Source organism: Chenopodium album, chromosome 26 (genome assembly GCF_948465745.1).
Source record: "Chenopodium album chromosome 26, dcCheAlbu1.1, whole genome shotgun sequence".
Taxonomy (NCBI): Eukaryota; Viridiplantae; Streptophyta; class Magnoliopsida; order Caryophyllales; family Amaranthaceae; genus Chenopodium; species Chenopodium album.
In genome coordinates, this window is record NC_137859.1 from 34,842,105 (window position 1) to 34,903,052 (window position 60,948).

The window sequence follows — 60,948 nt, forward strand, 5'->3', positions numbered from 1 at the left end:
AGATCCCACTCTACCTTATTACCAAGACAAACACACACTCTTGGTAGATCTCAAAAGTTTGCTCCTGGAACACTTATTAAATCAATAAATCCAATACCCAAGTGGAAAAGAAGCAAGCAATCAAGTAAATTATGATGACTACCTTTTTCTTAGGAATCTGACAAACCCTCTGGTAATCAGAGAGCTCAATTTGACAATTTGGTATGACACAAACATAAGTCTTTAAGACCACAGATTTGACAATTTGGTACGTAACAAATAGAATAAACGACCACATAAATCTGACATAATCAGAGAACTCAATCAGTCAATCTTGTACCTTTGGCATATGATAGCAGCGCCAAGAAAAAGTTTGTTCTCTAATTAAACAGTATACTATGTCCCTCTTTATAAGCAATTTTATTCATCTACAATTTAAATCAGACAATTTGTCAACCATTCGAGACTTTATTATGTGAATCAGATGAATAGGGAATACTAATTCAATTTCATACCTCAAACTCGGCTGGAATAGCACCTCTCAGAATAAGGTCATGAGTTAGCAAAGGCAATTTCTGCATAGCACAAGTAGATTAGCTATCCAAAACAAAACAAAAACATGAATTAACAAGCAGCAATGGCTAGACAAGGAAAGAGAAAAACTTATGAGCTTACTAACAATATGACATAAAAACCTTTTACACTTGTTGGAGTTTTCGGGTTCAATAAATTTTACGCAAAATCAATCAAACAAACAAGAATCAATTGAATTATTCCAAAATAATCACACCAAAACATGAATATAAACAAAATTCCAACAACAAAATTCGAAAAGAAAATGGAATTCTCAATAATCTGATTTAGATAATCTAATCGAATCTACGAACCCCAAATTGACTATATATACTGACTATTACATTGTTAAATTAAACCACCTTACCTCCGAAGCTGCTTCAATGGAAGAGGAGGACCGGAGGAGAGAGAAAATAAATAGGTGAACAACTGAGCTTATCATGAAGAATGCCAGACAAAAGAAGAAAGAGAAAAAGAGACAAAAGGAAGTAAGGGCAAAAACGTCTTTGCACAAATCAGGGGCAAAATGGGAACACGTATTTAATAAACTATACTCATATTTGAGGGAGAAATTAGGGAAACTGAGATAAACTAGTAAAACTACCGAACAACAGCACATCTACTTTCTCTGTCTTCCGTTCTCTTTCAACCGTACTTCTCTTTCTCTCTTCTCCATTGAAGCGGCTTTAAATGGGTGAATCAATTCAAGGGAGTATTCTAAGGTAAATATTGTGTTTTTTTTTCAATTTGTTTCTGTATTTCCGTTTTGATTTTTTTAATTATATTTAAGATCTTCGTTTGAATTTTTATTTTTTTTCCTAATCTTGTTAATTTTCGTTTTCAATTTTAAAGATCTGTTTTTTTTTTTTTTTCAACATCTGGATTTTAAACATTTGAATACATCGTTTGTTTGTTTAAGCACTGGTTTTGCGAATTTTGTTTGCAATTCGTCTATAATTTCTAGGGTTTTCCTTCACCAATAAATAAATAAATATTTCTAGGGTTTGAAATTTGGATTAGCTTAATATTATATGTGTATCGATGACTGAGGTTGATTAATAATAGATGTATTTGATGATAGCAGGATGGATACGAGGGTTCGTTCAGAGCGCATGGATAATGTGATTTACCTGTTGGCTACTGTTATGCTAATATTGGGTTTTACAGCCCAGTTCTCATCTCAGCAGATATCTGGACTTATACTTGTTGCGGCTGGATTTTTCTTCATCTCAATTGTCAATTTACGTGGTTTCATACTTCGCCTTCAAGGAAAGATTGAGTTTGATATGTTTGTTGGTAGTCTTCAATGTTTTGGTTCGCTTTTGTCCTTGTTAAGCATCCTCTCCATTATCATTCAGGTTAAGTTTCCAATTTAACATCAATTTTGTTTATACATGGTTAAGTTTCAATTTAACATTTTTTTTTTTTTTTAAAGAACAATTTAACATATTTTTATTTACACATCAATTTAATTTTATTTATACATGGTTAAGTTTTCTATTTAACATCAATTTTATTTATACTTTGCCTTGCCGGAACAAAGAATGAATTTGATATCTTCGTTTGTATGATTCAACTTTTTGGTTTGGTCTTGTCCTTCCTGAGCATCCTCTTCATTTGCATTCAAGTTAAATTTTCGATTTAATAACATCAATTCTATTTGTGTGCTTTGAGATCATCTTAATGCTATTTCTTAATTTTTCCATTCAAAGAAAGATGTCTTTGGTATATATCGAACTTACTACGATTAGTAAGCTGACCAAATCGGCTTTAGAGAATATAGCGTAACATTGTGTTTTGCAAAAGGAACTTATGCCATTCTAACAATTTGAAAACAACTTTTACCAATCTCATTGAGGATATTGTATTTGTTCATTTTAATCTTGTTATGATATAATTGTTGATGTATGCTGTATGATATTTGGACTAATATTTTGGTCTTGGATATTTTATGTAGGCTAAAATTATATTCATATGGTTGGGCATAGTCGGAAGTTTTTTTATGTTCATCGGAGGATTATTGAATGTTCTAAAGGTTTACAAGATGCAATCTAATGAATTGTCGGAAACCACAAAAATATGTGAACCAACAAGTCCTCTTAAAGCTTCGCTTATGGGTAAGGTTTAATAATGGAGACTTAATATTAGCTTAGTTTATTAGTGTAATAATAGAAAGTAATGTAAATGACAGTATGACATTTTCATGTTTACAAGTATGTTGATGAGTTGTTAAATACTATGTAATTGGCTTTTTATGTTAGTGCCTATTACTCTTTAGAGTTTTCTTATAAGTATTGTACTCTGATAATGAGAAATTTATTTATAGTTTTCTTCAAGTATTACCATAGTAATGTTTTTAAATAGGGGAAATTTAATATGAAGTGTTAAGTTTTTATTTGCAAATTCATAAATTTATACTAATCTATTAAAAGGTCTTACTAAGAATGTCTCTGTGCCACGTAGACAACGCCATGTCACCTACTCCATCTCTCATTATGTCACATCATCACTACTCAATCAACCTAAATCATTATGCCACGTCACTCGATATTGCTTCATATAAAAAGATGATGGTAAGGGGATTTGAACACCCAACCTCTTATAAGAAAGATCTAACATGTAAGCCAACTATCAACTATGCGTCTATGTTACACTAGTTATCATATTAAAATGTGTACGAGGTCAATCGCTTCAAACATGCAAATTTATAAATTATCAGATTAAAATGCATATGTGCTAAACCTTTAGCTTCAAACATACTGATCACCCCTCTCTATGCTTTGCTATCTTATACACTCTATTCAGCTATGTAACTCTGTATAATTCCTCCGTAACGAAATAGATGTTATACTTTAATAAAATATCGCTCATATTTATCATCAAAGTGTAAGATCTACAGAGTATTTTGTTACAGAGAAAGCATATAAGACCCTCTCCAATGGTGAGATTCAAGTGAGTATTTTTAGGAGAAAGAGTATTTTTTGCTATGTTTAGATACTACGTACTAAATTTTGAGTCTCATTTGATAAAAAGTATGGGCCCTTGTTAATATTCTAATATATTTTGTAATTTATTTAAGTTTTACCTTTTTTATTATTTTTTAATCTTACAATAATTGATGGCCATAAATTGAAAGTGACATTTGTATATTTTAGAGAGTCTTACCATTGGAAAATTATATTTAATATGAGTTGCTAAATTGAGAAGTGGGTATGATCTCACCATTGGAAGTAAAAAACAACTCATTTTGTATTTCAATACTCATAGTTGAGTCTCACCATTGGAAGTGGTCTAAAAACAACTCCGATGGTATAGTTGTGAACTTGCTCTCAATTTTGTAAAGTTCCTAGCTAATTTACTAGAGCTGTCAAAAGCTAAGTTGAACCTGATTATTAATCGACTCGTCTGAACTTGAAAAAATAGTGAATTGACCTGAGACCAACCCTAGAACCCAGTTGATCCAAGTATTTGATACTCGAACCTGAACATGAACCGACCTGGAGATGACCCGACTTGAATGTAACCCGTAAATTATTGACTGAACCGAACCCGACCTGAACCAAAATTGATCCAAACCCGTTTTAACCAAACAAAAACCCAAATTTAACCCAGCCTGTTACGGACCCGACCTGAATTCAACCCGACTTGTTCTTAACTCAACCCGAATTTAACTCGACTTGTTACTAACCCGACTCGAAATTCAACCCAACCTGTTAGGGGTGAAACAAATTCGGTTTAAAATCGAACCGAATAACAAATATGGTTTGGCTTTTTTTAAAAAAAAAAAGTGGTTTGGTTTCGGTTTTGAAAAGAAAATAATTCGATTTTTTGTTCGGTTTCGATTTGAGAAAGTGAAAAACCAAAAAAAAAAACAATTTAAGAAAGTGAAAATCGAAAAAAACGAACCAAACCGAAATATAGGCCCAAACCCAAAAAATAACCCTAGCCCAACAGATTTACCCTAAGTATATAAATGGAAAAAAAATCCTAATTCTCTCATTTCCTCTTCTCTCTTCTCCGTGGCTCCACACTTCACCCTTCTCTCTCCTCTTCTGATCTTCTCAGTCTTCTCACTCACTATCCTTTCCTCTTCTCAAGTTCTTAGTTCTCAATCTCACTTCTCCCCCTTCACTCTCTCTCCTTTTCTCTTCTCACTTCTCCACCTTCCATTCGCATCACCATCGACGAACCATTTCGAGGATTTTCGAACTCCATCAAGGGCATCAACTAAAGGGTTTTCATGTCAAATTCGACCATGAAAACACTAGATCTAGTGTTTTCATGGTCGAATTAGACTTTGAAACCCAAATTCTAGGGAAGGGCCGTTGTGTAGGGGTTTGGTGTATGACTACTCTTCTGCCATTTTGCTGTTGTGCTACAGACTGCAGTGCTGCTGTTCTTGTTAAAAACTAGTTCAATTCTGTTGTTAAAACTTGTTTGTATGGATTGGTTGGTTTGATTTTGTTACTTTGTTGTTAAAAATTGTTTAATTATGTGTATCGATTGGTTTGATTTGATTTTGTTAAGTTGAAACTTGTTGAATTAGAAGTTTTAGAACTTGTTAATGATATTATGCTGAATTCGGTTTGGTTCGGTTTCTTATCATGAAACCGAAATAAATATGATTTGGTTTGGTTCGGTTTCTAAAGTAAAGTTGTGCTGTGTGGTTTCAAAAATACAGAAACCGAATTAAAGTGGTTCGGTTTCGGTTTGGGCAAAAAACCAAACCGAAAACCGAACTTTCATCCCTATAACCTGTTACCTTGATTCGAAATCAACCCGACTTGTTATTGACCCGATCCGAATTTTACTGTAAATAATATGAACATGTAATGTATATAAGTATATCTTATCTAAACTTACTTGAACTTATTAGCTCAAATTTAATCTTCTTTGAAAATATTTATCTTATAATAAATGAAAAAATTGATAATGTTAAACGTGAACGTCATTACATGAACTTTTAAACTTCTTCACTCTTTTTTTTTTGGGTACAATTCCTTTACACATTTACTTAATTTCATTTCAGTTCATTTCAGTTCAGCTCCAATCAGTTCAGTTCAGTTCCAATCAGTTCAATTCAGTTCAGTTCAGTTCAGCTCTTAATTTCCCTCTCACATAAAATATTCATTTTAGCTCAATTCAGTTCAGTTCAGCTACAATAAGTTTAATTCAGTTCAGTTCAGCTCAATTCAGTAAATATGAACAGACCCTTAGTTTACTTATCCACACATGACACAATAATAAATGTATGCTAAGCTTTAAAATTTCTTCATCCTACTATTTGATCACTAATAAAGTAATAAACAACACTCCAAATCGTACACATCTAACAAATACATTGAACCAAACTTAGAAAAGATATCTGCTAAAACTATAAATAAGGAAATTAAAAAAAAAAAATGCACATAATCCTATTGAGTGCATCTTAGCGCATAAACATATAGGAGGGCAAAAATGTAAATTTGGCAAGCTTTTGGAAGAAGCCGACTCTATAGTGGTACAATATAATGTACCATTGTGTATGTATAATTAATGTACTATTAATGTATAAGCTGTCTGAATAGTACTTTTTGTGTACAATTATGCATTTAGTGGTACTTACCACGTGCCACCTATTCTACATGTAATGGTACATTTTTCATCCTATGTGTTTGCTAAATCAATAGGAGCTATGCGCTAAGGGTAATCCTATTTTCTAGACTAATAAGATCCAAAAAAAGCGAGAAAGGGTTTGATCTTATTCTTTTGGTATCAACCCTTAAAAACTTTAACAAACAGATACATCATCCACAATTTTACACGGAATACTATAGATTGAATGGGGGCCCCATTTATTTTTAATCGCACAGGGCCTCCGTAGACTTTAGGATGACCCTAAACCAAGTCTTATCATGACTATACTTTGTATTTTTATGGTAAAATTGGTAAAAACCACCTTTTATGTCTAACTTTTTTGAAAAAATCACCTTATATGTTTTTTTTTAATTAAACCACCTTTTAAGTACCTAAATTTTTAATTGCACCACCCCTATTTCAAATTATGACGATAAAAATAACTAAGACGTCAAAGGGGCCCACAACTTGTGACTTTCGCTCCTAAATCATGTATTTTGTTCACCTCCAAAAACCGCAAATTATAAGATGCACCATGGTGCACCTAGAACTAGGTGCACCGCGCCAATACTTTTGAACATTTACTAAAAAAATCTGAACAATTGTAAATTTTGAATATGTAATAAAAACATCTGAACATCTCAAATTTTAAACATTTTAGTTAAAAAATCTGAACAATCGCAATGCATCATGCCTATACTTTTAAACATTTATTATAAAAAATTTAAGCAATCGCAAATTTTGAACATTTAGTAAAAAAATGTGAACATTGCAAATTTTGAACATTTAGTAAAAAAATCTGAACAATCGCAATGCACCACGCGTCCACGCCTATACTTTTGAACATTTAGTAAAAAAAAAATCTGAACAAATAACAAAATTTGAACATTTAGTAAAAAAATCTGAACAATCGCAAATTTTGAATTATTACGTGTCACACAAATTTTGAAAGAAGTTTGTCTGACTCGTAATAATTCAATTTTTGTAATATAAAATGAACATTTACTATATACAAAATGAACATTTCTCTATAAAATATGAACATAAAATTGCATGTTTATGTTCATTTTTTGTGATGTGCTCATAATTTTTTACTAAATGTTCATTACTTTGTAAAATGTTCAAAAGTATAGATGTGGTGCACCTAATTCTAGGTGCACCATGGTGCATATAATACTAATTGTCCAAAAACATTTGACCCTCCCCTTTATATATATGCATGACTAAATTGAGTAAAGCTCTAAAAAACCACACTTAATTTTGCTACAAAAATTAAATTGTAGTATTTGTTTATTCTCAAAACCTAAATTGAGGTAATTGAAGTGGATGGTTGATATGGAAGGAAAAGATTTGCTATGGTTGATGATTTGGAAGTGGATGGTTGAGATGCAATATGTTAGATTTAAAATAGGGGGGATGCAATAAAAAATTTAGGTACTTAAAGGTGGTTTAGCTAAAAAAAAAAAACTTAAAAGTGGTTTTTTTTAAAAAGTCGGACAAAAAAGGTGGTTTATACCAATTTTACCTGTTTTTATTTATTTATTTGTTTACATTATTCACAGACACATACACAATAATTTTCTAATGAAAATTAGGAAAATTTGTTAATTACTACCTCAAAATAGGGGTCTTTGTGAATTACTATCCGCAAAAAAAAAAAAGTTGTTAATTACTACCCTAAAATTGATTAATTTTAGCAACTACTACCTTTTTTACTAATCAACATACTTAAGCTCTTAATGATATTATTATTTATCTAGTTACTAATTAGTAGCTCTTAAACCTTGATTAATTAGGCAAACCCTAGCACCACCTTCCCACCACCTCCGGCGGCCCCCTTTTGGCCCTTTAATACATCCGATAGCTCCTCCACCATGAAACCCACTCCCCGCACTCAATCCCCCACCACGAAATTAAACCCACCCTCCCTTTCCCCCACCACAAGATCCACCCTATTCTTGTTCCCCCCACCACGATTACCACCTCGATTCTGCTTCCCCAACACACAATTCCCACCCCCTTTTACGATACCCCCATCCCCTACCCGTGGCGGCCTTGACCCCCTACCCCTCGCCGGAAGTCCTTGCTCAACCAACCCTAATCTTCCTATATCCCCTTCCCCCCTAATCACCACCCTAGGGTTTCAATTTTAGGGCTTTAGGCCAGGGTTTTAATTTTGGAACATTAGGGTGGTGATTAAAGGGGCGAAGGGGGTGGAGGAGGCTTAGAGAGGGCTTAATAGAGTTCTCAAGCAAGGGGGAGGGGGCTAGGGTGGCTAGTGGGTGGGGAGGAGGGATTTTTTCGAGGGTTGGAGGGATTGTTGGGGGGTTTAGAGGTGGTGCAATGGGTGGTTTAGAGGTGGGGTGGATGCCGGGGCGAGGGTAGGCTGCCGGAGATGGTGGGGATAGAGCAAGGGGGCTGCCGGAGGTGGTTTAGTGGTGGTTTAGAGGTGGTGTTAGGGTTTAATTAATTAATCATGCCTTAAAAGTAACTAATTATAAATTAGCCGGATAATGATATCATTAGTAGATTAAATCACCTAATTAGGGGCTGATTAGGGAAAAGGGTAGCAATCTATACAATTCATCAGTTTTAGGGTAGTAATTAACAACTTTTTTTTTTTTTTTTTGCGAGTAGTAATTCACAAATACCACTTTTTTGAGGTAGTAATTAACAAATTTTTCTGAAAATCATATTCTATGCACACATTGTATGCACATCCAACCTAATACTATCTTTATGAGAGATGAAGATGATGGATAAGGAGGAGAGAGAAAGAGGAATTTGATTATGAGAGATGAAGATGATGGAATGATAGATGAAGGAGGAAAGAGAAAGACAATGGGTTTGATTAATTGGGTGTGATTTAATTGATAATCAATTTAGATTAAGGTTATAATGGGTTGTTATTATGGGTAGCATTATGTGTTAAAATATTTTTAGTAAGGGTATATTGGTCATTTTGCCCGAAAAAAGTTTCCAAATAAGGAAAAAAATAAGTTTGTTGCAAGAAATGTGAACCACCCCAAAATGGCAAATGTTGCAAGAAATAAGAAACGGAGGAAGTATATAAAGCCAAGAGGGAATTAGTTTTGGTGCATAAATTTATTGGATCAAACTACCCCTCTGTTTACAAATAAATTTTAATCAATCAATTCATTAGATTAGAGAAAAGGGTGCCCCGGTTCATTAGTTTGATTTACATAAAAATATAAATTAGGACTCTTGTGGGCCCTGCTTTGCTGTAGGAAGTATTATTAAATTGCTTTGTTCGGGATTGTAAAGGACGTAATGGTACATTTGACGGCCGGCAATAAAGTTGTTTCCAGCCTTTACCAAAGTTAAAACTTTTACGGTTTTTTTTAATTTACACCCACACTCTTGTTTCCTCCCTGAGTGTGATAGACGAGTGGCATTAAGAATTTAAGATGATAGAGCAACTTCAATGGTTGTAGCTAGAATTTGTTTGCAATGTTAAAAAATCCCTACCTACTAGCTTGATCATTGAAGTTAGAAGATGCAATTAGCTTGGTCAAGCTAAAAAACTTGCTAAAATAAAACAAATTAGAATAAATAAAATGAAAGTAAAAAAATATAAATTAAGGAGGTGTGGTTAATTTAAATAGTAAGCTAATAGCTAGTCATTGAAGCTTAAATTAGCTAAAATGACAATTAGCTTATGTGGCATGACAAGCTAATTCGACAATTAGCTTGCCATTAGAGTTGCTCTAAGAAGTCCCGTATACGCCCTTTATTATTGCTAGGTACAATAATTTTTTTTTTGTGAATACGTAATTACTTAAGGATTAATTGAGGAAAAATTACTCTCTTTTTTTTTTTTTTTTTTTTTTTTTTTTTTTTTTTTTTTTTGAGGGGAAGGTAAAATTACTCTATTTATTGAGTAGTTGTTGTAAAATCACTAACCTCAATGGAATTACAACTGATTTGAGATTTAATCGATACCGACATACCGTTTTATCAATTGGGCATAATTACTACCCAGAAAATGCCAAATTGCATTCCAAGTTCATAAACAAAAATGTCTTCCAAATTCACCAATTCAATTTAAATTCGTGTTCGTTGAAAACAATATCACTTGCCTCATACATAGACAACGTCGATGTGAAGTTGTGAACAGGCATCGAAATTTTTCAACGTTGATGCTCGAACAGACGAACATCAATCACGACGACCACTAATTTTCGAATTCTCGAACTCAAAAATTGAGGTTAGGATTTGTTTCAGAAATTCAGAAAGAGAAAAGGAAAACCACACAGTAACAACCACTTTTTGTAGAATTTGTTACAGTGCATCCGAGAGTATATAATATGCTCTCCACTTTTTGCTTACACACACTGTGAAGTTCTCTAACGATCCATTTTCCCATCCATTTTTCCAAGTCAGCTCAAAATCACCTAATTACCCTTATTATACCAGGATATTTACAACTTTTACCCCTTATTTTACTTAGACTTATTAACATGGAATTTTCTTTTTGAAGAAATTAACATGGAATTTCTTGATTATAGAAAGAAAAAAAAAAGGCAAAAAAAAAAGGGGATGAAAGGAAACAAAAAATAGTAAAATAAAAATAAAGGAAAGTATGCACACATTGCATGCGTCATAAAACTAGTCATAATAATAAAAACAACAAAAAAAAAAATTAAATTAAGTTAGATCAAATTATAAAACATTAAACCCTCAAGCAAAGGAAAAAAAAAATCATAAATGTTTAGAATAATTCGGAAAAGCTGAACATTACTATTAAGATCATATCGCTCATATCTCCCTCACAAAATAAGTTTTAATAAGATCTGGTAAGATTTAAAAAGTTTTAATAAGATCAGCTTAGATAAGACAAAGTTAGTCGTTGTTCTTTACGGCTTAATTTCAGTTTAAATTAATTCAATCCTGCAAACTTCAGTTTAGTTCAGTTGTGCTTAGTTCTTTTATACACTTTTTTTTTTTTTTTTTTTTTTTGGTGATCAAGAGGGGCAAGCCCCGAGTTCTTTTGTACACTACATCTTAGTTTAATTCAAATTTAATTCAGTTTCAATCAGCAAATTTCAGTTTAATTCAGTCCAATTAACAAATTTCAAACGCGCCCTAAATGGGCCCAAAAACATCCAAATAAAAAATTGATGTTAAATTTTAATAACTCGTGATAAATTGAAATCTATACTTAGTATTTAAAAATTATAACCAAAAACTAAGAAAGTCATGTCCTCATCCATGTTATAACACTTCTCTAACCATAGTGCCACATGTCATCTTACATTATTAATTTTTTGTTACACCATTTTTTTTTAATTCTTTCATACACACTTCATCTCTCCCCTTTAATTCAACCTTTTCCACCTTTAATTTTAGCCCTTCCACCTTCTATTTAAGCCTCTTTTTCGATTAAAGTTCCAAAATTTTAATTATTTGTAAATCATGTTTCCGATTACATATTATACCCTTTAATGACTTACTGATATTTCCTCACTTATCTCTCAATACAATTTTATATGAATAACCCGTGCATTCGAGCCATAAGGCTAGTTTTAAAATCAAAATATTTCCACCGAAATAGAAGGAGGGAGCCCCAGTTGATCTCAGAGATTAACAATCTAATTTATCTCCTCTCACAAATTTATGTGTTGAAATCTGTGCCACTTTATTATTTTATTTTTATCATTTAAAAAATAAAAGAAAATGAATAAATTGTGAGAAGAGATTTATTCACATCATTTATCTCAGAGATCAACTTGAATTTACCCAAATAGAAGGAGAGAGAGAGCAAAAACCAAAAAATATAGGCACACAAGTGGATTGGGGAAGAAGAAAACCTTGAAACAAAGACGCATAATATTGAAGAACTTAATTTACAAACTGGAAAAAAAAAAACACAAAATAATTAAGCGAATTCAACACAATTATGCAGCAATTAGCACTTTCTCGAACAAATTCCTCAAGAATGATTCTGTATTTTGCAAGAGTTTTGAGCACTTCTCCTCTTTTATCTCTTCTCCGAAATTCAAGCGAAATTTTCAGAAATAATTCTAATACCAAGTTTTATGTAAGTCTTTCTTTCTACTTAATATTTTAATAATCTAATGATATTTGTTGCATTCTTGTTTCGAGGTCAGACTTTGATGAGCGTTATTTCTTTGATTCTTTCATAATGTATAGATAAGAATCATTAATTTTGATAAATTTTTTTAATGCACTTGTAATTTTAGTATGAATATTGTTAGTAATGTGATCAATTTTCTGGGTTTTATAATGCATGATGAAATTATGATAAGCAGAGTATTTGTTCCTCTTGAATTTTATATGCAATCTTTAATTATGGGAACTTGTTGCTTCTTCCGGATGAACTTGGTATTAATAAATTAACAGTGATTACATAATGTGACTTGGGATTGTTGATTTTTTAGCTAAGATTCTGTAAATTATGTGGGTATCCAGAAAAATCTTCAAAAATTACATGAGTCAAACACTTGAACACATACCCGTGTTAAATATGGATATACGAGTTCGAGTAACATACATAGTCGATTAGTCATATGTATATACTGGTGGAAGAGTTATGCTTAAATGTTAAATGACACATACCCAATAATATTCTTTGTAGATGGATTCGATCATAACAGATTATAGCAGAAACATATTTGACTGAGCTCTAAGTTCATGGTTAATGAGCATAAGTGGTTTACAATAAATTAATCCAGTACTATAGTTATAATTTGCCATTTCAATTCTTTTGTTTCTAGATTGACAAGAAAAAAAAGACAGTTATCCTTTCATGATACTAGTTGAGTAGTTGGAGTAATCTAAGGCCATGGCGCCGTCTTTGACATAACCATATAATTCGGTCATGAGAATTATTAATCTTATATTTTTCTATGGATGAATGGTGGTAGAAATGGCTTTAATTTCAATGGCTGGCGAATGCATTGGCTATATGGCTAATGTGCAGGGCTCTAAACTCGTTTTATAAATTTGTTGCATTGTCTATGGCTTTTCTAGATTCTAGATGTTCATCATGTTACCAAATACTGCAGGGGACATTTGCTACGCGTTCAGTTTGGCAGCAGCAGGAGCGCTATTACACCAAACATAGCAAATGCAACATCACTGTCGACTTGCCTAGCATATCTCCTAAAGATTCGAGCGAGAACTGCAAAAAAAATTTCAGTTTCAATGTAGCAAGGCACATCTTGCTAGATGGCTCAAATAAGACACCTCAAGAGAACCTTTTCTGCTCTCCTGTCTCGACAAGTGCTGTTTTAAACATGCTAATTCCAGGATCCACAGGACTAACCCGTGATCAATTTGTTGATTTGTTTTGTTTGAAAGAGAAGGAATTGAACAAGTCTTCCATGAAGCTCCTTGATGTTGTAAGGCCATTCAAGGGTGGAGATGGGCCTAGTATCTCGTTCAGTAACAGCGTTTGGGTTGACCAACAATGTCCACTAATTCAGTCATATAAGGAGCTGCTTGAAAATGTCCATGATGCTGATGTTAAGAGTGTTGATTTGTTGTACAATGTACGCATACCAAACTTTCTGTTTCAGTCTCCAATGCACACATTTACTCATCTTAATACTTGATTCTAGTAAATTATATTGTAAATGTATGAATTGCACTCATATGGAATGCTGAATTCCTGATTAATGTTACTGCACCTGTGTTTTGAAGGCTGAAGAAGCGAAGGAAGAAGTCAACTCATGGAGCAGGACAAAAACTGAAGGGATGATCGAAACTATTCTGCCAGAAACCTTGTACTACAATGACACAATTGTGATTTTGGCGAATGCATTACACTTTGAGTTGGAGAATTCAGATGAAACATTAATGGATCCTTCAGGAGCGCAACGCTCACTGTATTATTGTGGAGAGTTTGAGGGTTCTGAGGTTCTTAGAATGCCAATAAAAGGAGGCAAAAAGATAGCAGAACAAGATCCTCGAAGCTTCTCAATTTACATCCTTGTTCCATCGGAGAAAACTGACCTTTCCAATGGGAGATCTCTTGTTGGAAGAAGAAAGATAAGCCTCTCACAATTCTTAGAAGAAATGAAAATGGGCACAAAAGATTTCCAGAAGAAGGTCAATAGACATAAAAAGGAAATCTCAGATTTTTCATTCCCAACTTTCAACATTGAAAGTGAGATGTCATTGTCAAGTAAAATGCAACATTTAGGCTTGACATTACCATTTCAGGCAGGCAAGAATGAGCTCATAAGGTTTATTGACTCTCCTCTTTCGGAACTATTGTATGTCACAGATGTTACCCAGAAGACTCGAATTGAAACTAATGCGAGGGGAACATCTTTTTCTGTTGTGACTTACACAACTCTCAATGGCCCTGCACATCGTTTTCCAGCAACAACACCTTCAGAGCAGAAATTTGTGGCTGATAATCCCTTTCTTTTCATGATTCAGGATGATTTCTCTGGTGCTGTTGTTTCTGTTGGTACTGTGCTGAGTACTGATTTTTAGACTAGTCTTTTAGCTTGATCAACTGATACAGTAAGACCAGATCAAATCAAATCTTAAGTACAGTACATATATAAGGGAAATTTTGTCAAATTTTTACAAATTTCAATTAGAGGTATACATATATGTTCTGCCTATCATATGGTTCATTCAGTCAATATACATAGCTGATTTAGCATTCAATTTTGTGCCAGCATCTTAATTCTTTCCATTGAAGTTTTACTCTATTCGATTCTGATTTATGATTCATTTATTATATATAATGGTGCAGTTCTCTGTTTAAATTGACTTGCATGCAACCAACTGATGTTAGCATGAGTGGTTAAGGGCCTCTTGCTCCTTAAGCAAGGTCTCGGGATGAAGCCTTGGGAAACTCCTTGTAGTAGTACCAACAACAACAACAACAACAACAACAACCAAAAAAAAAAAAAAAGACTTGCATGCAAATAGTCAAGTCATATATCTCTATTACCTTACATCTACCACATACTATCAATACTTTATGATTAGCTAGTTTGTATAATAGTATCAAGTATACTATATTAGATTTAATTTCCATTTATCTGATTGAATGAGCAGATCTTCTTTTATTATTATTATTATTATTGGATATTTAATTATCTAATAGCTGCAAATTTTATTTTATCTTTCTAAAATATTGATACGAAGCAGGAAATATTATTTTAGCTGTTATTCCGTATTTGCCTAAACTAATGAAATTCCAGGGTAAACAAATACTTTACGATTAGCTAGTTATATCAAGGCTTGTAAAGGTAGCATGGCTGTCAAGCAAGAACTATTTAGGCGCCACATTGCTCGGGATGATAAATTTGGGGGGCTGTGGGACTGAGGTGGAGTCAATTGCCCACACCCTCTTTGATTGCCTGGAGGTACAGCATGTTTGGGTGAAGTATGATCTGTCAGAAATTATTACAGACTCTCTGAGACAAACAAATTTTACTGAGTGGCTGCTTTCAGTGCTTTGGATGGACAACAGGGTTGACAGAAGTGTGCTCAGAAGAATAATGACTATTGCTTGGGCTGTTTGGTTCTGCAGAAACCGAAGGGTGCATGAGAACACTTGTACTGATGTGCGTGTGGTTGCTGACGGCTGTATAAGAATGGTGCAGGAATATTTCTCATATGCGAGCAAGGTTTTCAAACCTTTGAGCTACCATAAACCTGCTGTTGTTTCCAAGTGGCACTGCCCTCAGGCTGGGTCTATTAAGATCAATGTCGATGCCCATATTGGTGTTGGTAGTGCTGGAGGTCTGGGTGCGATTGCAAGAAATGAAGATGGGACTGTACAGTGGGCTGACACGAAGAGGATCCCTGCACACTTCCCTGTTGAGGCTGCAGAGGCTGCTGCAGTCCGAATTGGCTGTAAAATGGCTACAAGAATGGGGCACGAGCAGATTTGGGTAGAAAGCAATGCTGCAAATGTCTCTAGCAAAGTACCTTTGATTACATTTGCAAAGGTAGGTGTTATCTTAGATAATTATCTGAAAGCGTATTAATTGTGGTTGATATATTCTGTTCCAGAGAATAGGCAGAGAGTGATAACATAGTGCTGGGTGCTAAAGTTAGAGCTCACAACTTTGCAGAAAGGTAGCTCTTACATTCAAACTGCTTTATGTTGCTGAAATTCTTCTCTGCATGGTTCTGTAAGTTCTCTCTCATCTCTTTTCTTTCCCAATTTCAATCTCTTTCATCTCCCTTCTTCCCCTTTCTCCATCCTTCCCTATTGATTTTTTTTTTTTTTTTTTCCCTTTTTAAAGTGAGAATTTAGATTTTTTGGGTTTAGGGTGTAATAGGATCAATGGTTTCTGATTGTATTTTTTTTTTTTTTTTTTTTTTTTTTTTCCCTTTTTTTTTAGAGTTTGCAGTTAGGAGACAAGGAGATGTTTACACCCCATTCTGATGTCACAGTATTACTTCTACTATAGGTCGGGTTTGATTGGGTTGGCTAACTGGCTGCAGCTAGGAAGCTTGACTAAAGATGGGTGGTATTATTTAGAGAATTTTATTGTGAAGAGTTATGAGGTTGGGATTAGTAAGACTGCTACTTTATTGCGTGAGTGTTTGGTTGTTTTGTTTACTTTTTATTTTAGGATGCATGAAGAGCAAAAAGTTACAATATATCTACCGATTATGTCTCCAATATGAAACTTATAACAATGGCTAGAGTAAGAATTAGCTTAGGTTGTTTGTTGACTTCAGGTTGCAATTAAGGTGATTTTCATTGATAACTAAGCCTTAACTGTACCACTCTGAGCTATGGTTTCTATTTGTCAAATGTTAGTCTTATAACGTGTTAGGTTTGCGGTAATATTCCAAAGATCAATATTCCAAAGTTTAAACCTCAAAATTAAGATTAAAGCAAAGCCTAAAATTGAATTTTTTTTTTTTTTTTTTTTTTTTTTTTTTTTTTTTTTCTCGTCAACAAAAGAAATCAATTTTAGGCATTGCTTTAATCTTAATTTTAAGGTTTAAACTTACGGTTTATCATTATTCTTTTTATGTAATGAGTTGATTGTAATTGTGTCTACAACTTTGTTTAATATCCCTTAGGTCATGATTTGCTTTAAGTGTATTTTTAGATAAGTGGAATCACTTTGTTACTTTTCAATTGTCTTTGATTGTTCATTTATTTGCAGTACAATATCATGTGACTTTGCCATTATAGCTTGGGGTTGTGATTTAGATGGAAATTTTAATTTGAACTTAACTCTTTTGATACTTTATAGTTGTACATTGCTTCTATAGTTATCAATTGATTGCGAGGTTAGTTTATTCTATGTGCATGTTTTCCTTTGTTCTTTTTAGTTTTGTTCTGCTTTCTTATCAAATTATCAAATGTTGATTCCACATGACTGACTTTTTCTGATTTTCCCCTGTTGTTCTTCTTGGATTGTAGTGCGCTCACCTGGAGCTTGATTTATCAAAATAATCTGTGTGAATTGCTGGAGCAAAGCTTGGAATTGTCGCGCAAGAATATTGTTCAAGTGTCTTCAGGTATACAGACTATTAACTACAGTTTACTACTTAAATTTTGATTGAATTGTGTGGGTGCATGTTTATAATATGATTGACTTTTAGGGGCTGAATAAGTAACTCTGGGCTATCCTTTTCATCTCATTGCTTAGTCTATGCTTTGTATGCTCTCTTTGTTTTTATCTGTTACAAATGACAACTCATGAATGTTTTCTTAGTTGGGGTAAGCAGAAGTTGCTAATCATTAGCTTGCAGGAAATTGATGTTATTAAATTGAGAATTGAAGGTAATGAGAGTTATTTGCTCGGGAAGAACAGATTAATGAGAGAAAGGGTGAATCTTATCATATTTTTGTCGATATATTCGTGTCCGAATGTTAGTGCCTATTTTGGAGTTTTTTCCCCCGGATTTATGATGTGGGTTTTTGCTTATTTGCTTCTATTTTGCTGTTTTGTGACAATTTTTTTTGGATGATTCTTGCTTTATGTGTAGAGAGAGATCAACAAGGAAAGATGGGAAGCTTGAATGAAGATTTAAGTGTTCCCTCGTGGCCTCATATTTAGTTCGTCACTATTGTTTGAATGTTCCGAAGCAGATACTTGCGAGATTTTTCCCTTTTACGCCCTAAAACAGATGGAATTACCTTTCACATTAGCTTTACCAGTTCCCTATCCACCAGAATTTGTATTACCATTAGCCTTTGTGGAGCTACACCCACCAGCACGAGCTCCAATGTTTGTCCATTAGTATCTTTAATCATCATTCATGTATATTGCAATTGTTAATTTAGTTTGAATACCTCTTTTCCCCCATTTTTCATTATTCTGCTCTACCTTTCATTTATGGTGTTGCTTACTCTCTCCTTTGATCACTTAGTACACACTTAAGGTTTAATCATTTGGTTGTTCCTATGAAGATTGAGGGCTCTTAGTCTCCCTTTTTAGGATCTCTGATTTTTTAGCAAAGTTATTTGACATGTCTTATGTAATGTGCTTTATAAATCCTCACCAAAATCAACTAAAATTGTGTCACTATAAGCTTTACATAAATGAAGGAAAAACATGATCGGCCTTTGTAACACCCCAATAGTTCTCCCTTTTCCAAACCACTTCATTTAAATAAAATAGTGGAGAACCATTGACGTGCTACCGCCACGTGTTGAAACGTTAAGGCTTTATCAAAGTATCGCAGCGGAAAAACAAACTTAAGTCTTTAAAATAACATAGTTTAGAAAACGAATAAGTCAAAGCTTACAAATTGGAACCATAAGGCCCTTATTTAAAACTAAATCAACATTCAAAATCCCAAAACATAAATGAAATAGCAAAGCATAAATAAGTTCGACACAAAGAACGAATACGCTCAATCACACCATCCCTTGACAATGCGATTGTCAAATCCCTGAACTTCAGATCATCAAGCTAACCTGTGCAATACTGCTCCCCAATAATACAAGTGTAATAATTGGATCATCACAGGGTCATTGAAAGGCGAAGGCCATGACCAAAGAAAACACACACAAAAGCACGCAATCAGCAAAGCTGAGTACATACAAGCTACAACGTACCAAACCTAGCATGCTCAATTAATTAAAGTAAATAAACATACAACACGAATTCATTAATCAAGACTCCACACTTAGACAATTCAATTGACTCAACATACTTACTAACCAATTCCAAACACTTGACTCAATATATTCAATTTAATTAATTTAATTTAGTTTGGAGTAAGCAATAGACCAGGTTGTCCAATCCAGGTCCCAAATGACCATTTGAAATAAAAGTTTAGCGCGAAGCAAGAATGGGCGTGACTCCATTCTCACAAAGTTAGTCTAGGATCCCATCTAACTTTCATTATAAAATAAAATGTAAATACCAAAAGAGAAGAGGACATGTTGATCAAACAAGCCTCGAAAAGCCACGGGCTACCACCGTGTACCCCAACCCATAATTGTCAATACTCTAGAAGTGCACGCTTTCCAGAGTTTTATTGCTCATCCATGTTTCACTTTACGTGATTACAATTTTAATTAATAGCCGACTCAATCAAGAAGACCATACATAACAATCATACATCAATTCGTTTTTAATCTTATTTAGGACAATGGTGATCACATCACAAATTAACCTTTGATTCCATTAAACTTCCAAATTATCCAAAATTGTTGAACATAGTCAACTCACCTAGCCATTTCGGCTTAATCCACCTTTACTCAATATACTAACAAGTTATGATTGAGTAATAAATAAATAATAATAACCTTGTGGAATAATTAATAAATTCATTCCACTTAAATCATTCAATTCCAATCCTTTAATAATCCAAATGTGGTTAACAAACCAATCCAATAAAATATGTTTGTATCAACATTCCATACAAACAATTAATCCAATATAATTCAACATGTTTGCATCCATAATTCCATACAAACATAATCAATTCACCAAAACATGTTTCATAAACATAAGCACATGAATTAAATCAATGTGTAACCAAACAATTTCCATCCAAGTGTTCCCTAATCATGAAACTAAGTTCTTTCTTTTTGGTACCTAAACATGATACTACTTATAACGAAGTAGACATGTACGTACCTCGTACAAACAATCCTTTGAGCCACTTTTAATCACTTAAAATTCTCCTAGGAAATAATCATCACTTCCTAGAAAACAACCAACAATTAATATTACTATCCCAAGTAATTTCCAACAATATAATATGATGAAAAACTTATTAAAATAAAAAAACACATATTTATATGCTTAATTAACTTTAAACATAATTAATTTTATTAATCAAACTCAAGGATAAAATTTTAAAAATAAAAAACTTCGTTAAAAATGAAAAACTGCCCGAAAATCATATTTAGAGGAAGAATTTGGCCACGAGAGGGTGGTGCTCACTACCAATGGTAGTGAGTCTTTCTTAAAACATCGTTTCCACATGGAAAACACTACTTTTTTGTCAAAATCCGATGAGTTCAGAACCTGATCGGGTTTAAAACGGGATTAATATTAACGAACCGAAATCTAAACATTAAAACACGAATTTACGTGTTCAAAATAATCTGGAAACTAATTAGTAATATAATCACCAAAATTTCAAAACATCATTACTATAAAAGCCCTAAATCAATTGTTCATAAAAACCCTAAAATCATGATTTTCAATAATTAAAAACCCTAGGTTATTAAATTTACAAAATCTGAAAATTATAACATTTATAAAATCTGAAATTATAAAGTTGAATCATCAAAATACAATTTGATACCAATTAAATTGATTCAAACAATAAAATCAAAACCCATAAATAATTATAATTACACAAATTAATAAAACAAAAGAGAAAGGAAATAAAACTAACCTTTTGTGTGGAAAAATTTTGGGGATGTATGGGGTATTTATAAGAGAGAGAGTGGTGTAGGGTTAGTTTTAAGGTTGGGCCTCATAAAATTAATGGGCCAATTAAGAAAGGAAAATGGGTTTGGTTTGTTGGACATAAATTATTGAAGAAAGGTTCATAAAAAGTTATTTGTAATAAAATCGTTCATCAAACCCAAAAATAATTTGAAACTTTTGAAATTAAATCCGAAAAAAATACAAATAAATATTATGAATAAAATATAATTTCATTAATAATATATTTAAAAATACGGGGGATTACAGCCTTACAATCACTCACATTGAACATTCACATAATACTATTAATACTACCTCCGTTAAATGTTATGTGCAACGATTTGACGTAAAGTAGAGAGTGAAAATGTCTGATTGTTGCACATAACCTGTAACGGAGGTAGTACTTTGTTACGTTTGACTTTAATTATGTCATACATTAGTACAAATAACCCACATATTTCTATAGTAAAAAATTGTAACCTTTTATGTATATCATACATACCACAACCGAAAATTATATCTAACATGATCTCTTAATCATAACAAACAAAACAAACAATCATGACCTAACATTTTACAAACATTACCAATAACTTAGAAACCGCTCGCAACGCATGCGGAATTACAACTAGATTACAATTAAACATTACCAAATATTATTTGGCGAACCTTTATTTATTTATTTTGCTTTTAGCAAGAGTAAATCTTTATTCTCAGTTAATAATCAATAGTAGAAAATATCCACCGGTTCAAAAACCCTCCTATGCCAACGATTTTGAACCGCTGGGCCTTGGGGGGGGGGGGAAATACTTGAATAAAAAGCCACCGGTTCAAAATCGGTGGCAATATATTTTTGCCACCGGTTATAACACTTCCCGCTTTTTTAAAGGGGTTATTGGCACCGGCACCTGTTCAAAATCGGTGCCAATAATGGCAAAAAAAAATATTTTTTTTTTTGCATTTTTTCACTTAAATTGATATATAAACACTTAAACATATGTATAAACTTACATTTTTTTTTTTCATAAAAAGGCTGTAATATTACAATATTCGTCGAAAAACAAAGTGGCATGAACGACATGAATTTTTAGGCAAATTCACAACCATCATTAAGCCAGTTATAAAGGTTGTTCAGTTCCTTCTTCATTGTGAGCCCTTGTAGTCGTACTTGGTGAATTCTTTGCTTGGTTATTTGCCACTTCCTCCAACTTCGTCATCCTCATCCCGATTCCTGAAGCAATTGGTCTAATTCTGGCCAGACTAATTCCTTCTTGAAATTGACATACTTCAGTATAATTTTACCAAATTACAAGTTCATTACTACCGAAGAAGTAAAGTTCCAGACAATACCAAGCCGAAAATCATCTTCAATGCACTGGTCATCATCACCAAGACCAATTGGAACAAGACTAAACTGAGCTGAAATGAAATGAACTTATTGGAGCTGAACTCAACTGAACTAAGCTAAACTGAAATGAATTTATTGGAGCTGAACTGAATATTTTTTGAGAGAAAAAAATTAAGATAAGAAATGAATTGAACTGAACTTAACTTATTGAAGCTGAACTGAATTGACTGAAACTAAATTAAAGAGAACATACCCTAAGTAATGGTTGGATTATTATGTTATTTTCAAAATTATAAGGGACATAAAAGTCTTTAATACTATAGCTTGAGTAATTTCATTGGGGCAAATAGCAATTTACTCAAAATGATATTTCCTTATCTGAGCAAATAGCAAATTATTAAGGGGCCGTGTGATTGAGGGTATTCATAAAAAAAAAATGGGAATTAACTAACCCGATTCTTTTTGTCGTTGTTTGTTTAGACACTTTTTTCATTCCCTTTACCCTCTCTGTTACCCCCAAATCCTTCCAACTTCATTCCTCACCCCCAATAGTACTTGAAACCTTTTGCTTTGGTCAGAAAGGCATGAGAAAGCTGAGTGTTGATATCCTTACCTTATAAAAAGTGGGAAAATACTCTTATGAATAGTGTTAGGACATTTTTAACCCTGAAAATATTAAATTACCTTTACACCCCCATTAATGTTTTATGAATAGTTTATGAATAATCAATGAATTTATTTTATTATGAATTTGTTATTATTGATCAATTTCACAATATGGGTTTTAGCGTTAATTTAATTGCTCACTTGTCAGTATAATCAACTTAGTATTGCTTTAATTATTCTAACCTTCATAAGTATGATTATGAGAAGTTTTGATTCTACATTCTTTCCTATATGAAGCACAAGGAACTATGGAAGCAAGCATTTGTCCAATATAGTGCAAAAGCAACTGTGCTGAAACTGAAATTTGATATATGAGAAATCAGGCTCAAGTGTGGGTTGGTGAATCAGTTATATTTTGGACAGTTTGAGAAAACAGATGTCCATGATTTTGATATAAGTTTACAAGGGTATTGGTTCATTAAAAAAAGTTCATGAAAGTGAAATCCGAAAGATCATATGAGTAGTTTTTTTTTTAAAAAAAAGATCATACTAGAAGCTAAGACTAAGGTTGGTCAAATACAATAACCAGAAAGTTATTCAAAAGATTGCGGTATTAATGCCATTGAGATAGTTTAGTTAGTTTGGTGACTCTTAAGGTCCAAGCAATAATTGCCCAAGTTTTTACTCATTTGAACTAAAGACTAGCTAGGTAGAAATTTGAATTGGGAATGAACTTGATTGACAATTTCACACAGTCAATCACTCAACATCTATTGTTTTTAATTCTTGGACCTTATTTCTCCGCTTAACGTAGGGTCTATTCTCGTTAACTGAACTGAGCTGAACTGAATTTAACAAGAGATTTGATTTGTTCAAGATTTCAATCTTTATCTAGGGCTCTCAGAGCCTTTTGATCTTGCTACCGACTTAGGACACACTATGTTCGTTGATTCCGAAAGCATTAAGATATGTGAACTGAACAGAACTTATTATAGCTCAACTAAACTTAACTGAAATGAATATTTTATGAGAGAAGGAAATTAGGAGCTGAACTGAATTAAACTTATTAGAGCTGAGCTAAACTAAACTGAAATGAAAATAACCGTATGAGAATAGGCCCTTAGTTTTTGAGGTTACTTGGTCCATTTTGTCCACTGCATTTTTTACCGATTCAAGAAAATAACTTCATTATTTTTGTAACTTTAACAAAATAAATTACTAACTTATAATATCAATTTACTCTGTAAAATAAATATTTACAAGGCAATCATTATTAAATGACATTTATTGTAATTATTACGATCATAACTTTAACCGATTAAAACTTAAAGTGAGGTGTATTGGTATCTTATATGAATACAAGAAAAATATAGACATGTGATGTCCTACTAATTGAACCATTTCAATCTGTACTTTAAATATAGCAAACATTTGCATGTCTAAAACTCGATACTTTTAAGAACTCATTCACTAATTCTAAAGTAATTTGTTAAATTTTTGAGCATTGCTAAGATACATGACATTCAACATATTAATCGCCCGCATATGTACAAATAGTTATAATAAAATATATGCAAACATGCATAAGGTATTAAGACTAACTGCAATGACTCAACTTGAAACACTACCTATATCGCGCGCATCGCGCGCGTAGGATCCCCTAGTAGAAATTAAAGCTTAGGATTGCTAAGTTGATATAGTTTAGATTAGACAATGGTAAGTGTGGGGCTGAATCTTTATCCATTCTGCATTGCGACTTGCAAGAGCTCTATCTACCTTTTCTCTTATTACATCTAGTCCATCCCTTCTACTATTCCAAGTATGGCTAGGGCTAGGGGTGTACATAAATGAAACGGACCTGAACCCAGACCTGAACCGGACCGGACCGGACCCGGGCCAGAACCTTCAGGTCTGCTCCCGGTCCTTAAAAAGGTCTATTCCGGTTTTCGGTGCGGTCCGGGTTTAACCCGGAATTTCCCGGTCCAGACCGAAAACCCAGTTTTTTTATTAAAAAAAAAAAATTTTGGGTATAATCAAACATTTCATTTCAATCGCAACGTTCATTTTCACTCTCTCTCTCCTAAAACCCTAAGTTCACTTCTCTCCACCAGCGATCCTCCCTCACCGGCGATCTTCCTCACCGGCGTTCTTCCTCATTCATGGTTAGTGTTTTTTTCTCAATTACATTTACTTGTTGATGTTTGCATGTTGATTTTTTGAATTGTATTACATTTTTTGAGTGCATTTGTATGGGTTTTAGGGTTTCTTTGAATCTGTGAGTTTATGATTTTTCAATAGCTTTGATTCTGGGTTTTTGTTTTTTCAATGCCCACCACCTGTTCGATAAAATTACCCCACCTCCCAAAGACCCAAACATCTTGTTATCCGTTGCTTTGCTCACCAAATTTCTCAAATGGGTTATATTTTCTTTTTTTTTCTGCATTTTTTCAAATGGGTTTTTGAAATTTATGTAAAATTTGATTAGATATTGATGAAAATGGGTTATATTTTTTCAAATGGGTTTTTCTGCATTTTATGATTTCCATTTTAAGATGTAATTTCTTTTAATGGCAGATTATAAATCTTTATAATGTCCTCAATAATTTCCTTCCCTATATTTCTTTATAATTTCCTAGCCTAGGGCCACGATAGTTGGGTCAATAAGCCCTGCCATATTAGTCCCTAAATTTTTCCATTACTATTGGTAATCGGTCTGCCTCCCATTTTTCCTTATTATTATTATAAGACACAAATCTTAATAATCTTAAAAATGAAGCCGTGTATCGCACGGGCTTCACACCTAGTTTCCTTTTATAAATATGTATTATAAGTAATTTCACGTAATTTCTTAATTTATAATTAATTTTAACGAAATTTGTTTCATATTGATTTTTCTGCCTCCCATTTTTCTAGTTTAATTAAGATCCTTGTTCACATCCCCAATCATTAATCAGGGTAAAGAGAAGATGAAAAAATTTTTTGGGTTAGTTGACTAGTGGTAGAGAAGGAGAAAGGATTGTCGGGGTAATTTTCGGGTTTAGTGGGGGTTGGGTTGGGGTTAGAAGTTCCTTCCCTATATTTTCGAGATGTAATAAAGGTAAAGTGAATATATAGAACTTCTAAGGAGAGCCTTCCTTAGTGTATTCGGGTCTATGTTGTTCTTTTGTGTTAGGGTGGGAGGATTTGTTTTGTAGGATGTCATGTTGAAGATTTAATTCTAATGGCTTGGGAGGAACGACAAGGGGAAGGTAAGGGTATCGAAGGAGAGGAATAGGTGTGAGAAAGTAAGGAAGATAAGGTCAAAGGGGCCGAAGCTCCGTTAATTGGGGGGTTGGACTCGGGAAATTCAAGGCTTTCAATTTTTTTTCTTCTTGAGAGAGATTTTTTTGTGATTTTATTAATCCAGCAGTGATGTTCTTCGGTTCTTCTTTTTTTATATTTTCTCCAAAAGTTTTTGTTTTATTTTTAATGCTCCCTACCTATTTGTCTTCGTTGATTAAAATACTCCTTTGAATATTTTTAGTCAACTGTTGGCGACTATTAGGCTTTTTGTTCAGTTTCCTTTTTAATGTCACTTTTATAAAACCCGCATATTTTAGAAGCTTTTGCCTCGACGTACGCCGTTCGTGTACAATTTTTGGTTCCACTTTTTCTTGACGCTTTTACGGGTCGAAGGTTTGTCTCGACATAAAAAAGCGTTGAGAAAATCATGTGTCATACACGTGAGTCACTGCTGCCCGCAATATTAAAATTTAATGAAAAAAGCAAGTATTACATAAATACTCGCAATTAAACCGCCCACTATTGAATTATTGATAAACTATTCTGCTCTCCTCTAATACTGCACTCTACTCATCATCAGCGCTACAACTTACCTCAATCTTTTTTGGTTAAGTTATGGATTTTCTTGTTAAACTTCAACGAATTTGGGGGATTTTGCTCTTGACTTTCATAAATTTCAAGTAATTGATTTACAATTTGCTTTACAATTTTGTTGCTAGGTATATATTGTAACATAATATCTCACAATTCTTTAAATTTCGTTAAAATTGGAAATTATTCTTTGCATGTCTTCGATTTTGAATTGGAGTTTTCTAGGGTTTAGTTTGGGATTTTGTGATGAATTTGATGGCGTTTTCTAGGGTTTTAGTTTGGGATTTTCTATAGTAATGTTGCTAGCTTTGAATTTTCTGGCTTTGAAAAAAAAAAAAAAAAAAAAAATTTCTGGCTTTGTTGTGATATCACTTTCCTGATTTAAAGATTGTCTTAAATTGTTTGGAAAAGTTGAAGGTGTGCTGGCTTGAAGGAGGGTTCGTGTTAGGGGTGGTTAGTGAACAAGGCTGCCCATTGATAATAGAGTCGGGCCCAAAATTTTAAGGGTCTTGACCCTGTAATATTTTAGTGTACAGAGTCACTAAAAGGCTTTAAGATATAGGGTCGATAATGGGCTTTTATTGACAACCCATTAATATCAAAGAAAGATTAATGGGCCAAAAGGAAAAAACCCAAATTTTTCTAAAAATTGGAACGACCAAAGAAAAAAAACCAGAACCTCTAATTTCTTGATAACACATTTATATACTCATTGTTATATGTTATATTTGAGTGTTTCTATCATATTTTCTCTATATATTTAATCTTTTAGAGCTATATTTCTTTATATTTCGATGTTGCTCTCCTCGTGCTCTCTTTCTTTATTTTTTAGGATTTACGCGTAAAAGAGCACCTTTGCAAGCTAAGTGAGCTAGGAGCGTGTAGGAGATTACAAGCCCAACATCATATGGTCACATTCCAAGCTTGAAGTTGTTTTCGAAGGAGTTTTGTGTAGAAGTTGCCTAGCCTTGGCCTGGTCGTGGCTTGTTGCATTAAGCTTTGGCCTGGTCGTGGCTCCTCCTTTTATGCCCAAGAGAAGCCTACCAAGATCAGTAGACACCACGGGTTGGCCGTGGCAAAGTCCTAGCAGCTTTGGGTAACCCGTGGCTATCACCTGACGAAGCATCGAAGCCAAGTTTGAGGCGGTTTGGAAGACCTATTTTAGGAAACTTCTTAACTTATTCCTAGGGATATAAATAGGCTTTGGTTAGGCATATTAGATCACTTTTTGGACTCGTTAAATTGAGTTGAAGAATTCTACAATTCCCTTCAATTTTAGATTTACTTTGTTCAAGATTCTATCTTCAATTCCATTAATTCAAGTATTTCTTCTTTCCTATATTATTATGTCTTTTGATTATTTTGTTAATTTAATTATGAGTGAGTAGATTTATATTCTAGGGTTAGGTTGAACCCTAGTTATGAGTAATGCATGATTTCCCCCAATTCCTTATTTTATTAGATTAATTGCTTTGCTTATTGAATTGTGCTAATTTATCAATGTTAGGTTAGACGTAATTTGATATTGATTGAACCAAGTATCTTATTTATCAATGGAAGTTGAGATTAGATGGTTTGATTAAATTCAATAAGGGCATGAAATTCTCCATGGAAATAGGTAGGATGGATTGCTAGGATTGAATGGATGTTGAGTTTAATGTCTCTAAATTGCATGATACCATGGAAATAGGTTTGATTGGATTTTAGAGAAGCCATAAATACTCGGAAGGGGTTTATTGGTATTTTCAAGGGCACGTCCTTCCTTTGAGTATTATTATTTTGATTAATTGGGGTAGGGATTTATCTTTGCATTATTCATACTAGTGGTGATACTTAACTCTGGATGTTTTTATTAATCGAATTATTTCATCTTGATTCTTCTTGTTTATTTTGTTTAGAATTAGATTAGTTGAATTTCACTATTGATTGGTTACTTGCTTAGTAGTTACTTGAGTCTAATTAATTAGTTGAACCATAGTCTCTTGGGATCCGACCCTTACTTGCCCGTCTACATAGTAGTGGTCTTGTTAGGTTATTTTTGTTAGGTACGCGACACGCCTATCAAATTTTGGCGCCGTTGCCGGGGACTAACGGTTTCATTCTAGTTATTCGTGATTCGTTTTTACTAAGCATTTATTTTGTTGCTTCGGCTATTGTTCCTTGTTTCTTTGATCTTCCGTTTTAGTTTCTTTGTTGCATGCAAACTCGAAGTTTAGGTTCAGATGATTTAACACCTTTTGATTCTGAGATCGAAGCTACTGCAAGAAGACGAAGAGGTAAAAGGAGGAAAAATCGAAATACAAGAGACATGGTTGATCCAGGAACAAAATCTCTTTTGGAGTATGGTATTCCGGATACAACAACCGGATTCCTCTCTAGTATTGTTAGACCACCTGTCACCGCTCAGAGTTTTGAGTTGAAACCCCAATTCATACAATTCATTTCCAATGACTCTTTTGCGGGCTTACCGAATGATTGCCCTGTGACTCACATTGATAGTTTCTTGGAGAAGTGTGACACTATGAAGCTCAATGGTGTCACTGATGATGCTATTAGACTACGCCTCTTCCCTTTTTCACTAAGGGATAGGGCAAGGGAATGGCTACGAGATGAAGGTATTGGTTCTTTTGATACGTGGGACAAGCTTGCTAAGGCCTTTCTAGTCAAATTCTTGGGGCAAGAGAAAACCGCAAAATTAAGGAACGAGCTATCTACTTTCCATCAATCCAATGACGAATCCCTATATGAGGCATGGAGAAGATTTAAACGATTGCAAAGACAATGCCCTCACCATGGTATTCCAGAGTGGATGTTGATCCAAACGTTCTATAATGGTTTGACCAATGAGTTTCGCATATACATTGATGCTGCGTCTGGAGGTTCCATCATGACTAAGAATCCAACCGATGCGAAGGATTTGATTGAGAAGATGGCGGCTAATGATAATTACCATCCAAGGGGACAAAACGCTATCAACATAGGTAATAAACATGATGTTGATGCTCTAACCATGTTGACTAGTTCTGTGCAGGCACTAACTCATAAAGTCAATCAACTCCAAGCTGAGTCCCCTCGACCCTCGATGGAAACTTGTCAGATGTGTGGATTGCAAGGCCATACTGCACGGGAGTGTCAACCCAATTATGATGGAATGACGATTGAGCAAGCTAATGCTATTTATACCACAACCTCCACAAGGCCATTTAATGAAGGGTGGAGAAATCATCAAGGGTTCTCATACAAGAACACTCAAGCTATAGCGAATCCTCCATCACCACCCGCTTTTCAAGCAAGGGCACCTATCAATCATCATCCCATGCACCAACCACCACCTCAATCTTCAAATCTTGAGTCCATTATGGAGACTTTTGCTACTTCCCAACAACAACAACAACAAGAGCTTATTTCAAAGCAATTTGAGTTACAAGCAAAGCAGAATGAATATTTTGAAAACTCAATCCAACTGCTTGTTGCTCAAAATAAGAGGATAGAAACTCATCTTTCTCAATTATCACAACAAGTGAGTCATTTATCAACTCTTCAAGATCAAGCAAAAGTCCAAACAAAACAATGCAATGCAATTTTCGTGAAGAGAGATGAGTTGACTACGGGGGGATTAGAGGAGAAAGTGTGCAATCCAGAGTCGAAAACTAAAATACGTGAGAATGAAGGTCCCAAATATGTTGCTCCACATGCCTATGAGGAACCGATGCCTTTCCCGCAAAGGTTATCAAAAGTCGTGCTCGATAAGCATTTTGGGAAGTATTCTGAGACTCTTAAGAAGGTATATGCTACCATTCCTTTTTCCGATCTTGTAATTCAAATGCCTCAATTTGCAAATTTTGTGAAAGGAATTCTAGATCATGATCATAATGATAAGAAATTAGAAAGTTTGGTAGGAAAGGAGAAATGTCCTGATCCTCTACATGATAGCTTACCACCTAAATTGCATGATCCTGGTAGTTTTACTATCCCTTGCATGATAAACGAAACATATTTTGATAGGGTCTTGTGTGATCTAGGTGCTAGTGTTAACTTAATGCCTTCTTCAGTGTATGACAAATTAGGTTTGAAAAACCTTAAACCCTCTCCTATATCTCTTTATATGGCTGATAGAACTGTTAGACTCCCTAAGGGTGTAGTTGAAGATGTATTAGTTGGGATTGGTGAACTTGTTTTTCCTGTTGACTTTGTTGTAATGGATATGAAAGAAGACCATAAGATCCCGATTATCTTTGGCCGCCCTTTTCTTGCTACAAGTCAAGCTTTAATAGATGTTCCCAAGGGACAAGTGACCATTAGGGCTCAGGATAAACAAGTTGTGTTTAAGCTTTTCAATGACCATAATTTTACTTTTGACGGTGGTACTTGTTTGAGAATTGATGCTACTAACCCTTTGGTTGATAATTGTGTTTCTAATAGAAATCTTGTGAGAAAAAAGGGCGATATTCTAGCACATGGGTTTAGCTACCTGAAAATGAGTTCGAATACAAATCACGTCAACTTCAATTTGAAGGAGCCATATAGAGGTGAACCCAAAAACAAACAGGATCGTGGAGTATTCTCTCTGCGTGGTGGTGACCCAGGTTGAGCTACTAAAGGAGGTCGAGCTTATGACCTTATAAACAAGCGCTTTTGGGAGGCAACCCAATTTTCTAACCCTTAATTAGTTTTCTTTTAATCTTTTAGCTAATTGTTCTAGTATTAGCTTGATGTCTAGGATTAAAGTTTTCCTTTTTATTTATTTATTTTTTTATTACTCCTTAGTTGTTATTTTTTTTTTTTTATTATTTTTTTTTTATTTTAGTGTCCTTGTTCTTCTGCATTTGTTTATTCTCTAGGATTTTCGTTTTCTGCAGTTTGGTAGTCTTAGTGCCATTTTCTTGTATTATTTTGGTATGTTAGGTAGAACCTATGTACTACCATAGTGTAGTATTTTCCCCTATTATATTTATTCATGATATATTTTGCATTGTGGACATTGCAATATTCAAGTGTGGGGGAGGGTTTTATTCACTATATTTATCAGGCTTTAGTAATTTATAGTGTCATCTTGAATTTCCATTCCAATATGTGAAACAAGTGATTCTCAAAAGAAAATAACATTTTCCACTATTTTTCATGAATTGATTGACATTGGCTTGAGTAATTCGATAAGAGCGTAAATCCTTTCGATGACAATTGTTTGTGGTAAGATGGTTTCGCTTTCCTCTTGTGCGATAAGTACCTTTTGGAGGGCCACGAACCTCGTAAGACTCAAATCGAATACCCTCCTTCTTGATCGCCCTAATTGAGACTTGCATTTTAGCTTCCTGAGATCGATTACCGAATTGCTTGGGAAATATGATTGAGGCATATTTTTGTTATTTAGAGCTTTCAGAGTCATCTTTAGGAATTTTTCTTTATATGTTACATCCTTCTCTTGATAGCCCCTTTGAGCCTTATTTCTTTCTTGACTACCCTTGTGTTACAACATTATGGTTCCGTAATGCATTGTTTGGATAAGAAGAGTATTTTGTTAAGGCATGTTGATTTGTATGATGAGCTATTCGAAGGAAGGTGGTATGAAAAAAAAAAAAGAAAAAACAAGGAAGGTTGTATGAAAAAAAAAATGAAAAAAAAAAGTGAATAAAGATATGATATAAAAAAAATGAAAAAAATGAAAAAATGAAAAGAAAAAAAAGAGTATTGAAAAATGATGATGAGAAATAAAGAAGGGTAAATGTTAATGTTGAATCAATGGAGTTGACAAGGAAGAGCAATGCGTTCATTGTTGGAAATTTGTTGTTTTTAATCTCATGGTTGATATTTCATGATTTCGTGCATATCACATTCAAGGGTGTTATGTATGAGTTTTTGTTGGATTGATTTTAAGCACCACATTCCCAAATTTATATCTCTGTCACCCTATCACCCAAGCTTACCCTTTAAAAGTCCTCTTGATTTTCCTTGCAAATTGGTCACTAAAACGGTGGAGGGCAAGATTTTGTGCAAGTCTTGACGAAGGTCATCAAATCGAAGTGAGGCATTGAGCTAATAGGGTTGAGCATCCTTAGGGAAGGTTCAAGCTTGAGGAAAGGAAGTGGCAAGATTGGTTGGTTATTGAAGGGTGCTACAATTTATCGTTTCATCTATGTCATTGATTTGTGATGCATAAATTGAGTTTTGAATTAAAATGATTTTGATTTTCAATTTAATCACTTGGTTGAACATTTTGGTTTGGAAGTTTTTGGTTCGGCTTTGTAGGTATGCCTTTTGAAAACCTTCACGAGACCAAACTCGTCCACTAGGGTAGCCTAGGGGTTTAAAGGGCTTGTTGCACATGCTAAGTGCAATCGTGATTCCTACGACAGTGAGTATTAGGATTTATTGCTTTCTAGGTTAGTTTTGTTTTCTTTCCTCGAGGACGAGTAAAGGTTAAGTGTGGGGGAATTTGATAACACATTTATATACTCATTGTTATATGTTATATTTGAGTGTTTCTATCATATTTTCTCTATATATTTAATCTTTTAGAGCTATATTTCTTTATATTTCGATGTTGCTCTCCTCGTGCTCTCTTTCTTTATTTTTTAGGATTTACGCGTAAAAGAGCACCTTTGCAAGCTAAGTGAGCTAGGAGCGTGTAGGAGATTACAAGCCCAACATCATATGGTCACATTCCAAGCTTGAAGTTGTTTTCGAAGGAGTTTTGTGTAGAAGTTGCCTAGCCTTGGCCTGGTCGTGGCTTGTTGCATTAAGCTTTGGCCTGGTCGTGGCTCCTCCTTTTATGCCCAAGAGAAGCCTACCAAGATCAGTAGACACCACGGGTTGGCCGTGGCAAAGTCCTAGCAGCTTTGGGTAACCCGTGGCTATCACCTGACGAAGCATCGAAGCCAAGTTTGAGGCGGTTTGGAAGACCTATTTTAGGAAACTTCTTAACTTATTCCTAGGGATATAAATAGGCTTTGGTTAGGCATATTAGATCACTTTTTGGACTCGTTAAATTGAGTTGAAGAATTCTACAATTCCCTTCAATTTTAGATTTACTTTGTTCAAGATTCTATCTTCAATTCCATTAATTCAAGTATTTCTTCTTTCCTATATTATTATGTCTTTTGATTATTTTGTTAATTTAATTATGAGTGAGTAGATTTATATTCTAGGGTTAGGTTGAACCCTAGTTATGAGTAATGCATGATTTCCCCCAATTCCTTATTTTATTAGATTAATTGCTTTGCTTATTGAATTGTGCTAATTTATCAATGTTAGGTTAGACGTAATTTGATATTGATTGAACCAAGTATCTTATTTATCAATGGAAGTTGAGATTAGATGGTTTGATTAAATTCAATAAGGGCATGAAATTCTCCATGGAAATAGGTAGGATGGATTGCTAGGATTGAATGGATGTTGAGTTTAATGTCTCTAAATTGCATGATACCATGGAAATAGGTTTGATTGGATTTTAGAGAAGCCATAAATACTCGGAAGGGGTTTATTGGTATTTTCAAGGGCACGTCCTTCCTTTGAGTATTATTATTTTGATTAATTGGGGTAGGGATTTATCTTTGCATTATTCATACTAGTGGTGATACTTAACTCTGGATGTTTTTATTAATCGAATTATTTCATCTTGATTCTTCTTGTTTATTTTGTTTAGAATTAGATTAGTTGAATTTCACTATTGATTGGTTACTTGCTTAGTAGTTACTTGAGTCTAATTAATTAGTTGAACCATAGTCTCTTGGGATCCGACCCTTACTTGCCCGTCTACATAGTAGTGGTCTTGTTAGGTTATTTTTGTTAGGTACGCGACACGCCTATCATTTCTCTACCCTATTTTCAATGTTCAGAAGAAATAAACCCTAAAGGGCCGTTCGGTTCGCACACGATAAAGAGAATGGAATGAACAAAATGAAAAATCATTCCATGTAGTATGTTTTTTTTTTTTTTTTTTTTTTTTATTTTTTAATCTATATTATATTATATATACTAAAATAACAACTGCTGATGTCATCATTGTCTACGTGTCACTATTTTATTTAATTTTTTCCCTCCAAAATGCAAGGATGATGTCATATTTTTTTTTTCCCTTATTAAGCTACCCTATTTAACATAGCTTTGAAAATATATTACATTAAAATTTTAAATTTTGGGTTTTCTACACATATTATGCTATTAAGTTATTTATGAGTTGTTAACAATATTTAATAATATAATTTAATTGAAATTTCTTAATTAAAAAAGAAAATTATGCACTTTCGTGAATTGTATATTCATAATTAATTAAAAATTAATTAAGAAAAATGAGGAAGTTATTTTCTTTCAATTACGTTTTATAAGTCTATAATTCACTTCTTATGATGCACGGGGTTAATCTAGAGCTGTCAAAAGCTGACCCGATCGAAATACCGACCCTAACCCGATTATTAACCGACCCGTCTAAACCCAAAAAAATGGTGACCCGAACCCGACCTGAAACCAACCCTAGACCCGAGTATTTGAGACCCGAACCCGAACATGAACCGACCTAGAGACGACCCGACCCACACTAACCCGACTCAAACTCGACCCATTTACCAAAATTGACAGTTCTACATGTAGTGAAAAACAAAGGAATCACCAAACACCAACACACAACCCCTTTTTGTTCACTTTCACACTTCTCCACCCACTCCACCGCCCTGTCACCACCTCACTGGAGTTCTTCACACCTCACTCTTCTTTCTCTCACCTCACCAGCAATTCTCATTGATTTCCGTAGGAGCTGCTGTGAGTGCTGACCGCCGCACATTCCAGCCACCGCACCGCCGACCGCCGACCGCCAAACTTCCGGCCACCTCCGTCGGCATAGCTGCACTCCGTTCTTGCGTGACCTTCGACTCTTCTTGGTAAGTTTATTGATTTGTAAGTTTTAAATTTCGTATATACACTAATTGCTGACTTGTTGGGTTGATTTTGTGCTTAATTTAGTTGTTTATGTTATTTAATCTAGTCAATTAGTGTGTATGTTCTTTGACATTGTTGATTTGTCATTGAATTTATCAAATTAGGGAGTTAGGGTTTGTGATTTTTTTAGGAATTGATAATATTGAATTGCTGATTTTTTTTTTCTTTGAAATTGATATTATGAATTGACAATAGGCTAGTAAAATTGATGATTTCATATTTAACCTATGAAATTAGGGGTGTTAAAATTTAAGAACTTAGGGTTTCTGATTTTTGTTTTGGAATTGATTAGTTTGGAATTGATAGAATGTTTTAGTTAAGCAAGCATACATGAGTTTTATATTTGATTCCTGCAATTTTTACGGAAAGTTACGCAAATTTTCATTCCTATGAAAAGTAATGTAACTTTTGAATGTGTTAGTATCTGTGTTATCATAGAAGTTCTTCTAGAATTTGACTCTTCGTGTCTGCCAAAACCTCTCTCGTCTTACCCATACTTCACAATCTGCACGCTTAATAAAAATCACTGTCCAAACTAATGAATTTGCAGTAGAGTAGTACTATTTTGTTTTAATTAATCTGTTCCTGTGAATCTTAAATTATTCTTGAACACAATAAACTGAATACTGCTCTATAGTATTAGCAGCATTATTAGAACAGGCCATCTGCCACCAGGCAGTGGCTATATATCTTACTCACACGAAAAACTTACGGCGTCTATCATTTAGTTATCTAATATAGTAAACCCAGGAGCATAATTTGTGACAACCTGACTATTATACACGAAATAATTCCAAGGTATCGAGTTTTCAATGAAAACAGGCAGTTCTGACTACTTGATTTAAGTTTTATTGATTGAGATGTCTTGAGAAATCTAAGAAAAACTAGCCATTGTTTTAACAAAAAGTAAAATGATTATTATTTGGGGTTTGTATAAGAGAAGCATTGTCTGTCTATTGTGCAAAATTGTCATCTATTGTATCATGTTTTTGAAAAGCCATGATCGCATTGTTTTTCGTCTCACAATTCCATCACAATTCTCATTGATTTACGTAGGAGCTGCTGTGAGTGCTGACCGCCGCACCTTCCAGCCACCGCCCCGCCGATCGCCGCACCTTCCGGCCACCTCCGTCCGCATAGCTGCACTCCACTCCTACAGCCTTCTTGTGTGACCTTCGACTCTTCTTGGTAAGTTAATTGTTTTGTAAGTTTTAAATTTCGTGTATACACTAATTGTTGACTTGTTGGGTTGATTTTGTGCTTAATTGAGTTGTTTATGTTATTTAATCTAGTCAATTAGTGTGTATGTTCTTTGACATTGTTGATTTGTTATTGAATTTATCAAATTAAGGAGTTAGGGTTTCCGATTTTTTTAGGAATTGATAGTATTGAATTGCTGATATTAGTAGAGGTCAATTGGATATAGTATAGTGATTTTGAATAACTGTCTTGAATTTGTATTGGTTAGCGTCATAGAATGCTTTAGTTATGCAAGCAGACATGAGATTTATATTTGATTCCTGCATTTTTTACGAAAAGTTACGCAAATTTTCATTCATATGAAAAGTAGTGTAACTTTTGAATGTGTTAGTATGTGTGTTATCATAGAAGTTTTTCTAGAATCTGATTCTTCATGTCTGCCAAAACCTCTCGTCTTACCCATACTTCACAATCTGCACGCTTAAAAAAAACCACTGTCCAAACTAATGAATTTGCAGTAGATTAGTGCTTTTTTGGTTTAATTAATTTGTTCCTCTGAATCTTGAACTATTCTAGAACACAATAAACTGAATACTGCTCTATAGTATTGCAACATTTTGCAGTACTTCCTATTTGAGAGCAGTCATTGCATCCTTAATTGCTTGAGTTTCACCCCAAAGATAGCATCAGCTAGCTTAGCTTTCAAGGGCTGCTCTGTCTCGTAGGCAATAGAATCATCCTGGTTCTTTGTGTCAATAACATATTGATAGCGTGGATGGCAATATTCGTTGCTTCTGTAACATTTGTAGTGCGTGTTTTTTTTGGAAATGTTGTGAAAAACTACCAATAACTTTCCTGGTTCTTTGAAAAACTACCCAAAAAGTTTTAATTTTGACAAAACTACCTAAACTTTGTAAAAAATTCTAATAGCACTACCAGTATACGTCAAGCTTGGCGTCTAAGGGCCCCACCAATATCTCTATATTAACTAGCTTTCCTCTTTTTACTTGGGAAATTCGTGAAAAACCACCAAAAACTTTTATATTTTTGTAAAAAACTACCCAAAAAGTTTTTTCTATAAGAAAAACTACCCAAAGCTTTCTAATTACATTTAGTAGCACTCCCAGTTTCAGTTTACGATTTCTATGAAAATTTTGTACATATGTTAGTATGTGAGCTATGTAATTGTTATTATGATGGGAAAGTTATTGATTGCTGTACATATTATGTTAACAAAATTAGCACAAAAATAACCAAAATTCAAACATATTAAGCTACCAACAAAAGAGCACATGATCCATTACAAAAAGATAAAGCTCAACATGTTCAATCAGGGTTGAAAGTTAAGCTAGAATCAATCTCATCATCTAATCCTTTTAGGCTTCTTTTTTAGGCTTCTAAGTTCTTCTAAAAGCTCGGCCACATTACCTATACCCATATCATCTTCCTTGCAATGCTCATTATCTAGTCCTTTTTGCTCACCACCACCTCCTTTGTTCTCACCTCCAACTGTGTTCTTCTCAGAACCAATGTAACATCCGGTACCACATAAACTGACCTTAATCTGCTCAAAGAAGTCATTACCATCTATTCCCACAAAAAGTTCATCCCCCTCTTGTTATTTCTTATCTTCTTCCCCATCCTCAAACTCAACTTCTAAATCACTATATTCAGAATCTGATGGACCACTCCCCTGCATCAATCCTTCAATTTTATCTATTTTACTACTTTTTCCACTAATGTGATTTATTATGCAAGTAGCTTGCTGAAACAATCTAGTCTTTTTTTGTAAGCATGGTATAAAATTCATCGAAGGAACGAGTAGCACTGCTATGTCTGGTGATTTACTATAGATGTACTTTTGTTTTCTATTGCTGTAACAGCGTCATAGAATGTTTTAGTTAAGCAAGCAGACATGAGATTTATATTTGATTCCTGCATTTTTTACGGAAAGTTCCGCAAATTTTCATTCATACGAAAAGTAGTGTAACTTTTGAATGTGTTAGTATCTGTGTTATCATAGAAGTTCTTCTAGAATCTGATTCTTCTTGTCTGCCAAAACCCCTCGTCTTACCTATACTTCACAATCTGAACGCTTAATAAAAATCACTGTCCAAACTAATGAATTAGCAGAAGAGTAGTACTTTTTTGGTTTAACTAATCTGTTCCTCTAAATCTTGAATTATTCTTGAACACAATAAACTGAGTACTGCACTATAGCATTAGCAGCTTTATTAGAACAGGCCATCTGCCATCAGGCAGTGGCTATATATCTTACTCACACGAAAAACTTACGGCATCTATCATTTAGTTATCTAATATGGTAAACCCAGGAGCATGATTTGTGACAACCTGACTATAATACACGAAATAATTCCAAGGTATCGAGTTTTCAATGAAAACAGGCAGTACTTTATGCTGTTCTGACTACTTGATTTAAGTTTTATTGATTAGGTGAGATGTCTTGAGACATCTCAGAAAAACTAGCCATTGTTTTAACAAAAAGTAAAATGATTATTATTTGGGGTTTTTATAAGAGAAGCATTGTCTGTCTATTGTGCAAAAGCGTCATCTATTGTATCGTGTTTTTGAAAGAACATGATCGCATTGTTTTTCGTCTCACAATTCTCATTGATTTCTGTAGGAGCTGCTGTGAGTGCCGACCTCCGCACCTTCCAGCCACCGCCCCGCCGACCGCCGCACTTCTGGCCACCTTCGTCCGCATAGCTGCACTCCACTCCTACTGCCTTCTTGCGTGACCTTCGACTCTTCTTGGTAAGTTAATTGATTTGTAAGATTTAAATTTCGTATATACACTAATTGTTGACTTGTTGGGTTGATTTTGTGCTTAATTGAGTTGTTTATGTTATTTAATCTAGTCAATTAGTGTGTATGTTCTTTGACATTGTTAATTTGTTATTGAGTTTATCTAATTAGGGAGTTAGGGTTTCTGAGTTTTTTAGGTTGATAATATTGAATTGCTCATTTTTTTTTTTGCTTTGAAATTGATATTATGAATTGACAATAGGCTAGTAAAATTGATGATGTCATATTTAACCTATGAAATTAGGGGTGTTAAGATTTAAGAACTTAGGGTTTCTGATTTTTGTTTTGGAATTGATTAGTTTGGATAATTGATTAGTACCACATAAAGTGACCTTAATCTGCTCAAAGTAGTCATTACCATCTGTTCCCCCAAAAAGTTCATCCCCCTCTTGTCGTTTCTTATCTTCTTTCCCATCCTCAAACTCCACTTCCAAATCAATGTATTCAGAATCTGATGACTGCTCCCCTGCATCAATCCAGTTTTCAATATTATCTATTTTACTACTTTTTCCACTAATGTGCCCTTTACCCTTGTGAGCTTCAACCTCGCTGTGCACTATACCCTTCCTTCTGCTTTAACACTACTTGTTTTTTCTCGTTTCACAACTTTTCTGCCAATAGTATCAGTTTTGATTGTAGGACTAGGATTTGTTGGGGAGGAAGAGTTAATTTGTGGCCTTGGTACAATATTATGATAAGAAGAGGCTGAAATGAGCTGTGAAGTAAAGGATGAGGAAGGTCTGTGTTTGACTATGACCTGGAAAGTGGGGTTATCATCAATGTTCAGCCTAGGCCTTATGGTTTGGGAAGTAATTGGGTTGGGTCCTGCTACTCTTGGGAGTACATATGGCCCAACAGATGGTCTACTACAGTCTTCAATAGCCCATGTTGTCACCCATCATTCATGTCTTTACTATTAAGTAGCCCTTCTATATCTGTTGGACACTCAATTACTGCCCTCCTACATGACAAATTCAATCCAATCCTCTTATACCAAACAATAAACTTTGGAGCAATTTTACCAAACAACACCTTCATTGCAGTAAGTCCTCACACTTTCAACATTCAATTCAGTTAACACACACATCTTTTCATGTTCATTTTCCCCTCAACATAACCAGTTCTTCCTTTATCAAAAATAAACTTTCCACCAACCCATATGTGCATGTTTATATATTTGGATGACATCCTAAATTATAGAAAACAAATTACAATAGTATTGATTCAAGTTCATAATTGTACAATGTACATAAACTTTCAACTTTCAAGGAGCGTTTATTTATTTTTATTTTTTTATAGATTATTTCAATTCTTAACAAAGTACACAACAAAAGGGTTTTTTTTTTCATTCTTTATTTTTATTTTAAATGAGCAACATCAACACTTTGATTCAATAATTACACCATTAAACAATCAAAATTAGGGGGTTTCTTATTATCTAATTCATTGTTAATAAAATATGAAGCACACATACTTCAAAGAATTTTAAAACTAAAATACAGCACTTTACCTTCCATGACCTTTCTTTTCTTGTATAATTGCAAAAATCAACTTGCCTTTGTCATCCATTACACTTCACGCATAAAATGGTTCTAGGAGAGATTAAAGTTGCTGCCCAACAATAGCTTTTCCTCTTGTATCCGTCACTAACAAATTGAAGACAAAAAATCGATCTTGTAGATACGTGGTGTGGTCGGTCAATTCTTGTATTGATTGAACAGGGGAAAGAGTAGGGAGATGAACTAAGGGGCATTTGCTCATTTAGGTCAACTTGGGTCTTTTTTGGGAGGGAAGTAAAAGAGGGGGGTCCCTTAGATGGATAAGTTAACGGAAACCGTGAATTAGTAGTGCTATTAAGAGTATTTAGAAAGTTTAGGTAGTTTTTTTTTTAAATTAAAACTTTTTAGGTAGTTTTTCACCAAAGTAGGAAAGTTTTTGGTAATTATTCACAAAATTTCCTATATTTTTTTTTTTTGTCTAATTTTTTTTTTCTCTTATTAAAGGTTTTCTTGCCACTTTGTTTTGTTAGCCGTATTATTCTTTCTACTTTTTTCTGTTTTAATTAAACCTTCTCTAGCGATGTAAATAGAATTATCTAGTTGTAAATTTATTTTCGGTGTAAATTGGAAATTTTGTTTTGTATAATATTGATTTTTGAAGTTAAGAGTTTTCATCAAGTAAGAAAAGTATGTTTAATAAATGCAGGATGTCGGTAGTCATTCCCATTCGGTTGGAGGTGCAGGCTGTGGCAGCGCCGCAGCAGCCGCAGCAGCCGCCAGAGTCTGTTCCTTTTCTGCACCCACAGCCGCAGGTGCAACGCGAGACGTTCCGCAGCCTTTTCCTTCAGTGGGCTGGCGTTTTTCTGACGCTAGTGAGCGTTGCCTGCACTTTCTTCGGGATCTATATTTCTACCTGCACCTCTTCGTACACTCATGAGGTTTGACTCTCATGTTTATATTGTTATTTTAAAATGCTTATTTTAATATTCGCTTTCAATTTGGGTGATTATTGTTTGGGTTTTAATTGTGTTCATTATTCATAATATAAATAAATTACTTGATTTATGGTTTTATCTACAAAAATAATCTTACTTGACTTTATCCCTTAGAAATTTGATCATAGGTTCTGTAAAACTCAAAAAATAGTTTACTTTATTCCACCATGCATCACTTACTAACAAACCTTTTAAAATTGGCCATGTATGGGTTACCATTGGAAATTTGCCACTAATTTTTAAGTAAATTTTGTTTATTACTTATTAAATTATTATTTATATACTTAATACTATATTATAATAATTTACATGTTAAATTACTAAATGCAGGAATTAGTCACGCTCTACTGGTGGGGTTTCAGCTGCATTGTTATTAGTTCCGTCGCTTTGTTTTTGGTTGGATGTGCTTGTTTGTGGGTTCTAGGGCGTCCACCTGCCATCACTCCTGCCCCTGCTGGTGGCGGCTAGTACTAGACTCTGCACCCTTTCTCTTCATGATTCAGGATGATTTTTCTGGTGCTGTTGTTTCTGTTGGCATTGAGTACTGATTTTGTAGACTTAGTCTTTTAGTTTGATCAACTGATACTGTAAGACCAGATCAAATCCAATCTTAAGTACAGTACATGTATTAGGGAAACTTTGTCAAATTTTTACAAATTTCAATTAGAGGTATACATATATGTTCTGCCTATCATATCAAGGTTCATTCAACCAATATACATAGCTGATTTAGCATTCAATTTTGTGCCAGCATCTTATTTCTTTCCATTGAAGTTTTACTCTATTTGATTTTGATTTATGATTCATTTATATGATGGTGCCGTTCTCTGTTTAATTTGAATTGCATGCAACCAACCGAGATTAGCATGAGTGGTTAAGGGCCTCTTGCTCCTTAATCAAGGTCTCGGGATGAAGCCTTGGGAAACTCCTTGTAGTAGTACCAAGACAACAACAACAACCAAAAAAAAAAAAAAAAAGAAGACTTGCATGCAAATAGTCAAGTCATATATGTCTATTACGTTACATCTACCACATACTATCAATACTTTATGATTAGCAGTTCGTTTAGTATCAAGTATACTATATTAGATTTAATTTCCATTTATCTGATTGAATGAGCAGATCTTCTTTTATTATTATTATTATTGTTATTGTTATTGTTATTGTTATTGTTATTGTTATTGTTATTGTTATTATTATTGGATATTTAATTATCTAATAGCTACAAATTTTATTTTATCTTTCTAAAATATTGATACGAAGCAGGAAATATTATTTTAGCTGTTATTCCGTATTTGCCTAAATTAATGAAATTCCAGGGTAAACAAATACTTTACGATTAGCTAGTTATATCAAGGGTTGTTAAGGCTTGTAAAGGTAGCATGGCTGTCAAGCAAGAACTATTTAGGCGCCACATTGCTCGGGATGATAAATTTGGGGGGCTGTGGGACTGAGGTGGAGTCAATTGCCCACACCCTCTTTGATTGCCTGGAGGTACAGCATGTTTGGGTGAAGTATGATCTGTGTGAAATTATTACAGACTCTCTGAGACCAACAAATTTTACTGAGTGGCTGCTTTCAGTGCTTTGGATGGACAACAGGGTTGACAGAAGTGTGCTCAGAAGAATAATGACTATTGCTTGGGCTGTTTGGTTCTGCAGAAACCGAAGGGTGCATGAGAACACTTGTACTGATGTGCGTGTGGTTGCTGACGGCTGTATAAGAATGGTGCAGGAATATTTCTCATATGCGAGCAAGGTTTTCAAACCTTTGAGCTACCATAAACCTGCTGTTGTTTCCAAGTGGCACTGCCCTCAGGCTGGGTCTATTAAGATCAATGTCGATGCCCATATTGGTGTTGGTAGTGCTAAAGGTCTGGGTGCGATTGCAAGAAATGAAGATGGGACTGTACAGTGGGCTGACACGAAGAGGATCCCTGCACACTTCCCTGTTGAGGCTGCAGAGGCTGCTGCAGTCCAAATTGGCTGTAAAATGGCTACAAGAATGGGGCACGAGCAGATTTGGGTAGAAAGCAATGCTGCAAATGTCACTAGCAAAGTACCTTTGATTACATTTGCAAAGGTAGGTGTTATCTTAGTTAATTATCTAAAAGCGTATTAATTGTGGTTGATATATTCTGTTCCAGAGAATAGGCAGAGAGTGATAACATAGTGCTGGGTGCTAAAGTTAGAGCTCACAACTTTGCAGAAAGGTAGCTCTTACATTCAAACTGCTTTATGTTGCTGAAATTCTTCTCTGCATGGTTCTGTAAGTTCTCTCTCAACTCTTTTCTTTCCCAATTTCAATCTCTTTCATCTCCCTTCTTCCCCTTTCTCCATCCTTCCCTATTGATTTTTTTTTTTTCCCTTTTTAAAGTGAGAATTTAGATTTTTTGGGTTTAGGGTGTAATAGGATCAATGGTTTCTGATTGTATTTTTTTTTTTTTTTTTTTTTTTTTTTTCCCTTTTTTTTTAGAGTTTGCAGTTAGGAGACAAGGAGATGTTTACACCCCATTCTGATGTCACAGTATTACTTCTACTATAGGTCGGGTTTGATTGGGTTGGCTAACTGGCTGCAGCTAGGAAGCTTGACTAAAGATGGGTGGTATTATTTAGAGAATTTTATTGTGAAGAGTTATGAGGTTGGGATTAGTAAGACTGCTACTTTATTGCGTGAGTGTTTGGTTGTTTTGTTTACTTTTTATTTTAGGATGCATGAAGAGCAAAAAGTTACAATATATCTACAGATTATGTCTCCAATATGAAACTTATAACAATGGCTAGAGTAAGAATTAGCTTAGGTTGTTTGTTGACTTCAGGTTGCAATTAAGGTGATTTTCATTGATAACTAAGCCTTAACTGTACCACTCTGAGCTATGGTTTCTATTTGTCAAATGTTAGTCTTATAACGTGTTAGGTTTGCGGTAATATTCCAAAGATCAATATTCCAAAGTTTAAACCTCAAAATTTAGATTAAAGCAAAGCCTAAAATTGATTTTTTTTTTTTTTTTTTTTTAAAAAAAAAAATTTTTTCTCGTCAAAAAAAGAAATCAATTTTAGGCATTGCTTTAATCTTAATTTTAAGGTTTAAACTTACGGTTTATCATTATTCTTTTTATGTAATGAGTTGATTGTAATTGTGTCTACAACTTTGTTTAATATCCCTTAGGTCATGATTTGCTTTAAGTGTATTTTTAGATAAGTGGAATCACTTTGTTACTTTTCAATTTTCTTTGATTGTTCATTTATTTGCAGTACAATATCATGTGACTTTGCCATTATAGCTTGGGGTTGTGATTTAGATGGAAATTTTAATTTGAACTTAACTCTTTTGATACTTTATAGTTGTACATTGCTTCTATAGTTATCAATTGATTGCGAGGTTTATTCTATGTGCATGTTTTCCTTTGTTCTTTTTAGTTTTGTTCTGCTTTCTTATCAAATTATCAAATGTTGATTCCACATGACTGACTTTTTCTGATTTTCCCTTTCTCTCATTAATCTGAAATGAACTTATTGGAGCCGAACTGAACTGAGCTGAAATGAACTTATTGGAGCCGAATTGAACTGAAAGAGAAAAACAATTAAGATAAGAAATGACACTACTAGAAAACTGCTGTTTTCCGACGGAAAAAATCCCTCGAAAACACGCAGTTTTCCGTCGGAAAACCTGTTTCCAACGGAATTCCGTCGGAAACCGTCGTCGAAAAACCCTTTGTAGGAAAATCAGCCTTTTCCGTCAGAATTATTTTCCGTTGGAAAATGTACCATTTCCGACGGAAATTCCGTCGTAAATAAAGAATTTTCCAACGGATTAAATTCCGTCGGAAAATTCCGACGGACGTTCGATGGAAATAAAATCCGTCGGAAATTTTGCACTTTCCGACGGATTTTCATGTCCGTCGGAACCATTCCGTCGGAATTTGACTGTTTTCTAGTAGTGTGAATTGAACTGAACTTAACTTATTGAAACTGAACTGAATTGACTAAAACTAAATTAAAGAGAACAGACCTTGAGTAATGGTTGGATTATTATATTATTTTCAAAATTATAAGGGACATGAAAGTCTTTAATACTATAGCTTGAGTAATTTCATTAGGGCAAAAAGCAATTTACTCAAAATGATATCTCCTTATCTGAGCAAATAGCAAATTACTAAGGGGCCGTGTGATTGGGGGTATTCATAAAAATAAATGGGAATTAACTAACCTGATTCCTTTTGTTGTTGTTTGTTAGACACTTTTTTCATTCCCTTTACCCTCTCTGTTACCCCCAGATCCTTCCAACTTCATTCCTCACCCCTAATAGTACTTGAAACCTTTTGCTTTGGTCAGAAAGGCATGAGAAAGCTGAGATTTGATATAGAAATTAAAGCTTAGGATTGCAATTTGATATAGTTTAGATTGGACAATGGTTAGTGTGGGGCTGAATCTTTATCCATCTGCATTGCGACTTGCAAGAGCTCTATCTACCTTTTCTCTTATTATATCTATTCCATCCCTTCTACTATTCCAAGTATGGCTAGGGCCACGATAGTTGGGTCAATAAGCCCTGCCATATTAGTCCCTAAATTTTTCCTTTACTATTGGTAATCGGTCTGCCTCCCATTTTTCTAGTTTGATTAAGATCCTTGTTCACATCCCCCATCATTAATCAAGGTAAAGAGAAGATGACAAAATTTTTTTGGTTAGTTGACTAGTGGTAGAGAAGGAGAAAGGATTGTCGGAGTAATTTTCTGGTTTAGTGGGGGTTGGGTTGGGGTTAGAGGTTCCTTCTCTATATTTTCGAGATGTGATAAAGGTAAAGTGAATATATAGAGCTTCTAAGGAGAGCCTTCCTTAGTGCATTCAGGTCTATGTTGTTCTTTTGTGTTAGGGGTGGGAGGATTTGTTTTGTAGGATGTCATGCTGAAGATTTAATTCTAATGGCTTGGGAGGAACGACAAGGGGAAGGTAAGGGTATCGAAGGAGAGGTATAGGTGTGAGAAAGTAAGGAAGATAAGGTCAAAGGGGCGAAGCTCCGTTAATTGGGGGGTTGGACTCGGGAAATTCAAGGCTTTCAATTTTTTTTCTTCTTGAGAGAGATTTTTTTTTTTTTTTTTTGTGATTTTATTAATCCAGCAGTGATGTTCTTCGGTTCTTCTTTTTTATATTTTCTCCAAAATTTTTTGTTTTATTTTAAACGCTGCCTACCTATTTGTCTCCGTTGACCCAGTCTGGGCTATCAGACTTTGTTCCCAGGCGGGTTGTACTGATATGGATGAATCCAATTGTCTGGCAAGTGAATATGGTTTCCTTCCTTTCTCTTTACGTAATAATAATGTTACCTATTTTAAAAATGATACTAATATTGTACAGAAGTATTCTATAAGAGGATTTATAGTAACACTTTTAAAAATGTTACCATACGTTATACATCCAAAGTATTACATAAGACCTTAGGGAACATAGGCGGATGTATCATCCACTAAAATGTTACCTAATATTTATAATAACACTTTTACCCAAAAGTGTTACATAAGGTTAATTATGTACTAGTAAAGGGGGCGACATTGCGAGGACCGGGGTCGGAAAGCAGGGCGAGAAAGGTGGTTAAGCTGGTGGGGGATGGGGTGGTTGGTTTTTTAGTTATTCCATCATTGTCATATTACTTGCCATGATTTGACTTATGAAAGATAAAATAACAAGTTTGATGACCGGTGTTGAGATCAGTTAAAGAAAACTCATTTTAAAGTTCGAATTATTAAATAATTAATAATTCTAAGTTTGGATAATTTTGGGCAAATGAGCTAAATTAAAATTCAAATTATTTTGGACAATTTTTCCTTTTTTTTTTATTCTTGTTTCCCTACCTTATAGAAAGTTGGAGATTGTTCATTTGTTCTTATGAATAATGCACGGATTATTATACCCCTCAAAATAAATTTTACCTTATTACCCCCAAATGTAACTTTTGTAATTTTTCATAAGACCTATCAATTAATTAGAAATTAAATGAAAATGAAATAATAAAGTTTAAATTTTTCTATATTTAATTTTGGGGGTTATGATTTAATTAATTATATGACAACATTAGTAACTAGACAACGAAAGGTTGTTGTTGCTTTTATGTGGGAGCTTTGTTTCTATATTTTGTAAAGATCAAAATTAATGACTTACATAGAATTGTGTTTAAAGGACATTTAATTAATCTATAATTGTGCCGAAGTAGACGTACTATAAAGAAAGGAAACCAAACTGATTACGGTGAAAAGGGGAAGAAAGCAAGAAGGGATTCAAGGGAATTATGGGGTGCATAGTGTTGATTTACTACAAAACCAAATTGTTAGAAGCATTTTGTCTGAGTTCATTTTCTAATTATTTGTTAACTTAATTTTGAGCATTGTGAAATCATGTGTATCTAAATACTATAATGTATTAATGCCACTACTATATATGTATTGTGATGTACCTTGTACTGCTATATGATGTAGCTTTTTGTTTCCAATTAGGCCAATGAGCACAAAAGATATATTAGTGTCAAATTGTGTTTTTTCACTACTTAAAAAGGGTGCAGCATGTTCTATCACATTTTTGAGAATATCCTACAACATCAAAAATAAGAGCCTTCGGCAGTGGACGATTAACTCCATGTGAAGTGCAAACACAAGCCAAGAAAAATTAAGGCTAAGCAAATAGAGATATTCCTTTATCAATCCATTAACTCCATGTTAAGTGCAAACACAAGTAAAAAAAAATTAAGCCAAAAGGGTTGGTCATCCCGTGCGCAACGCGCACTTTGCCGGCCTTGTATTAAAATTTAAAAATAACAATTGCTTTGGCGGCCCTAGTTGTATTAAAATTTAAAAATAACAATTTAATTAAAAAAAAAAAAAAAAAAAAAAAAAAAAAAAAAAAAAAAAAGTGTGCGGATTTAATGACAGTCAGGAGTTGAGGATTTGCAACGAAGTTTATTGCCAATCATACTCCCTATAATCGTCCCATTATATGAGGGCAAAAAGTGAACGTTTATCCCCTTACAAGTAGTTACCACTTCACAGTTGGAAAATCCCCGATGATGAAGTAAGCTCCAATAATGACCTTGAATAATTACATCAAATTTCAAATCTTGTTGGAATAACAAAGCGATAATTGAATCAGCCGCTAACTTGGTAGCGTTACTCATCTCTATTTGTAATCTCTTCTTGCTATGCATCTCTTGGTAAAACGGCTCGATTTTAGTGGTCGAAAGTGTCTCTCCATAATATTGTAGTGACACTAGCAGAGATTTAAAAAAAGTGCCTTCATCTTCTGTTGTTATATTTTCTTTTTTGACAATAAGTTGTTCTTGTTCCGTAAATAAAGAGAGGCTTAGGCTGAAATTGTAACTGTTATAATAGTTATTAATGTTCATATTGTTGAACACTTCAACCTTAAAAGAATCAACCTGAAATTCGAAGGGATTTTTCGATCGATCTTCATTAGCGAATCTAATAAAATTCACGATACAAAAACCAGAAAGAGCTAATCCTATGAAGATTAAAGCTCCAAAGAAGGCACCGCACAGGTACGTTGGAAGTTGTGGATTATTTTGATACGCGCCGGTGGTGCTAACAGTATAAGCTACATACGTGTTGTAGTTGTTGTTCTTTTTGGTGGCATCGCTGATCAAACATTCACTTTCACTTTGTTTTTTCATTGTAGAGAAAAAGGCTAGGGTTTTTATTTAGATCAGCGAAAGATAGGATTAGCGTTGAGTGTTTTGGTATAGATGAGATGGATAAAAGTTTATGATTTATTTATGATTTATGAGCTTTGAGATTGTGGTTTTTGTGTTTATATAGTTTATAAACGGACTATAGAGTACGGTGGATTATTATTTCAAGGGTTTTCATTAACCTAATAGTAATAAAAGTTTATCATATTTAATCCAAAGCCCACAATATATAGAGTTTGATCTTCAATAAGAAACTTCTAGATCTATAATACGGAGTACGGACTAATACATACATATGCCTAAAAAGACCTTGTGCTAAAATTTAATTGATATATCAACCCAATTTAATGAGGGCTCTATTCACTAAGGGCCCTTTAACCTATTATAATTGGGCTAACCAGGTCTAAACATTAATATTGAAAGTAAGTTATTTAATTTTGTTAAACCAAATTGGGTCATCTTTTTTCTTTTTATAAGCGAATTTTAAAAACATTCCCATTCCGAGATTTATTATACATTTGTACTACATACCACACCCTTTGTCATATATTTGATTATTGACATTTCAAAAAATTTGGGTACTGTTTATGATTTTGGGTTTGCCATATTGCATAGTCCAAGTAATGACTCCATTTTACGACTGTTAATGTGTCGACAGTGAAGCTTTTTGGGCTTTTAGACCACGATTTAACCTGATTTGTAGGAGTATAATGGGCTCAATGAATCGTTATCCATTCTGCATTGCGAGAGCCCTGTCTAGTTTTTCTCTTATTACACATCTAGTTCATCTCTTTCGATATTCTAACTATGGCTCCCAAATTTTTCCTTGACTATTGGTAATCGGTCTGCCTCCCATTTTTCCAGTTTGATTAAAAACCTTGTTCAACCCATACTAGGATAAACAAATTTGTCAACACATTAAAGAACTAACATTCCAACATTGACCAATTTGAAAAGTTTACCTTTTGTGTATTTCAGACATAACGTCAGGCCATTCGCATTTTTAGTGCCCATTATCTATTATCAATTGCTCCAACGACCAGGTCCAACTTGAACTATTCCCAACCTCCACTGTTGCTAAATAGCTCAAGTATCAACCCACGGTACACACCTTAAAGGTGGCACCCATCAACACCTATTATTGGTCTACATCCCTCTCTAACCCTAGCAAAACATGCTTTGTAGTATTTAATTTTGATGCCCAAATCTCTATAAACTTTGTCAATAAACTTGCTTAATTTCCATTTTTATTGGTCTAATTCCCATTCATTTAAATATTTTTAAACTAAATATGCTGGGTTACCTTGCTACTTGAGTGATGAAAACCACATGTGTGCTCTAACCTAAGACACTACATTTGATAAGTGTTACCCATACCTAACTTCATAGCATGAACCTTAAATACATTTGCTTTTGTTGCTTTCTTCTTCTCTATGATTTTCTTTGCAATGTGTTTTATCCTTGGAGTGAAAGATTTATTGATTGCATTAGCTTTTTTTGGAGTGAGGTTATGATGAGAGGTAGAAGGTTTTGTTTGAGGAGATAGTTGTATTTGTGGAGATGGATATTTGGTAATAGTGAAATTAGTATGTATATATGGCATAGCAGTAGCATTGCTTATTCCAACTGAGCATGTATTTGAATTGGGACCAATTGGGCTTTAGGTGGCATTGGTCTAGGTCCTCTAGGAGGTGCATATTAACTGAACTGTGGTAACTAACATACCAAAACAACATCAACTAATCAAAAATGACAAGCAACTAATTAAAATTTAGTCTTAGGTCCTGTTCATTTCACGTTAAAAAAAAAATATTTAGTAAAAATGATTTCAATTCATTAAAATTAATTTCAATTTAGTAAAAATAATTTAACCAGCCGTTGTTTAACCAGTCGTTGTTTTCCAACTTAAATTCACCAATTAGCTTGTTCCAATCAGTCTCAAACTCTTCCACTGTCAGACTCTCATATACAACAGTCTTAAGCACTCCTTTGAAAGCGCTGTACCTAAAAAAAATTATGGACACCAGTTTTAAAAAAAGCATCGACTATACATGATTAACATTTTATTTTAAATGACAAACTCACCCTTCACACTTTCCAAGTTTTTCCGGAATCTTCCTCATAATGTGCCAGATGCACCACCTATGTCGCGTGGAAGGCATGACCTCCTCTAACGGCTTTCTCATTGCCGCTGCCTGGTCTGTAAGAATGGCAGCAGGAGCTCTATTATTCATACAAGAAAGCCACTCCTTGAATATCCATGTAAATGTATCACAATCTTCACGAGAAACCAATGCACATCCCAGCAAAATGGACTGCCCATGATGGTTTACGCCGACAAAATTAACAAATGGTAACTCATACTCATTTGTCAAATAGGTAGCATCAAAGCACACAACATCACCAAATTCTTCGTATGCAGCTCGACTACGAGCATCTACCCAAATAACATCTTTCAACCTACCCTCTCCATCTAACCGCTCTGCATGAAAGAAATTTTTGTCACCAGATTTCATTGTGTTAAAATAAGCCATCATAGCTGTAGAGTCCCCCCAGCCATTTTCAATTTTCTTGCTTTATAGACCTCGTGCTGCAAGTCTTTCACTGTCCAATCTGTGTTGGCTTGTCCTTCAAGTTGAGATGCAAGGCACCCATGAATTTGGTTAACAGGAACACCTTCTTCGAACAATTGTAACAACTGCTTCCTAGCTTTTGAACTGAATTTCTTCATTCGATATTCTTTAACTAGCTTGGCCTTGCCAGGGGTTGGGTTGTGGTTCGTATGTGTTAACTCCACACTCTTTATCACCCACTCATTTGCACGATTAACACTTGCATATACCTTTGCTTGACATTCACACTTTTTGGACTTGCGCTTGCGTTGGCTTAATTCATCCGGACACACTATACCGCCAACTACACCTCCGGAACCAGAAACACCCATAGCCTTAGCCCTCTTCTGTGCTTCCCTCCTCGCTCTCATGTCTGGTCTACCCCAGCACTCACACCTCCATGTTGTAGTAATTCTGTCTCTTACATCCCCCTTTGAATACACACCTTGTACACGGGTTACTCCAAAGCCCTGTTGCTCGGCGTATTCTTTGTAATAGACCTCCACATCTTGCCAACTCTTAAAAACCATCCCAACCTTTGGAGGTTCAACAAAACTTTCAACACCACCTGCTGAGTTCCGGATTGTGGGGACTGGGGACATGTAAATCACACCGTTTTTGTCACCAGAGTCCTTGGACTTGGTTGTGCTTTGTCCGTCCACTAGTGTTACGTCCTCATCATCAACACGTACTCCAGAATTATCAGTGTCAATTTCATTTCCATAAACTCTTTCAGTCACATCATCTTGGTAAACAAATGCTTCATTTCCATCTGCCATACTTCCAACAATTCTAGCTCTTTACTGGATATATCCGGACCTTAAACCTGCATCGAATATGTCCCGATGCTAGTTATAATTCATGGTTTATTCTTTTGATAAATCAAAATTAATTATTTACATATGTACTCTATTCTACTTATTACATACACTTTTTTTTTTTTTGGGGCAATGTAAATGCATCAAACATGATTGTCAATATGCTCGGCACTCCAATCTATCTTATTCCATTACCAATACTATAACACACATGTACATTGTACATAACAAACTCAAGAATTACTGTACAACATAATTACTTAACACTAAACCATTTAGTTTGAAATCCTACTAATCTATTATAAGTTACATTTTTTCACCCAATACAAAATTACCAAACAAATCAACACACATTAGTCCAGTATGCACGAACTCTTTCCTTCATACAACCTTCAGTCACACTTTCAACGGCGTTATTGTATAATCACCATTTTGTGGATGTTAGGCGATTTTAACAGTCGATTTACATTTATTGCATCATGTAACAACTTAAATCTACATAATCCGTAGACTATTCTTGCATCACTTTTCAAATTTCATTTGATACACACCAATATAACATTTTATTTACGAACATATTAACAATATCTTGGCGATAGCAACATAATATCTTCATCAAAATAATTGCTAAGGCTTACGATTGCACTAAACAAGGAAATACTTAAAATAGGTCTACTAATTTTTTTTAATGCAAAAATAGGTCTACTAATTAAACGTGAATATTATCATATCACTTCAAATGTTCATATTACTTGCTTATCATCTATGTAATTACTAGATTAATATAACATCCTATTTTTAAATACGATTACATGTTTTTATACAACAACATGTCTCCATATATACAAATTGATGAGGATTAAGATTTGATATGTACTTACCAATGAATCCTTAACAGTGAGATCGTTTAACTCTGGTACATGGGGATCATATCATTCATCGGTAAGTGATCCACACAAACTCGTAAACCTGAGATCTCTATTTTGTTTTGATGTTTTCCAGATTTTTTTTCACACTTAACTTGTTATGCAAGAAATAATGCCCGCATTCTTATCTTTCAAGTTTTATACCAACAACCAAACATCCTTTGAATTTTTGCTATTAAAAGCGGCTTAGCCATGAAGTTATACACAATCTTCATTAATGCATAACGGGTTCTACTTATCACTTACATCGTAACCGTTCTCGTTAGTTGGCACATGACTCAACGTCCAGGTATTACATTAGCTTAGTTGGCAAAAAGATTGACAAGTTATATCAATCATGAAGATAAACTGGGGCGGGCTCTGCACATCCTAAAGATCTAAACCAAGTAAACTCCCCGGCTACCCACCACTTTTGATTAACATGTTTTTAATATATCTACTCTAGCAACTTAATCAATAACAGTTCCACACTACTATTCAATCAGCATAAGCAAACTAGCAACCATTATCCCTTTACTATTAAAAGTAACATACTACATAGAAGTCGAAAAATTGAAGAAAGAAACCAGTTTTAAAAAAAAGGTAACTAACCTCAGCAAGTCCTCTTTCCCACAACTTCCCTCTACATTTAGCTCTCTTTCCTACAACTCAACCCAATTCCAATATCAATAAATTGACATAAAATCAAACATAAATACATCCAAAAACAGCATAAATCAGTACAATTTCAATTACCCAGATGATAAAAAGTTACCAATTTTTTGAGGTTTTGTTGAAATTTAGATACCCAAGTGTTTCAGAACAGGGTCAAGCTAAGAAAGCGCTTGTCAAAAGCCAAAACCTATTAAAGATACAGCACAAAACTAACATAATTAGCCCAAAACCTAATAAACATGATGTCTTTCCAATCTAATCAAAGGTAAAGTTCTAAGTAAATGACTTACAAGTTACAACCTTACTCACTTTTCAAGTATGCCTTTCCAACAATTTCAAACCTCAAAAGTTTCATGCCACTAATATGGCTAAATGTCATCTCGTAACACTTCGTATCCCAACAAAACTAAGACCTCTACCTGCTCAAAAACTACCAACTTCTGTAGGATAATTACATTTCCACAATCTTTCCACAAAACAGATAAGCTTCAACACTAAAACTAGGGGTTTTTCCTTTTCTCCTCCTTTCTCTTGAACTTATCTACTAGCAAATTAGCAATGCACTTAAATTTGGCTCATGAGATAATGGTTAATATCACCACTTCAATAAATAATAGCAATTACAGGAGAAGTCTAATACACATACATATGCTTTAAAGTCCTAAAACCCTGTGGCGGATCTTGACAACTTTCTTTTTTGGGGGAAAATCCCTATTTCTCATGGTGAGAAACAAAAATCAACAACTTTTTCAATATTTTGGGCTCCACAGTTGAATAAAGTTGAAAAAGTTATTGATTTATTCACAAAAATGCCTCCATGAGAAACGAATTCGTTTCTCACGGTGAGAAACTGGGACTTCCTCCTTTTTGGGGCCGAATGAAGTTAATTTTTTAAAATTAAATCAAGGTAGATACTAATAACAAAATAAAATAATTTAACCTTTATTTTTTAGGTAGTTAGTTGTAAAGTATTACTCCATAACAATAACAATTATAATGTGCGGATTTAATGACAGTCAGGAGTCGAGGATTTGCAACGAAGTTTATTGCCAATCATACTCCCTATAATCGTCCCATTATATGAGGGTAAAAAGTGAACCTTTATCCCCTTACAAGTAGTTACCACTTCACAGTTGGAAAATCCCCGATGATGAAGTAAGCTCCAATAATGACCTTGAATAATTACATCAAATTTCAAATCTTGTTGGAATAACAAAGCGATAATTGAATCAGCCGCTAACTTGGTAGCATTACTCATCTCTATTTGTAATTTCTTCTTGCTATGCATCTCTTGGTAAAACGGCTCGAGTTCAGTGGTCGAAAGTGTCTCTCCATAATATTGTAGTGACACTAGCAGAGATTTAAAATACGTGCCTTCTTCTGTTGTTATATTTTCTTTTTTGACAATTAGTTGTTCTTCTTCCGCAAATAAGGAGAGGCTAAGGTTGAAATTGTAACTGTTATAATAGTTATTAATGTTCATATTGTTGAATACTTCAACCTTAAGAGAATCAACCTGAAATTCGAAGGGATTTTTCGGTTGGTCTTTAGAAAATATTTTATCGACTATAAAATTCACCGTAAATAAATCAAGTGTAATTAATACTATGAGCATAGAAACTGCAAGGACAGCATCACACCAGCACGGTCGATGTTGTGGATTATTTTGATACGCGCCGGTGGTGCTAACAGTATAAGCTACATACGTGTTGTAGTTGTTGTTCTTTTTGGTGGCATCGCTGATCAAACATTCACTTTCACTTTGTTTTTTCATTGTAGAGAAAAAGGCTAGGGTTTTTAGATCACCGAAAGATAGAATTAGCTTTGAGATTGTGGTTTTTGTGTTTATATAGTTTATAAACGGACTATAGAGTACGGTGGATTATTATTTCAAGGGTTTTCATTAACCTAATAGTAATAAAAGTTTATCATATTTAATCCAAAGCCCACAATATATAGAGTTTGATCTTCAATAAGAAACTTCTAGATCTATAATACGGACTAATACATACATATGCCTAGAAAGACCTTGTGCTAACCCCTACTCCTATTTGATTGATTTGATGATGGCAAATGGAATGATGATATTGTTGCTGCGTCGTTCATTGAGGAAGAAAGACAAATGGTGCTGGATTTGGTGAGTAGGTGAAATCTATCAATCTCCATCTTCTTCAAATCAACCAGAAAATTAGTGAACTAAATTTAATTGATATATCAACCCAATTTAATGAGGGCTCTATTCACTAAGGGCCCTTTAACCTATTATAATTGGGCTAACCAGGTCTAAACATTAATATTGAAAGTAAGTTATTTAATTTTGTTAAACCAAATTGGGTCATCTTTTTTCTTTTTATAAGCGAATTTTAAAAACATTCCCATTCCGAGATTTATTATACATTTGTACTACATACCACACCCTTTGTCATATATTTGATTATTGACATTTCAAAAAATTTGGGTACTGTTTATGATTTTGGGTTTGCCATATTGCATAGTCCAAGTAATGACTCCATTTTACGACTGTTAATGTGTCGACAGTGAAGCTTTTTGGGCTTTTAGACCACGATTTAACCTGATTTGTAGGAGTATAATGGGCTCAATGAATCGTTATCCATTCTGCATTGCGAGAGCCCTGTCTAGTTTTTCTCTTATTACACATCTAGTTCATCTCTTTCGATATTCTAACTATGGCTCCCAAATTTTTCCTTGACTATTGGTAATCAGTCTGCCTCCCATTTTTCCAGTTTGATTAAAAACCTTGTTCAACCCATACTAGGATAAACAAATTTGTCAACACATTAAAGAACTAACATTCCAACATTGACCAATTTGAAAAGTTTACCTTTTGTGTATTTCAGACATAACGTCAGGCCATTCGCATTTTTAGTGCCCAATATCTATTATCAATTGCTCCAACGACCAGGTCCAACTTGAACTATTCCCAACCTCCACTGTTGCTAAATAGCTCAAGTATCAACCCACGGTACACACCTTAAAGGTGGCACCCATCAACACCTATTATTGGTCTACATCCCTCTCTAACCCTAGCAAAACATGCTTTGTAGTATTTAATTTTGATGCCCAAATCTCTATAAACTTTGTCAATAAACTTGCTTAATTTCCATTTTTATTGGTCTAATTCCCATTCATTTAAATATTTTTAAACTAAATATGCTGAGGTTACCTTGCTACTTGAGTGATGAAAACCACATGTGTGCTCTAACCTAAGACACTACATTTGATAAGTGTTACCCATACCTAACTTCATAGCATGAACCTTAAATACATTTGATAATGTCCTCAGCGTTTTCTGCTTCCCCGTCTCTTTTTAGTTGCTTTCTTCTTCTCTATGATTTTCTTTGCAATGTGTTTTATCCTTGGAGTGAAAGATTTATTGATTGCATTAGCTTTTGTTGGAGTGAGGTTATGATGAGAGGTAGAAGGTTTTGTTTGAGGAGATAGTTGTATTTGAGGAGATGGATATTTGGTAACTAAACTGTGGTAACTAACATACCAAAACAACATCAACTAATTAAAAATGACAAGCAATTAATTAAAAATTAGTCTTAGGTCCTGTTCATTTCACGTTAAAAAAAAGTAATAATATTTAGTAAAAATAATTTCAGTTCATTAAAATTAATTTCAATTTAGTAAAAAATAATTTAAGTTTAGCAAAAATAATTTCCATCAGTAAAAATTAGTAAACTTAGACCTTGTTAACTTTACCATAAGAAAAAAATTATATTCAATAAAAATAATTTGAGTTAGAAAATTAATTTCTGTTTAGTAATAATAAGTTCAGTTCAGCAAAAATAATTTTTGTTCAGTAAAAATCAGGACACTTAAAAAATAAATATAATAGAAAATCAGAAAAAATAATTTCAATTCAGCAAAAATAATTTCAGTTCAGTAAAATAATTTCAGTTTAGTAAAAATAATTAAAGTTCAGCAAAAATAATTTTAGTTCAGCAAAAATAAGGTGAAGTGGACGAGACCTTAAAGAAGAAAAATATCATAAAAAATTAGTAAAATATTCTCAGTTTAGCAAAAATATTTTTGATCAGTTCAATAAAATTAATTTTAGTTCAGTAATAATAATTTAAGTTCAGCAAAAATAAGGTGAAATGAACCGGCCTTATAAAAAAATAAAGAATTAAAATCAAAACAATTCTATGTAACTAATCAGGTGCAACTATGCAATAAACAAATTATATATGCCTTGTAACTCATATTGCTAGGCTACAACTTTCTTCACAACTCAACTGAAAGTCAAATGCTTGCCCACCAATTTGTACATGTTTTAAATTAATTAAATATTCAAGGTTTATAATTGACAACATGTTTAGACACATAGTACAATATACAAATTTAGATGAGCACGCAGTACATCAAGAATTATAAAAGTAACGACGTTAAATTCAGAAATAATTCTTCCTGATCTGGTTGGGGACTATCAAAACGCATTCATCCCGGGAAGACTAATGGCTGACAGTTGCTTCTTGGCGCATGAGGTCCTTAATAAAGTTAAATCTTTAAGAAAGGGAAAGAATTTTGAGGCTATTCTAAAAATTGATCTCAGCAAAGCGTACGACAGAGTGGACTGGAATTTTATGAAGCTCATTCTCACAAGCATGGGTTTCCCACCTAATTGGGTCCAATGGGTTATGCAATGTGTCACTACAGTGTCATATGCTATCCTAGTCAATGGAGAGCCTACCAAGTTCTTTAGTCCAAGTGCTGGGTTGAGGCAAGGGGATACCTTATCACCATACTCATTTATCTTGATCATGGAATCCCTATCTAGGAAACTTACTTATTTGCAGCATCAAAAGCTCTTACGTGGCATTAAAGTGGCTCGTTCTTCCCCCCCCAATTAGCCACCTTTTTTTTTTTTGCAGATGATGCTTTACTATATTTCAAAGCCAATCCGAGCTCATGCCAAGAGATAAAGAGGGTATTACAAGAGTTATGTTCAGCTTCAGGTGAAATGGTGAATTCAAGTAAGTCATCAATTTTGTTCAGCCCAAACACTCCCTCGAAATTTGTCAAGCTTCTAAGGCAACCTCTCAAGGTGAAAAGTGGCAATAAGTTGGGAATTTATCTAGGATGTCCAATGGATGTGATGGTAGATCTCAAGCCCAATTCTTACTCTTGATCGATAAAATCCAAGCAAAGCTCACTGCCTGGAAGTTCTCAAATCTATCTCAAGCTGGTAATTAAACTTGTGCTAATCAATGAAGTGCTTGTACAGCAATTGCCCATCACATCTTGGCAGTTTTCTGGTGCCCAAGTGGCATTATCCGAAAGTTAGAAAGCTTGATAACCAATTTCTGGTGGGCTCGGAATCAAGGGGACAAAGGATTACATTGGAGGAGGAAGGAAATTTTGTATTCTCATAAGAATGAAGGAGGTTTAGGAATGAAAGATTTAAGAACTATCAATATGACACTTCAATTCTTATGAAGCAGGGGTAGAGATTGTATTCCAAACCTCATCTCCTAGCTAGCAAGCCGCGTATTTTTGAGAAAATATGGAATGGACCCTATCACCATAGGGTACTCCAATAGTGGAATTAATAGAGGATCGTGGGCTGCAAAAAGCCTTGTGAGAGCTATTACTAAATTCAGAACAGGGCTGGGAAAAAGAATAGGAAATGGAACAAATACTAGGGTGTATCAAGACATTTGGGTGGGTAAGGAAAAAATTCAGCCACCAGGAAATACCCCAGAACACCAACAACCTAAAGTTGCATGATGACTTCTAGCAGAAACTGGAATGCAAGCATCATTTGGAACACTTTCTCAGAAGATATGGCAAGGAAAATCCTAGCAGTCCACATCCCTCAGGAAGACATCAAGGATGAGTTTGTGTGGCTTCATGATAAAAAAAAGGAGCATTCTCCTTCAAATCTGGATATT

At 34.2% G+C, this 60,948-nt stretch overlaps 4 protein-coding genes, 2 long non-coding RNA genes, 1 other non-coding gene and 1 pseudogene across 13 annotated transcripts in view; 5 read left to right on the top strand and 3 right to left on the bottom strand.

The window, feature by feature from the left end:
* The window catches only part of LOC145618167 (uncharacterized), a 12,923-nt gene extending 11,943 nt beyond the window's left edge, over positions 1-980 (bottom strand). For 5 of the 6 annotated variants that reach the window (XR_014107859.1, XR_014107862.1, XR_014107863.1 and 2 more), the window contains exons 1-2: positions 920-980; positions 495-554 (exon numbers count right to left, since the gene is read on the bottom strand). This is a non-coding gene — a long non-coding RNA (uncharacterized LOC145618167). Of the gene's footprint in view, positions 1-319; positions 408-494; positions 555-919 lie in introns of all 6 variants that reach the window. The other variant, XR_014107860.1, reaches the window with a different exon arrangement.
* A 156-nt stretch (positions 981-1,136) lies between these two features.
* LOC145618312 (uncharacterized) lies at positions 1,137-2,888 on the top strand. Of its 2 annotated transcripts, none has more exons than XM_081673090.1 (3): positions 1,137-1,274; positions 1,637-1,910; positions 2,510-2,888. In XM_081673090.1, exons 1-3 carry the CDS (start codon positions 1,243-1,245, stop codon positions 2,678-2,680), a joined length of 477 nt encoding a protein of 158 aa, XP_081529216.1. In that variant the 5' UTR covers positions 1,137-1,242; the 3' UTR covers positions 2,681-2,888. The 2 variants fall into 2 exon arrangements, with proteins under 2 accessions (XP_081529216.1, XP_081529215.1); XM_081673089.1 differs by having other exon boundaries at positions 1,141-1,274; positions 1,634-1,910.
* Positions 2,889-12,012: 9,124 nt separating this feature from the next.
* On the top strand, positions 12,013-14,712 carry LOC145618592 (serpin-Z2A-like). The gene is made up of 3 exons (XM_081673373.1): positions 12,013-12,229; positions 13,218-13,703; positions 13,855-14,712. The coding sequence occupies exons 1-3, from the start codon at positions 12,089-12,091 to the stop codon at positions 14,653-14,655; spliced, it is 1,428 nt and encodes a 475-aa protein (XP_081529499.1). The 5' UTR covers positions 12,013-12,088; the 3' UTR covers positions 14,656-14,712.
* A 14,359-nt stretch (positions 14,713-29,071) lies between these two features.
* On the top strand, positions 29,072-31,465 carry LOC145617112 (uncharacterized). Its single transcript, XM_081671799.1, has one exon. The coding sequence runs from the start codon at positions 29,072-29,074 to the stop codon at positions 31,463-31,465; it is 2,394 nt and encodes a 797-aa protein (XP_081527925.1).
* LOC145618784 (small nucleolar RNA R71) lies at positions 29,567-29,673 on the bottom strand. Its single transcript, XR_014108033.1, has one exon. It is a non-coding gene; the product is annotated as a small nucleolar RNA R71 (small nucleolar RNA).
* A 4,030-nt stretch (positions 31,466-35,495) lies between the features above and the next one.
* Positions 35,496-43,016, top strand: LOC145618518 (uncharacterized). Its single transcript, XR_014107933.1, has 5 exons — positions 35,496-35,747; positions 36,862-36,993; positions 39,650-39,780; positions 42,037-42,268; positions 42,656-43,016. It is a non-coding gene; the product is annotated as an uncharacterized LOC145618518 (long non-coding RNA).
* A 734-nt stretch (positions 43,017-43,750) lies between these two features.
* LOC145617113 (uncharacterized) lies at positions 43,751-45,301 on the top strand. The gene is made up of 4 exons (XM_081671800.1): positions 43,751-44,407; positions 44,479-44,537; positions 44,870-45,008; positions 45,242-45,301. The coding sequence occupies exons 1-4, from the start codon at positions 43,751-43,753 to the stop codon at positions 45,299-45,301; spliced, it is 915 nt and encodes a 304-aa protein (XP_081527926.1).
* A 6,496-nt stretch (positions 45,302-51,797) lies between these two features.
* LOC145617114 (protein FAR1-RELATED SEQUENCE 8 pseudogene) lies at positions 51,798-52,554 on the bottom strand (annotated as a pseudogene).
* Between the last annotated feature and the right edge of the window lie 8,394 nt (positions 52,555-60,948).

Coding starts and splice junctions, on each gene's coding strand:
- LOC145618312 (XM_081673089.1), top strand. CDS start 1,243: ATGGGTGAATCAATTCAAGGGAGTATTCTAAG. Junction 1,275..1,633: donor ATTCAAGGGAGTATTCTAAG/GTAAATATTGTG, acceptor ATTTGATGATAG/CAGGATGGATACGAGGGTTC. Junction 1,911..2,509: donor TCCTCTCCATTATCATTCAG/GTTAAGTTTCCA, acceptor TATTTTATGTAG/GCTAAAATTATATTCATATG.
- LOC145618592 (XM_081673373.1), top strand. CDS start 12,089: ATGCAGCAATTAGCACTTTCTCGAACAAATTCCTCAAGAATGATTCTG. Junction 12,230..13,217: donor ATTCTAATACCAAGTTTTAT/GTAAGTCTTTCT, acceptor CAAATACTGCAG/GGGACATTTGCTACGCGTTC. Junction 13,704..13,854: donor GTGTTGATTTGTTGTACAAT/GTACGCATACCA, acceptor TGTGTTTTGAAG/GCTGAAGAAGCGAAGGAAGA.
- LOC145617112 (XM_081671799.1), top strand. CDS start 29,072: ATGCAAACTCGAAGTTTAGGTTCAGATGATTTAACACCTTTTGATTCT.
- LOC145617113 (XM_081671800.1), top strand. CDS start 43,751: ATGATAAATTTGGGGGGCTGTGGGACTGAGGTGGAGTCAATTGCCCAC. Junction 44,408..44,478: donor CTTTGATTACATTTGCAAAG/GTAGGTGTTATC, acceptor TCCAGAGAATAG/GCAGAGAGTGATAACATAGT. Junction 44,538..44,869: donor GCTCACAACTTTGCAGAAAG/GTAGCTCTTACA, acceptor CTTCTACTATAG/GTCGGGTTTGATTGGGTTGG.